The 72,089-nt window shown below is 44.8% G+C and overlaps 1 long non-coding RNA gene and 1 other non-coding gene across 2 annotated transcripts; both read left to right on the top strand.

Moving 5' to 3' along the window:
* Positions 1-33,921: 33,921 nt before the first annotated feature.
* On the top strand, positions 33,922-48,553 carry LOC129636641 (uncharacterized). The gene is made up of 3 exons (XR_008707050.1): positions 33,922-34,138; positions 47,222-47,449; positions 47,604-48,553. It is a non-coding gene; the product is annotated as an uncharacterized LOC129636641 (long non-coding RNA).
* Positions 48,554-62,933: 14,380 nt separating this feature from the next.
* On the top strand, positions 62,934-63,040 carry LOC129637150 (U6 spliceosomal RNA). Its single transcript, XR_008707360.1, has one exon. It is a non-coding gene; the product is annotated as a U6 spliceosomal RNA (small nuclear RNA).
* Positions 63,041-72,089: the final 9,049 nt, after the last annotated feature.

Below are 72,089 nucleotides of genomic sequence, written 5' to 3'. Positions count from 1 at the left end.
CCCTGGAGGAGGGCATGGCAACCCACTCCAGTATCCTTGCCTGGAGAATCCCATGGACAGAGGAAGCCTGGCGGGCTACAGCCCATGGGGTTGCACAGAGTTGGACACGACTGAAGTGACTTAGCAGCAGCGGCACACTCAAATAAAAACAGAACTGGTACCCTGGGGACTGAATGTGCACCCCAGCTGCGTGCGGCTGGAGGGGTGAGGACAGCTGGAGGGGCTTCCTCGGCTTCTGTGCGTCTTCCTTTGTACCTCTCTCCATCCTAACGCCCCCAGCCAGCCACAAGGCCTCTGCCTCTCCTTGCTCCCCCTCACTCCTGCCACACATGGCCCCTCCCCACAGGTGGGGAACACGACCTCCGGCAGCCCCAGCTAAGCTAGCCTGACAGAGAGAGACAGACAGAGTGTCTCTTTTCTCCCATTTTTATATCAGTGCTGGGGCAGGACCTTGGGGCAACCAGCTTTACTCACACGTCCCCTGCTGGGATTTATCACCTGTCAGAAAGGTCCGTCTAGTCAAGGCTATGGTTTTTCCTGTGGTCATGTATGGATGTGAGAGTTGGACTGTGAAGAAGGCTGAGTGCCAAAGAATTAATGCTTTTGAACTGTGGCGTTGGAGAAGACTCTTAAGAGTCCCTTGGACCGCAAGGAGATCCAACCAGTCCATTCTGAAGGAGATCAGCCCTGGGATTTCTTTGGAAGGAATGATGCTAAAGCTGAAACTCCAGTACTTTGGCCACCTCATGCGAAGAGTTGACTCATTGGAAAAGACTCTGATGCTGGGAGGGATTGGGGGCAGGAGGAGAAGGGGACGCCAGAGGATGAGATGGCTGGATGGCATCACTGACTCGATGGACGTGAGTGTGAGTGAACTCCGGGAGTTGGTGATGGACAGGGAGGCCTAGCGTGCTGCGATTCATGGCGTCCCAAAGAGTCGGACACGACTGAGCGACTGAACTGAACTGAGAAAGGTACATTGCCACAGCTGGACTTCCTGGGTCATGTACTTCCCCCTGTGGCCAGGAGGGAGCAGCACTCAAGGGGTCCCAGCCCCACTAGGACTTCAGGGAGTGTGGAGAAGGGGGTCCCTAAAGGAAAGACTGTTTCCACAAAAGGAAAGTGAAGGAAAGGAGGTGGACAGACAACCAATAATCACAGCTGACCACTACCCCTCTCAGAAAACATGTACAACGAAGCCTCATGGTGACTCATCACTTCCGTTTATCTTAGCTTTTATTCAAACAAGACAGCAAAAATCTTGAATTTGCACATAGTAGGCTATGGGAGCAGAGAACGCAATGGCACCCCACTCCAGTACTCTTGCCTGGAAAATCCCATGGACGGAGGAGCCTGGTAGGCTGCAGTCCATGGGGTCGCTAGGAGTCGGACATGACTGAGCGACTTCACTTTCACTTTTCACTTTCATGCATTGGACAAGGAAATGGCAACCCACTCCAGTGTTCTTGCCTGGAGAATCCCAGGGACAGCGGAGCCTGGTGGGCTGCTGTCTCTGGGGTCACACAGAGTCGGACACGACTGAAGCAACTTAGCAGCAGCAGCAGGCTATGGGAGGGATTCTGTCCTTATGTCAAAGACATCTGCTGGTCTGCTTCCATCTATAGTATGTTCTCCTGTAAAAGGGGAATTTAGACGGTGGTCCATATTAACTCGGGCACCTGCTTGCAGTCCATGGGGTTGCAAAGAGTCGGACACGACTGAGCGACTGAACTGAATTGAACTGAACTGGATCACCAGCTGCTAGCCTGAACAAACAGGCCCTTTTCCTGAGTCTTCCCCCGTGAGTATTTCTGTTTGGACAAGGAGGATTTATAATCAAACCAGCCATTCAATGGCACGGCCCAGAACCCTGAACTCACCAAGGCTGCTTGCGTCAGGGCAGAAGGTCATTCAAGACTCAGTTCTTGCTTCTCCTGGAGTTTTGTCCATACCATGCCAAAACAGCTAATTTAAAAGTGAAAAATTAAGTTCATCACACAAAAGCATTGCCTTCTGAGTGCCAGTCAGCTGTGACCAAGGGTTTCCTAACGGTCATGGGTTGCTTAGGCATCATGGTCTGAAAATATATGAAGTATATATGAAAAAAAAAAGATGATGATGCTCAGGTGGAAACAGTGGGACCACATGTATGTGAATGAGGGGATTTAACTACTCATGCTTAATTTCTCATTATTCTTAGAAAGAAAAGGGACTCAGTGCCACACATCAGCCTGGTAGTTCCCTAGCTCCCAAATGGCTTGGAAACATGGCTCAGAGCGGCCTTACCACTGTGAACCAGGCATTGCTGGAAGACATCAGCACACATCTAACACTGGCCCTGACCAGACAGGGTGTGCACACCATGGGAAGGCATGTCTTAAGAGCAGCTGTCTACAACAGATTCTCATAACAGCCATGACACCTAGGGCAGGGTTCGGGGCACAGGTAGACAAGGGGAGAGGGTGACCTTTGGGCTGAGAATTGAAGGATTCTGAGGATCATCCAGGAGCAGGAGCTGGGATGAACGGAGAGAGGAACATTGTGGGTAAGGCTGTGGCATGCATGTGTGCTCAGTCGCTCAATTGTGTCCGACTCTTTGTGACCCCATGGACTGTAGCCCCCAGGTTCCTCTGTCCATGGAATTCTCGATGGGTTGCCATTGCCTTCTCCAGGGGATCTTCTTGACCCAGGGATCAAACCCGCATCTCTTGTGTCCCCTGCGTTGGCAGGCGGGTTCTTTACCACTGCGCCCCCTGGGAAGCCCAAGCCTATGGAGTCCTGAGCATCACTGAGGAGCTGGAACCACAGGCGTGTAGCTGAGGGCTTGTTTTTAGCCGCAGACAAAGGCACCAGACAGCTTGGATCCAGTGGTAACACACACACGAGAGGCCACGATGGAAGCACCCGCAGCCCTGAACTGACCCCTCCTCCTGGTCCCTGACCGGCTGAGCACTCTCTCCAGCAGTCTCTGCGCCTCCTCTGAAGCAGGTCCGGTTTCTTTGGATTCTTGTCCAGTTCAGAGAAGGGAGAACTCCAGTAGACACACGGGACTTAGAGTGGATGTGCCCTGTCCACATTCATGCCAGCTTTATTTGGAAAATTTGCCACCTGATAAGATCCTTTCAAAAACTGTGTACAACAAGGCCTTCTGAAGTTAGGATCTAGATGGGGGTCACCCATATGACTAAACTGAATTAATCTACTTTCAGCCTCCAACTTTTTTTTTATAACATGTCCACCAGTGTGGGCCCCCTTAACAGCAGGAAATGTGGGCTGACCATTAGGGATTTAGAAATACTGGAATTACTCCCATCCTCCTCTTTCTCTCCCAACTTGGTTCAACCTCCCTGGCTCTGGATATCTGAGGGGCCAGGGACAACTCTCTCAGGTCTGTGCAGTGCTCAGGATGGAGATGTGGCCATGCTTGCCCTGTACCCACACTTAGAGCTCAGCCTCTCCTACCACCAAGAAGCAACCCCAGGGTAGAGCCTGGGAGGTCAGCAGGAGCTCAAAAAATAGCTTTGCAAAATGAATGAATGGCTGGTTGTGGTTGGTTGTGGTTGTGGTTCAGTCGTGTCCGACTCTTGCAACCATGGACTGTAGCCCTCCATACTCCTCTGTCCATGGGATTTTCCAGGCAAGAATACTGGAGTGGGTTGCCATTTCTTTCTCCGGGGATCTCCTGGACCAGAAATCAAACCCACGTCTCCTGCATTGCAGATGGATTCTTTACCACTGAGCCACCAGGGAAGCCCTGAATGAATGACTGTGTGTGTTAGTTGCTCAGTCATGTCCGACTCTTGCATCCCCATGGACTGTAGCACACCAGGCTCCTCCATTAATGGGATTTTTCCAGGCAAGAATACTGGAGTGGGCTGCCATTTCCTTCTCCAGGGGATCTTCCTGACCCAGGGATTGAACCATGGTCTCCTGCATTGCAGGCAGACTCTTCACCACCTGAGCCACCAGGGAAACCAGGGAATGAATTGCTGGGCACTCTTCAAAAGCAGAGACATGTTGGAACATGTTTGCCCTTCAGCACCTGCAGGCATGAGTCACCAACATGGGCCCTGCTGCTGATTCCTGTTGTAGGATGAAGGAGTCTGCTGCCTGGCTTTGCAGGTGAGACCCAGGCAGAATGACATTTATCATCACTCCCCTTTTACTAGAAAGATGACACTGTGACTTAGAGATGCTCTCTAGCCTGGCAGTCAGGTGGTCTGTGGGGCAGCTACTCCTCCCCTCCAGGTGGTTAAGGACAATCAGTTAGAAATAACCGCCAAGGTCCGTCCACCAGCATAGTGTCATTGCTCATGATAGTCACAGAAAGAATCTAATTTTTCAAAACAGATTTTCTAAAGCCACTAATTACAGCATTATGCACTGTAATTACCCAGGTCAGGATTTTCACAACTCAGACCTAACTAACTATATTATTAAATAATTAGCATACAGTTGGGATATTATATTTTACATATTAAAAGAGGCATGCTATGTTAGAAGCTCTAGAATGTCAATTCCATGCTCTATCACTCGGTCAGTAAAAGGGGTATCGTTGTGCCAGCCGTTGGCAGCTTTTAGTTTTCACACCTCCAGAACAATAACCCTTTAATTGAACATTTCCTCAAGAAATGGAGCGGAGATGTTGCTGGAGAGATTTCCAAAAGCTCTGGGCTGTGGTGCAGAGACAGAAAGATATCCAGGGAGAGGATTCTGGCTACCAGTTCCTCCTTGCATAGAGCTTCCCAGCCACAAAGGGTCTAAGGAAGGCATGGAGTTCCAAAACATGTCAAGAACATTCTGGAAGATTCAAATAGCCAAGTTCAGGAAGCGTGGGGAAAGGCAAGTCCATCTTCAAACCTCAGAGAAAGAAGCAGGAGTCTCCAACAAGGACCAGGCTTGAAGGGAGGAAGCAATGGCTGTCTTTGCTTAATTCCTCAGTTATGCCAGGATACTTCCTGTCTCTGGGCCTTCCCTGTATTCTGTTCCCTGTGCCTGAACAGCTCTCTCTCAACAGCCCCCTCCAAAATCAACCCCCCTCCATTTGCTGTTTCTCTTCCGAAAGTGAGGCCATCATTCATTCAGTGAAGCCAAAGGGGTGGACTGCCCATGCCAACCGAGAGTTCAGAAGACCTGCGTGCCTGGAGCCCATCTTTTCCAGAGCCTTGGGGAGCTCCCAGCTGACTGCTTGGTGGCCTTTGACGGGTGAGCAGAAGAGGGAAGGGAAAGAACAGCGATTCAGTGCCTGCTTCCAGAGCATCCCAGAGGGAAACCTCCACATCAGGAAAGGCAATGCGAAAAGACCTCTTAAACAGAGGGGAAAGACCAGCAGCAGACGCTTCTGAAACTTCTAGAACTACAAATGGACGACATCAGCCCAAGAGAAGTCAGCTGTAGGCCTGCACAAGAGCCTCAGGGAACTGCTGAGTCACTCCCTACACCCACCCTCCATCCCTCCCACCTCCAATCAACCACCCTTCCAGGTTCCTGAGCTTTCTAACTGGGAGCAGAGGAACGAGCTAGTCCACAGCGGAACTGAACCATTGGAGCCTTAACGACTGGTTTCTGGAATGATGTATCAGAGCAGCAGGGCCTTCAGTCAGAAGCATCTGCTTCATCTATGTTTTTCAAATCTATGAACATTAAATTCACCAAGGAATTCCCTGCTCCCTCTATCAGTCCTGATTTTGCTTCTGTGCAAGAGTGGTTGCTTTAGTCTGCAGACTCCCCCTCCCTGCCCTCCTAAAAGCCCGGTCTCTGAGATGAAAGATCTGGCGATCTGCCTTCCTACCATGAGGCAGAAGCAGGTGTAGGAAGTCAGCATGTTTCCCTGCCTCCCAGAATCATGGATTCCTATGGCCCCAGGCTCCCCTGTCTGGGACCAGCACCTTGGCACACACCTGTAGGCTGAAGGTCATGGACGTACAGAGAGAAAGCCAAGGAGGCCAACCTCACTCTCTAGAGCAGCAGTCTCCGCACTCTGGGGTTCACCAACTGGTCGGCATTGCCTTTGCCTGACCCCCTGCCCCAGACCCACTGCCCACTCTGTCCTGAAGCTCTGACTCTCAGGTTGCGTGCAGACATCCTAGGCTACAGGACTGTCCTGAAGGCCCAAGTGCTGCTCAGAACTTGGACTCTGGACCCAAACCTCCCTGAGAGCCCTGCCTAGGGATCCAACCCAAGATCTAACCCCTGCTGCATGTGCAAAAGCACATTCCCCATAAGTTCTCACCTACATCCTCTCTCAACACCCGTGAATCGTTCATGGCAGCCCCTTCTTTGCCCTCCCCTCCCCTGAGGCTCCTCCATCTTCCAAATGAATCCTGATATCAAATTGTTACCAAGGAGTAGAAAAAAAGAATAAAACAATCAAAGTAAAACCCCACACCCCAAAGCAGCATTCACGCTTCTTAATTGTAAGGTTCACGTAGATATCAGTTTCACTTTCCACTGACTTTCTAGGAATATGGGACATGAAGGCTATGGCCCTGTAAAGCACTTGTTTATATTAAAAATTATGTTGGGGTGGTAAAGAACCCATCTGCCATGCAGGAGATGCAGGTTTGATCCCTGGGTTGGGAAGATCGCCAGGAGCAGGAAATAGCAACCCACTCCAGTATGCTTGCCTGGAGAATCCCATGGACACAGGAGCCTGGCGGGCTACAGTCCAAGGGGTTGCAAGAGTCAGACTCATCTGAGCGTGCACTCACACACTGTACATGTTGAGGCGAGGATGCATTAGGATGGCAGAGCAGGAAGACCCTGGGCTCATGCCATCCCACAGTCATACCTAAACTACAATGTCATGCACATAGAACAACTGTGTCTGGAGCAACCTGGAGACGAGCAGGACAGATTCTCTACAGCTAGGGGTACAAAGAAAAGGCCCCAGGAGATGGGTAGGGAGGGCAGAGAGGCAGTCTAGTCAGAACCCACATCCCCATGATGGAAACCCATGACTGGGAGGGGTGTCAGAATCACGAAGGTCCCTGATGAGCAGTGAGGGGTCCAAGCCCCATGTCCAGATCCCCAGCTGGGGATGGTCACATGAATGCCCACCAAACTTGAGAGAAGAGTGGATGAACTCAGTGAGAACTTCATAAAAGAGACAAGAAATATTAAGAGAAAGTAATCGTAACTGAAGAATACATCACTGAAATGAAAGATACGCTAGAGGGAATCATCAGAAGATTATAGGATCTATCCAACGCAGAGGAACAGATCAATGATCTGGAAGACAGAGTAGCAGACATCACTCAATCAGAATAGTGGAAAGAAAAAAATAATTTTTAAAAACAAGGATAGTTTAAGAGCGCTATACAAGCATACTAACATTCACATTATAAGGGTCCCAGAAGAAGAGAGAAAGGGACAGAAAACCTACCTGAAGAAATAATGGCTGAAAACTAACTTGGCAAAGGAAATGGACATCAAGTCCAGGAAGCACAGACAGTCCCCAATAAGATGAACCCAAAGAGACCAAAACATGGTACAGTGAAAATGCCCAAAGTTAAAGATAAAGCATAAACAATAAAGTTAATGCTTAAAAACAGCAAGATTAAAAAAAAAAAAAACTAGTTATGTACAAGGGAACCCTCATAAGACTATTAGCTGATTTTTTCAGTAGAAATTTATCAGGCCAGAAGGGACTGGCATAATATATTCAAAGAACTAAAAGGAAAAACTTACAACCAAGAATATTCTACTTAGCAAGATTATCATGCAGAATTGAAGGAGAGATAGAGTTTCCCAGACAAGCAAATGCTAAAGGAATTCATCACCACCAAACCAATCCTATAGGACATATGAAAGGGGCTAATTTAAACAGTCTTCCCTGATAGCTCGTTGGTAAAGAATCCATCTGCAGTGCAGGAGACCTTGGTTCAATTTCTGGGTCAGGAAGATCCACTGGAGAAGGGATGGGCTACCCACTCCAGTATCCTTGGGCTTCCCTGGTGGCTCATCTGGTAAAGAATTTAAACGTAAAAATAAAAGGCCACAGCTAGAAACAAGAAAACTATGAAAGAAAAAAAAAGTCTTGCTAGTATAGGCAAAAATACAGTAAAGGGAGTGGATCAACAACCTATGAAACTAGCTTGAAGGTTAAAAGACAAAAGTGGTAAAATCATCTATATCTAAAACAGTCAGCTAAATGGTACACAAAATTAAAAGGCATAAAATATGATGTCAAAGACATAAAATATGGTGGCAGAGTTAAAATGTAGTGATTTTATGGTACACTCAAGCTTAAGCAACCAGCAATTCAAAATAGACAGTTACATACATGACTTGTTATATATGAAACTCAAGGTAACCACAAACCAATAACCTGTAACAGAGACTCACCAAATAAAGATTAAGGAACACACACGTAACACGAAGGAAAGCCATCAAATCATAAGGGAAGAGAACAAGAGAAGAGAGGAACAGACAAGAATTAGAAAGCAACCAGAATGCAGTAACATGTCAGTAAGTACAAGCATGTGTGTGCTCAGTCAGGTTCAACTCTGTGCGACCCCGCAGACTGTGGCCCACTAGGCTCCTCTGTCCATGGAGTTTCCGAGGCAAGAGTACTGGAAGGGGTTACCGTTTCCTACTCCAGGGGATCTTCTGAACCCAGGGATTGAACCCATGTACCTTTTGTCTCTCGCATTGGCAGGCCATTTCTTTACCACTGTGCCATTTGGGAAGCCTTAAATGGACTAGATGGTCCAATCAAAAAACACAAGGTGCTTGAATGGATTTTTTAAAAAGTCAAGACTCATATACATGCTGCCTACAAGAGACTTACTCCAGACTTAAAGACACACACACAGAGACTGAAAGTGAGAGAGTGGGAACAATTATTCCATGCAAATAGAAATGAAAAGAAGGCCAGGTAGTAGTACTTGTATCTGACAAAACAGATTTTAAAACAAAGACTGTAACAAAAGGCAAAGAAGGGTCCTATGCAATGATAAAAAAATCAGTCCAACAGGAGGACATAACGCTTGTCTATGCACCCAACATAGGAGCACCTAAATATATAAATCAAATATTTAGAGACATAAAGGGAGAAATTGACAGTGATACAATAATAGTAAGGGGACTTTAACACCCCACTTACATCAATGGATAGATCATCTGAACAGAAGATCAATAAAGAAACATTGGCCTTAAGCATGTTAAATCAGATGAATTTAATAGATATATACAAACCAATGGGTCAACAAAAAAATCAAAGAGGAAATCAAAAAATATCTTGAGACAAATGAAAATACAAAGGAGGTAGCAAAAGCAGTTCTGAGAGGGAAGTTTATAGTGATGCAGGGCTATCCCAGCAAACAAGAAAAATCTCAAGCAAACAATCTAACCTTAACACCTACAAGTGTTAGCCACTCAGTCATGTCCGACTATGTGCGACCCTATGGACTGTAGCCCTCCAGGCTCCTCTGCCCATGGAATTCTCCAGGCAAGATACTGGAGTGGGTTGCCATTTCCTCCTCCAGGGGATCTTCTCAATCCCGAGATCAAACCGGGGTCTCCCGCATTGCAGGCAGATTGTTTACCATCTGAGTCTTCAGGGAAGCCCCCATTGTCCAGAAAGTAACTGAAAAAAGAGCAAACAAAACCCAAAGTTAGATGGCGCTAGTGGTAAAGAAACACCTACCAATGCAGGATGCAGGAGACACGGGTTTAATCCCTGGTCGGGAAGATCCCTTGGCGAAGGAAATGGTAATCCACTCCAGTATTCTTGCCTGGAAAATTCCATGGACAGACGAGCCTGGCAGGCTACAGTCCATGGCGTCCCAAAGAGTAAGACACAACTGAGCAACTGAACACATAGTAGAAGGAAGGAAATGATAAAGATCAGTTCAGTTCAGTCGCTCAGTTGTGTCCAATTCTTTGCGATCCCATGAATCACAGCACACCAGGCCTCCCTGTCCATCACCAACTCCCGGAGTTCACTCAAACTCATGTCCATCAAGTCGGTGATGCCGTCCAGCCATCTCATCCTCTGTCGTCCTCTTCTCCTCCTGCCCCCAATCCCTCCCAGCAACAGGGTCTTTTCCAATGAGTCAACTCTTCGCATGAGGTGGTGGCCAAACTACTGGAGTTTCAGCTTCAGCATCAGTCCTTCCAATGAACACCCAGGACTGATCTCCTTTAGGATGGACTGGTTGGATCTCCTTGCAGTCCAAGGGACTCTCAAGAGTCTTCTCCAATACCACAGTTCAAAAGCATCAATTCTTTGGCGCTAAGCCTTCTTCATAGTCCAACTCTCACATCCATACATGACCACAGGAAAAACCATAGGCTTGACTAGACGGACCTTTGTTGGCAAAGTGATATCTCTGCTTTTAAAAATACTATCTAGGTTGGTCTCTATTTGATTTATTTCCTCTCTGATCTTTCCAGAGAGGAAATAAATGAAATAGAGACTTTAAAAACAATAGAAAAGATCAATCAAACTAAGCTAATTCTTTGGAAAGATAAGCAAAATTGATAAAATGTTAGCCAGACTCATCAAGAAAAACGAGAGTGGGACCAAATAAATAAAATCAGAAATTGAAATAGGAGAAACCAGTGGTAGCCAGAGGGGAAAGGGTGATGGTTGGGCAAAGGAGATGAAGGGGATTAAGATGTAAAAACTTCCAGTTACAGAATAAATAAGTCATGAGGATGTAATGAACAGCATAAGGAATGCAGTCAATAATATTGTAATAACTTCGTATGGTGACAGATGGTTGCTAGACTTACCATGGTGATCAATTTGTAATGTATATAAATGTCAAATCACCATGTCGTACACCTAAAACTAACATAATATTGCATTCCAACTCAACTTCGATTTTTAAAGGACCATTTTACACAAAGTCCTCAGTCCATTCGCATTGCTAATTGGCTTAACACACTTTGCCAAAATTATAATCTTTTTTTAGTAAAAGGATATTTCATGTCTGCAGAAGCCAGATTGCCACAAACCATTGGCCATACTCAGAATTGTCCAGAGAGCCCCCACCCCAGCCCCAGATTTTGCCCCTGGATTGCCATCCTGTTCTTGCAACACCTGGAGTAGGGACTGCAAGCAAGAATGATGGCAGTGCGGGGCATGTGAACCTCAGTTATCCAAAAGGTTCTTGGACTCACACTCTTCCCAGGATTAAGATGTCTTGCTTATTTGACACTTTTAGAGACAGACAAAAAGAAATCTTTCCAAGCTGGAAGCAAGAAATGCTTGAATTTTCTTAACTTGTTGTTGAGGGTTAAAGGGAGATCATATCTGGAAAGTCTTTTGCACATAGTAAATGCTCAACCCATCATGGCCAAGATGATCATGACTGAGTTAGGACAGTTCTGATGAGAATGGAAACAGTACAGATGCTAATTCCAGGGGCAGGGGAGTGGCAGGGTTGACACGTCCAGGTGGGTGAAGGGCAGGGGGAAGGCTCTAGGCAGGGTTCCCTTGGCACTACTCCTCTGCAGGAGCAATGGGGCTGGCTGTGCTGGGTGCTGGGCCCATGGCGCAGGAAGCATCAAAGCTAAGGTACACCGGCCCAGTTCCTGGGCCCAGCTTCTAGGAAGCAGGCACCTGATCGACATAAGACAAGCTCTACTTTCCCACCACTCTGGAAAACAGGGAAGAGAACTCACCTGCAGACGTGAACATTTGATCGAACACCTCGCTATTTCACAAGCGCCTCGCTCACAATGACCCAACAGCAGCAAGACACATTATTGTCCCAGTCCTCAGAAAGTGAAGGGACTTGCCCAATGTCATGCGGTCAGAATTCAAACTCAAAATCATAGGTTCCTTTCACCATGCAGCTAAGAAACAGGTTGCCTTTAAAATCAAGGTTATTCTGTGACTTCCTTTCCCAGTGGTTAAGACTCTGCCCTTCCACTGCAAGGGGCATGGGTTTAATCCCTGGTCGGGGACCTAAGATCACACACGCTATCCAGTGCAGCCAAAAATAAATAAAATAAAAAATAAAATGGAGGTTATTCTTACTATTTGATGATTTTTTTTTTTTTCTAGAATGAGGATTGGATCGATTCTGTTAAAGCCATGGGGATAATGAGAGTCATCTCATGGCCATTGGTCTCTCTGAGAAGCAGACGGGGCCCCCCCAGCCTGTCTCCCCCTCCTGTCTCCCTGCCCCAGCACACCACGTGTACCATTCATCCATCTCCAGGCACAGGCTCTTCAGCTCTGCATTTCCAATGGCGCCGTGCACAGCTTGCCTGTAGCCCTGATCCCCACATGTTATCCTTTGCCTTTATCTTGTTAGCATAATGTGCAGCTTCATTAACCAGCCAGATGAATCATTTAGTAATTGGAGCAAATGAATTTAATTTTCCACTTTCTATTTTTTATAATAAAACAAAGTCGTAATTTGCCCACAGGTCAAGGAAGGCTCCGAGTTGCTGTTTTTGAGTCAGTGTTAGGCCGAGAGTACAAAATGGGAGACGAGGATGGAGTCGATCCCTCTCAATAATCCCACCAATGTTACTGCTGTTTCTCGAGCACTAAACCCAGCTGGATCACTTTCTCAGTTCTACAGATAATGAAACTCAGTGCCTGGACAAGAATTCATTTTTCTTTTTACCCATGAGATATTACCACGGCGGTAGCATTGCCAATAGGTCAGCACAAAGAACAGGAGTAGCTCATACAAAAGAATGTGTAAAGTTATCAAGGTGATGTCATAGAATCAATTAGATGTGGAAGTATAAGAGAATCAATTTGTCTCGGAAAGGTTTCCTCCCAAGAACTGTACTCCCCTCCAGTCAAGTGACCTGGATTGATAATACACACCTACCTTCTCACTACCCTGTTATTGACAGACACGAACCCCAAGGATGAAGCAGTATTTGGAAATATCAAATGCAGAAGGAAGACTAATTAGCATGGACCCCTACCCTCCTTCCGACATAGCTGAGATGCACCAGTTGAAGGCTCCTCGTAACTTGACTACCCGCTGCCTCATCCCTGATTAAAGCCTGGCTGCAAACTAGAATGCAGTTAATTTATTATAAGTTTTATTAGGCATATAAAAGGAAGCAGGAATGACTAGCCCTTCGTTGCTCGAGATACATTTCATCCATGACTCAGAGCAGATTCCTCGCAGATTAAGCTTGTTAATTTCCCTCCCCGCCAACATTCTTCTCTGCATTGCTGAAGCAAAAGCTACGGGGCTCTTGTCTGAAATGGATGGGATGAAAAGGGCTGGGCCCCACCACCCCACCACCCCCACAACAGTTACATTAACCACTTTGTCCTTTTAATTCATCTAATTACATGCAGGGAGAAAGCTGCCGCCTTAGAGGCTCAGCTCCTCCGCAGAGCACGAAGCCGCTGGGCCATTGCTTGGGGCTTTTTGTTGTCTTATTAGGGGTGCTTTTGTTCAGAGAGATGGTTAAAGCCATTTTCAGCAGTCAGCCGAGATGAAGCAGTTTCAATAAGGATACAATGTACTTGTTTAAATTACCTTTCAAAATGCTCAAAACCATTAAGGGGGAGGTGCTGCAAATAAAAGTTGGATTTTTTGTTATAATGTTTTACCCTAATAACAGCTTTTATTTTATTATAATCCATTAGTTGACAATATTATTCTATAGATTATTAGGCAGCAATTTTGTTATTTTATCACACTTTCAGCACTCACTCACCGGGCCAGGATCCACAAATCTCAGTATAATATGCTTTCAATTTTGTTAAAATCTCTATTTAACTGGTTTGGCTGCGGAACATCTTGGCAAATGTGTTTTTAATTTCGTTCTAATTAACTTGACAGTTGACAGAACTCGACAGTGGCATGATGGTGTCCCCTTTTTCCAAGGTCCCTGCAGCTCTGTTCCTGGGGTCCATTTTTTTCTCTCTGCGGTCCTAACAAGGAAGATGTCAGAGGTAACACCCAAGAGAAGGGTCTTTCGTCTCTGTCAAAAGTACATGCAATTTTTTAAAAACCAATTAAAAAATTTGGCTTTCTTCTTTATCTGTAAAAAAGAAGGTCTCTGGCTCTGAGGGGTTTTCAGAAATGGCTTGTTCCTATAGGTGTGGATTCTGAAAGATGAAATGAAGGCAGAGCAAGTGAGAAAGAAGGGTTTGTTTTTCCCCTGTCGGGCTCTTTCCGAATAGATGTTATGAAAGAGAAGCCATGTTCCTTCCATTTCACCCATACTTAGTGGGGAAGCAGCCTTAAATGCTCTACTTTTGTGGGGGGTCAGCCCTGGAATAGCAGCTTTAAGACAACTTACCCTTGTTTTTTAAACAATTCCAAATTTCCTCTCTTTGGGGAAATTTTGCCCTGATGACCACTCTCAAGGTACCAGATATCTGCTTCTTTACTTCCAGATTCTTGCAACATCTCAGAACCAGGCATCTTCCCGAGCCTGTGCAGAGCCGGCAGGGATGTGGGTGACCATAAAGAAATAATGCATTGTTTTGTTTATTTGTTTGCTTTCTGAACAAGTTATGCCTTCCTGACAGAGCAGTAAAGTGAATCTCTGTAAAGTGAACCCCATCAACTGTATGACATTTTTTATGCAGAGAGATGTGAGCATCTAGGAGTCTGCATGGAAATCTTGAGATGATTGGAGCCCAGGTTCTTGAGTGAATACTCATAATTTGTAGTGAGTCTGTGATGCAGCTTCTCCCATCAGTGAAGTCCATCTCTCCCCCGCCCTTCCCCCACCTCTCTCCCTCCTTCCCTTCCTCTCTCAGACCTTAGGACTCTTGCCCCTAGTTGCAAATTCCCTGATTCTACATTTATCCTACCCATATGCTTCTGTTCAGTTCTTAAGGATGTCAGTCCTACCAGGACCCTCAGGGATGAATCACTACAACATCGTCCTCCTCTCATGAATGACAAAAACTCATGGCACCAGCAACTCGGGACTCGATCCCAACCAGCTGGAGATGGAGTAAACGAAGGCTGCACAAGGCTTCCAACACTTGGTCAGTACTCTTCCCCAAACATTTCCTTGGAGAAGCTCCTCTGTGCGTGCTTGCTAAGTCCCTTCAGTCGTGTCCGATTCTTTGTGACCCCATGGACTGTAGCCTGCCAGTCTCCTCTGTCCATCAGATTCTCCAGGCAAGAATACTGGAGTGAGTTGCCATGCCTTCCTCCAGGGGATATTCCCAACCCAGGGATAGAACCCATATCTCATTATGTCTCCTGGAGGATTCTTTACCACCTGGGAAGCCCAGAAGAAGCTCCTAAGGTCCATCCCCCCCAAAAAATCAGAGTGGTCTTCTTTATAGTCTTTAAATCTGAATTTTGACTTTCCATTCTTATTTAAAACAAGGACGTTGCTCCACAATCGTTTGGCATAGGCCATTAGATGAAAACAAAGCACTTGCTGTGCATGTTTTTAAGTGGTCCTGTGTTTCAGGCAAATGAAACATAGATGTCTAGACCAGTGGTTTTCAAGGGGGAGCTCTTTTCTTCCCCCGGGAGACATCGGCAACGTCTGGGCCATCTCTATTGTCATGTCGGAGGGTGTGCTCCTGGCATCTAATGGGTTGGAGCCAGGAGTGGCTCCTGCTGCAGCCTACAGAACAGCAAATGCCCCCCGACCACCGAAATCCAGCCCCCCAACCCTGCCTCAGCTTACCCTCAGGGGGCTTACATTTTACTCACGAGAGGAGAGAAGGACTATCTTGTAAGAGAGAAAGGGCTGGGCCATATCACCAATGCCTGGAGAGCAACTGGCTTATACCCTCTTTCCTGGCCTCTGCTGCAGAGCTTTAATAACTGTGTCGACTTCCCTTGGCCTGTTCATTCTTCTGTTTACTAGTCTAAACAGTAAACAGTGGAGGTGTAGTAAATAGTAAATCAGTTCAGTTCAGTCGCTCAGTCGTGTCCGACTCTTTGCAACCCCATGGACTGTGGCACGCCAGGCCTCCCTGTCCATCACCAATTCCCAGAGTTTATTCAAACTCATGTCCATCCAGTCTGTGATGTCATTCAACCACCTCATCCTCTGTCGTCCCCTTCTCCTCCCACCTTCAGTCTTTCCCAGCATCAGGGCCTTTTCAAATGAGTAAGCTCTTTGCATCAGGTGGCCAAAGTATTGGAGTTTCAGCTTCAACATCAGTCCTTCCAATGTATAGTAAATAATAAATAGTAAATAAATAATAAATAAATCTAAATAGTAAATAATAGTGGAGGTGTAATGGGAGCACAGTGAGATAACCTAGCCAGGACCCAGCACACAAGGGGCAGTCACTGAATTGGAATCTGATGATGACAAGGCTGCCACCTGCTGCTTCAGCCAAGATGAGGAGACCGTGAGTCTCACGATCCAGCAGCTCTTGGTCAGGACACCTAGCATCTGTCTACTCAAAGTCTCTAGGAATCTCCGGCAACTGTCCCATTATGGGAAGAAGTTCAGAGACCTGCAAGAATCTGATGGGAAGAGGCGCAAGAGAAGGAGAAAAGAAGATACAGATTGTCAGGGTGTGGGGGCCTCCTCCATGCTCCACGTGGTCCCCACCCAGAGAGGCATCAACAAAGCTGATGGGAACCAGCTCATGGGGCCATGCAAGGGGTGAGTTCTGCTTGCAGTTGCCTGAATCTGACCCATAACCCTGAGCAATGACCCTGATCCATCAGCAACTTCGGGCTCTTTCAAAAACACAGCCTCATGCTTCTATTCAAGACTTGCGTGGTGAACTCTGTTGCTAAGTGTAGAAAACCACCACTATCTGAAATCATTCTTTCTGATCAGAATATGAGTTTGCACCCTTAAATAATAAGCTCTCAATTCCCAATACCCTCCCCCATTTTATTTGCATTAATTCTACAGATTCGCTGGGCTTCCCTGGTGGCTCAGCGGTAAAGAATCCACCTGCCAATGCAGGAGACACAGGTTCAATCCCCGGGTCAGAAAGATCCCCTGGAGAAGGAAATGGCAACCCACTCCAGTATTCTTGCCTGAGAAATCCCATGGACAGAGGAGCCTGGCCAGCTACAGTCCATGGGGTTGCAAAGAACTGGGCATGACTGAGCGACTGAACAACAATAGTGATGGATACACCGCAAGGGTGGGGGTACGTGAAAGAACCATCTCAGAAAGACACGTCCTGAAAAACTTCTGTCTCGAATTAATGCCAAAGAGAAGTAACATGTTCTTCCAATACTTCGTCTCTCAAACTGCTCTCTGGCTTGTGAGCATCTTGTCAAGAATATATATTTCCAGGGCTCCAAATCACTCAGAGTTTAACACCCAGCTTAGTTAGCCTCTAGAGTTTAACTAACATGCTGCTTCCTGTGGAAACGGCACTAGAAGGATGGACAGCAGAGCTCCCCGTGAAGGCCTTTCCTCCTTCCGGATGGATGGTCAGAGCTGTGGGTATTTCTTCTCCCAGTGCAGCCTCCCACGTGAAGCCTTGCACACCGAGTAATGGCCCCCATCTTGCCAGGCCAAAATCAAATTTGGGGACACTACAGCAGGGCATGTGTTTGACCATGGAGTGCCACGTGTGGGCATTAGAAAGAAAAGAAGAATCAATAGGGCTTCATTAAAACAGCAGGCAATCAGGGCCCAGCCCTGGCTTAATTACAGTTTCAGTAGCATTTGCTTTAATTGGAAAGAATAAAAGAAGTGGAGTGGAGTGAATGAAGAAATTAGCGTCTCTATCACTGTTGTCACGTTGTACCGTGGCCTTAAAACAAGGTTCGCTCTCTCCTATCCCTGAAGCCGTGCCGAGCACTGGAAAAAAATATGGAATGGCAATTAGCAAACCCTCAGACTCCACCTTTGTGAGATTCTAATTACAGTCTTTTACCATCTTTGGGTGGTATTTTAAAAAGTCTGCTAGATAGGCTACATACACCTTGCAACAACTCTTAATTATGTCAACACGGCACTGTCCAGGCCAGAACTTCAACCATCTCATGCCATCTGTCCAAGGCTGTTCTCAGCCAGCTGGGGCGGCCCAGAAAAGTCACAGAACCTGGTTTCTGTTTAGACAGTGGGTCCCAAGTGCAGCTTCTGCCAACTGGAATTTTACTAGACTTCGCAACAGTCACTGATACAGGACTGATGTATCAGTGATGAATGTCAGAGCTTCAAGATCCCTAGGTCTCAAATAGTCTACCGATTTTATGGATAGGGAAACTGAGGCCCAAGGTCCCCAGCTTAGAATAGAGTACAGCAAGGACTTTTTCCAGATCTATTTTTTTTTGGCAAATTCCAGTCTACTCTGTCATAATACTTCATACAGTGGCATCTCACGGAAACTATTACCATTGAAAGAAAATATTGTCATACGGGATTAAATTTCACTACAAGTTATTTCCTGTAACCCAGCTATTCAAGTAACCCAGGTAATGATTTCACATGCCCCAAAGTAATACATTACATTTAACATTTAATACAAAGAGGCTCCTCCCCTCAAAAATCAGTTGATGACTATGAGTTTGCTTAGGACGTGGCCAAGGAAAGTTTTTCAAGATCACGCCTTCTGTGGAAGGAACAATAGTGGAGGCAGAGATGACCTTCCCATTAGCTTGGATTCTGGGAAGAAAAAGTCAAATGACAACCCACCCCAGTGTTCTTGCTTGGAAAATTCCATGAGCAGAGGAGCCTGGTGGGCTACAGTCCACGGGGTCACAAAGAGTTGAATGCAACTGAGAACACATGCATTAAAATGCCAAGAATCTCAGGGAGGTGGCTCATAATAAGAGCTCCATCTGGTGAGATCCTATTTTATGCTGAGTTGTCTGTCGCATGGTGGTTCTATTATCCCCACTTTGAAGATGAAAAGACTGAGGCTCAGAAGAAGTCATGTGCCCATGGTCAAATAAGCCACGAGCTGGCCTTTAAACTCAAATTCAGTGCCAAAGAGTTTCTCCCACCAGCTGTAGGGCCCTCCTAAAGCAAATGACCAGTTCCAGAGTAGAAAGAGAGAGGCCTGTGCATCCCACCCTGTGAGTCCAGTCTCTTCCTGGCAAAGCCCTGGCCCAGGTGGAGGCCCAGGTAGAGGCCCAGGCCGGGTCCTTCTGGGCATTTACCCAGACCAGGACCTTCCTCCTCGCCCCTGTGGACAGCACTGCTCTTTGGTGACAAACCCTCAGAACAGCAGATCCTTATGCAGCTGAGCAGAGGTGCCGCGTGGCTCTGGTGCAGAGTCACCTCCGAGGTCAGAGGGGAGTGGCCGGGGGGACAGTAGGGAGACCTCCAAGCAGAAAATTACAGGGAGGAGACGATTCATGATCTCTTCACAAAGTGCTCATCGCTGGAGCGTGGCGGGGCCCTGTCCAGGGTCAATCCTCAGGACGACTCCACAGGGCCCCCGGTGCCCCAGCCGCAGGGCGTGTGAGCTGTACACCAGAAGCTCTTAATCACCTTCAACCCTCATTGCCCAGGAGGGGCTGAGAAACGTGTTTCACACAAAGGCACATCAGAACCTCCCAGATAAAAGACGGCTAGGGGCCGACTGAAGGCTCTGGTCACCTGGGCCTAGTGAGAGTCAGTGCCTGGACTGCCAGGAAACGCCTCTCTGACTTGCCTGCCTCTGGCATCTCCTTCGGGGGTTGTTTTGAGCTCTTAGTCCTGGCTCAGGGGCAGGGACATCGCTGCCTCCAGAAAGGACTGTGGGAGGGACCAAGAGGCATCGGCCTACGCTCCAGAGATGAGAAAGAAGCTGCTCCCCCAGCCGAGGGGAACCCTGCTGACCTGGTGACTGGGCATCTTGCTGAGGACCTCGGGGACTCAGGCCGTGTGGGCCACAGAGAGCAGCAGACGCAGCCCCGGCTCCTCAAGGACCCCACCGGCCATTCTCTACACACTGGCAGGAAGAGGTCCAGAGCTGGACACTTCCCCAGTGACCACAATGCCCAGGCATGCTCATCCGTGGTCCCCTTTTGTCCTCATGACACCTGGAGGGCGGGGCAGGGCGGGGCGGGGGGGAGGGTTGGGGCCCTCTCTGCAGGACCTGGAGTGAGCCGCCTCTACTCTGGGCCTCAGTTTCCTCATCTGGATAATGGTTTCCACGACACCTTCTGCATCTGTGACCTGAGACACGCTCCTTGGGCAGGGCTGGGATCTGAACTCAGACTAGTAACTGATTCTACAGTCGGTGGGCTGTATCCTGTCTCCTCCTGATCCCGGGCTCAGGCCAGGGATCCGGGGTCAAACCAGGGAGGACCTCAAATAGGAAAGAAAGAAAGGTATTGAGTCACCAAAAGGCACGGAAGATTAATATAGGATCCGAGGGGCCAGGGGTTGGGGGAGGGGGTGGTGGCAAGAAATGGAGGCCACGCTAGCAGAGGCAAGCATCCCCGACCCTAGGAGGGGCCATTGGAAGCCAAGACGGTCATCCCAGCCATGGGTGGTCACAGCAGCTGGGCCATACCCTCGGAGCCCCTGCTCTGGGTGGGGTATTGTTCTGACTCCCTGAGCTCCTGAACTATCCCCACAGACCCCCACAGAGGACTCCACTCCATTACAAAGTATCAGGACCCTGCCCACATCCTGCTCATGAACTGTGGGGGTCACCACCTCTCTCCTCCTCTGCTGTTAGGAGTGGGGAACCCCAGTTAGCCCCTCTCTGCAGACGAGGCCTCAGAGGTGGAGGTGAGGGCAGAAGGGACCACTGTGGGCCAGTAGCCTAATCGGACCCAGGCGGGCAGGCCCTAATCTCCTCTCTCAATCCTGTGTTCCCTTAGTGTTCCCACGGCCTCTTCTCCTGCCAGCCCGCACACTCGGCTTCTGCATTAACTGACACCTTGATGCAGAAAAACAAAAAAGTCAGTGAACTCAGGGCTAGTCTCTCTACCCGGCAGGATAGGCCCCCACGGTGGCCTGCCCTTGACCCGAGGTTTAACTCCACTTTGTTCTGTTTTGCTTTTTCTAGGGGAACAGAAGCACAGAGGCCCAGCTCTGCAAAGGCAGTATTGCTAAGAGGTTGGGCCCACCGACTGTGGAATCAGTTACTAGTCTGAGTTCAGATCCCAGCCCTGCAGCTTCACAGGAGCCCGGGCAACTGATTTCACCCTGGGGTCCTGTGGCTTCCTCACCTGGAAAGGGGTATCAGAGACATTCACCTGCCCGGACCGGCTGCAGGATTCAGTGAAAAAAACGCATGTGCGGTTCTCAGGATGGAGCCAGGGAAGCTCGGGGTGCTGCCATCTTTTTTACCCTTGGGTGCCCCGAGGCAGCACCCACAGTGCCTGGCAGGGCAGAGGGACCCCCGTGGGGCAAGAGAAACACCGCGGCTGGCAATGGAGGACTGTGGTAAGCATCCTAGCCCCGCCAGCCCAAGACCGAGTCAGGTCCCTTCTGCCCCGGGCCTTCTGGACCTCCGGCTCCCATCCGTGAATGGTGGGGGCGGAGCTTATCAAGGATGGAGTCCCGCCCACATCCAAGACCTCCTTCTCCCGGGATTGGAGAATCGCGGATCACATACACTTAGCGTGAGCAAGCATCCCCTCTGTGCTCAGCTGCTTTTCACCCGGCTCACCCACCGCTTCTAAACCCCTGATGCACCCGCTTCATCGTGGCCTTTTCGACGGGAGGTGAAGGATCTTAGCGAGGAGACTGGTCTCCACGCAGCTGAAATGCAGCCGCCACCATTAACTAGGACAAACACGGCCTTGCGCGTGGCTCGGCCCCGGGCCCGCAGTCACCCGGGTAGTAATTAGCGGGGGAAGTATCCTTCAGGCAGCTTAGCCGCAGAAAACCATTTTCATTGAAAATATACATTTTGTAATTGTAAATGGAAAGATTACCTGTAATAGCGGTAACAGGCCCATTTCCTAATAAGATGAACACTATAGCTGATGAGTGAAGCATCTGGGTATAGCTCCTGTACACCATTTCTGTACTGCAGCCTGCCAATTTGTTTCAGCGGCGAAAAGCGTGATTTAGTGCTTGTAGCATTACCATCTGTTGTCGTTATTACAGAAATTATATATAAACCAGTTAGTAAACACTTTGCCGAGTTGTCTGTTGTTTTGATAATCACCCATAATAACATCTAGCATCAATATGGTCTTTAAACCCGATTTGGGAGTTAATGGAATAAGAGGAGGCAGTCTGTATATGCACCGGGGTAATGTCATTAGGAATGTTTGTGAAGAACAAATTAAATCAGTTGTAAATTGTGCTCTCAAGTCAGCCAGAAAACCAGTCTTGTTCAGGAGAAGGGATTTATATTTTAACCTCGTGCAGAAAATGCACTTACACAGATTAAAATAAAATAGGGACTTCGCCGATGGATGGAAGTGGTAATTGCTAGCGCCTTAATGGCTTCCTGTTGGCTGTGTCATGCAGTAGCACAGCTATTTTAAAAGTTAACCGGCACTCGGGGTCATACTTTCACTGATTCAGTCATTAAACCAGGCTAGACATGTCACTAAATGGCTGATTATTCAAATCACCAGCCTGCTCCATGGTTCCCCGGTGTCGTCTTTCGAACATGGGGATTTTTCCAGGGATGGTTCTCATAAAATCGAGATGAGTTGGATTCAAGTATGAGTCAATGGTAGCCCTGGGCTGGGGTCTGGCCCAAGTGGAGCGGCAGAGGGATGCCCTCGCCTGCTTTCTCAGATTGGAGGGGGGGTGGGTGGGGGTGGGTAGGTGGGAGGCTGTGGAGGCTCCACTTGGTGGCTTGGATGTCTCCAGGGTTCCAGGGGAATCCAAAGAGGAGCCATGTCTAGCCAAAGAAGTGCCCTGGGGGAAAGGAAGATGGCAAAGGAGGTGTTGGGGCATCTATTAGTCCATTGTCAGACCATCATCAACATTATCACCCGCAGGTTACATCTCTGGAGGGGCGGGCAGTGGGTAGGAAGGGGGTGGGGAGTGGATCCCACTTCTGTCTCCAGAGCCTCAGCGTTTTACTAATCTGCAGTGCTTCCTCTTACTTCCAGAGCACTTTCAAAGCATTTCTCTCTTGTGTTCTCATGATATCTCTGGGAAATAGGTGTTACTAATACCTCCCCCCCATTAACACTCCAGTTGAACAGGCTGAGGCTTCAAGGAGGTTGGGCTTGCATTGAGTGAGACCCCATAGCTGGCAAGAGGCCAGATGGGATCAGAACACAGGTTTCAATGGAAATCTGGACATCTTTCCATGGCACAAACTGGAACCAAACACAGCCTTCTGCCACTCAGAAGTCAAGAACTTCCTGTCTGGACTGTGTATTGTGTGTGCACTGGGGATGGGGGTAGGGGCGGGAAGGATGGCAGGACCAGTTCTAGAATCTAGCCTGGTGACAAGGGATCTCATCTAACTGGCAGCTGCAGAAGCTGGCTTTGGGGACAGGCCAGTGAGAACATAGAGGAAGTTCTCTGACAAGTGCTTGTCCCAGCACAAGACAGACATGAATTGGGAGAGGCAGCTGGGGTCATAGGAAGGTCTGGGCCACCCAAAGGGCCTGCCAGATGCCAAGCCTCTGGCCACATTTAGCCGAGAGCACAGAAGCCTTGTGCAATGTTTTCTAAAGAGCAGACATATACGACTGACTGTCCTTAAGATGATTTTTTTCCAATGGTCCACATCATGAACTCATTTTTACCTTATTTATTTTAATGTTTACTAATAAAGCTATAAATAGCACATCAAATCCATAGTACAAAATAGATTTGATTTTAAAGAAAGTCTTTTAAAAAGAAACCTAAGTAAAATTAGTATATTTTTAAAAATATTAAGTAAGTTTTCCCTGATAGCTCAGTTGGTAAAGAATCTGCCTGCAATGCAGGGGACCCCGGTTCAGTTCCTGGGTCGGGAAGATCCACTGGAGAAGGGACAGGCTACCCACTCCAGTATTCTTGGGCTTCCCTTGTGGCTCAGCTGGTAAAGAATCCAGCTGCAATGTGGGAGACATGGGTTCGATCCCTGGGTTGGGAAGATCCCCTGGAGAAAGGAAAGGCTACCCACGCCTGTATTCACGCCTGTATTCTACCCACGCCTGTATTCATGGACTATATCCATGGGGTCGAAAAGAGTCAGACATGACTGAAAGGCTTTCACTTTCACTTTCAAGTCATAGTACAGATGATATAGAGGTATGGTGACAGTCATAAAAAGAATGATTAAAGCTTGGGTTTTAGAGTCGGGACAACCTTGGTTCAAATTCCCACCTGGTTTGGGGTAGGTCTTTATCTCTCTAAGTTTATTTCCTTGTGCATCACACAGGGCTGAGATGACAGCAAGGGAGACATTCGAATACCTGCATGGCTGGGGATGCTCAGCAAACAGGGCCAGTTACAAACACAGAGACCCCAGGGCTTTCTCCCAAGAGCGCTCCAGAGATGTCAGGTCAGGATTCAGTGTCTGGTGTTTTGGGCGTATTTGATCAACAGTGGCAGAATTGGAACACATCTTGAAGCAAAGACCCCCACGGACCACCATTCTGATGCCACTAACTCATCCAAAGGGATTAGGTCCCCTGGGGCCGGATGTGACCCCCAGATGTTCTAGTCCCAGCCTGGGATTTTGTTTTGGGGTCTTTGGTTTGTTTTAATAAATATGAAATCCAAGGTCCAGAAACATCTGGTCACTTATTCAAGGTCACACAGCAAGTTAAAGCCAGAGTAAGATGAGATGGCCCCTCAGTGAGCCCTCTGGTTGCTTTAGGACATGCTGGGCCATGTCCTGCTGGACTGTCCTTAAGTCTTCACATCAAATGATGAAACCCAGACTGCCAGGTTTCACCATCATCATCACAGCCATGTTCTATAGGAGCACGCCAAGGCACAGAGAGGGCTAACCCCTGGTCCTTTGTCGCCCAGCTAGAAGCTTAGAACAGCCAAGCAGTCTGATCCCTGATGAAGAGCAATGCTCTAAATCAAGCTAAAACCCCCAGTGGGTCAGCAAACTACAGTCCAAGGGCCACATTCCATCTGCTGTATATTGCATAATGGCTGGTGAGCAAAGAATAGTTTTTACATTTGTAAATGGTTGAAAGAATATTGCATGAATATTTTTAAAAGAATATTGCATGACATGTAAAAATTACATGAAATTCAAATGCCCAAGTCTGTGAATAGATTGGAACACAGTTAGGCTCATTCATTTATGTATAGTCTATGTCTGATTCTGTGCTGGGGCAACAGGGTTCAGTGGGAACCCACAAAGTTTATAACCTTTCCTATCCGGCCCTTTACAGAGAAAGTCTTGATCCCTACACTGCCTCAGAAGTTCTGTTAGCAAAGTGATGAAGGGAAAAGAAAGGGCTTTTGTCTCCAGAGTATCATCCCAGAAGAGTAAAAGAAGTGAGAATAAAAGCGAAAGAGAAACAAAAGGAGACAGATAAGGAACTATCTATGTTGAACAAGACAAGAAGGCCAGTTGTGGACACGTCATTCCTAACACCAAAATTTCAGATGTAAAGGAAGAAGAAGGTCTCAGTTTCAGAACTAAATCCCACCCCCAATGTGGGGACTAGGGTGATATTGCCTGCCAAGTCACTTCAGTCATGTCCGACTCTTTGTGACCCTATGGACTGCAGCCCGCCAGGCTCCTCTGTCCATGGGATTCTCCAGGCAAGAATACCGAGTAGCATGGATGCGTACACACTAACATACATAAATAGATAGCCAATGGGAATTTGCTGTATAACCCAGGGAACTCAAACTGGGGCTCTGTAATAACCTTGCGGGGTGGGGATGGGCAGGAGGTGGAGGGGAGAGACAAGAGGAGGGGACAAACGTACACCTAAGGTTAATTCATGTTGATGTATGACCGAAATCAAACCAATATTATAAACCAATCGTCAATCAATTAAAAATAAATAAATGTATTCTTTTAAGTAAAAAAAAAATACTGGAGTGGGTTGCCATGCCCTCCTTCAGCGGATCTTCCCAACCCAGGGATCGCTCCTGCATTGGCAGGCAGGTTCTTTACCGCTAATATGTATGATGTTGTTGGTTTGCTTATCATGTCCGACTCTTTTGAGACCCCATGGACTATATAGTCCACCAAGGCTCCTCTGTCCATGGGATTCTCCAGGCAAGAATACTGGAGCGGATTGCTATGCCCTCCTCCAAGGGATCTTCCCGACCCAAGAATCAAACCCGCCTCTCTAAAGTATTGAGTATACCTGTGGCGGATTCATTTCGATGTTTGGCAAAACTAATACAATATTGTAAAGTTTAAAAATAAAATAAAATTTTAAAAAAAAATTAAAAATAAATAAATAAATAAAGTATCATTCTTTGGCAGGCGGGTTCTTTACCACTAGCGCCACCTGGGAAGCCAGGGGTAATATGGACAAGGAAAGGGAGCCACAGAGACTGGGGCAATGTAAAACTAGTTTAGGAGCTTGAGTATTTTTCATAAATTCATGTAATTATTTTAATTAAAAATCTTTAAAATATTAATGGGGGAGGGGAATCTGAAACAGAGTTAATTATAGCAGCTCCACTAGCCACATGTACTTGAGACTCCGTCAGCTTTTCCATTAGGAACCGCTGCTCTTCCGGGGGACTATAATTCAACCAAATAAATTGGCCATGGGCTGAAGCTTGACATGCAGGTTTGCAGGGTGGGAATTAATTGTTTAATTGATTTGAATATTCAAGACCTAAACGCAGAGGGGAAAGAAAAATATGTTGCCATTTTAGGAACGATTGGCCTGAAGACACCTGCCCTTTTCATAGCTCGCTGGTGATCACTGACCCTATTAAAACCCCACCATCCATCCTTACAGTTCAAAAATACAGACCTATCTACAGCTTTGCACCAAAAGGTTCTAAGTACCTTACTTAGCTCTTAAATTTGTGCCTCAGTTTTCCCTCAAATGAGCTTCATTCATCTGGAAAGGAATCTGTTCATGTGAATGTGTTTTAAAATAAGCCTTTTCATTTTGGGTAGCTTCAATATACAACCAGCAGCAATCACAGGCTTACCTTCCTTTGGCTGAAATTTGATCATTAAACCAACTTGACTATTAGGGGGAATATCTGGCTGGAAAATGCATTTTAGCCCTGAAGAATATGCCATATTAGTGAGAAAATTACTCTAAATGGGAACAAAGCTGACAACTGCTGCTTGCAGACTAATGGCCTAGTGTATATATCGTACCCAAAAAGCATGTCATCACCCAGCTCTTGAGCAAATCACTGGCATGAGATTCTGGTTGGCAGAAATGGGACATTAGGGATGTCGCAAAGGTTTTAGGCATTTTGGTGGGTTTCTCCCCTCTCCTTTTACTTAAAGCCAAGAGACCCAGTATCCGCGTAACCCGAAAATCCCAGTAAGCCCAATGCTATGAGTAGACATGGCCGCCTGCATGTAAAAACTCATCCTGTCCTTGCTTCTTTGTGGGATTATTCAGTAGCCATTTAATGCAAAGTCGCATCCCAGGAATGGCAGAGTGTTTTCTTACCCACTGCGGAGTTATTCAACTTGGAGGATGCCCTGAGGCCTCCCAGACACACGAGATGTCATAGCAATGACAAGAGAGAAAAACCGTATCATTGCATCGCATGGTAAATGCAGTGACTGGGAGAAAGGAAGGAACGACAGGGCCCTAAGACGTCCTCAAGATGAAAATGTGAACCCTGGGATGAGGGGGAGAAAAGTTTGTTCCATTTTCAGAGCTTGATACAAGCTTCCTGATGAGAATAGATTCAAATTTAGGTCATTTTCTATTCTTATCAAGGGGAAAGTGGTATCAATTTTAATAAAGTCCAAGAACAGTCGTTAATAGGATGCATTTTTCATCCACCTGCAAACATAGTGAAATCGTGTAGGTGACTCGAAGCGTTCAAATAAAGGCCAGCCCCACTCCATGTCTCTGATAGAGGATCTGGAAAGGGTGGGATCTGAACAATACCAACCATCTCAACTTTATTCTCCTTTTTGTGTGCTTCTTCAAAGCTCCTAATCTAGATATTATTCCCCATCAACTTTTTGTGAAACCTAATTCATTTACTGAGATTGCTGCTTTTGAAAACTTTTGGCTATAGGCTCTCTATGGTTGAAAATTCATCTATAGGGGAAAAGAACCTCAAAAAGAGTAGATGTATGTATATGTATAACTGATTCACCTTGCTGTACACTGAAACTAACACAACATTGTACATCAACCATACTCCAATAAAAATATTTTTTTAAAAGGAAAATTCATGGTCAAGAACATAGAAATTTGGCTTGACAGTGCCCAGAAACCCATAGGATAGTCCTTTAGAGCCTGAAACACCTACACACTGAGCTCAGAAGGCAGGTGAGTGGACCAGGGAAAATAACCAGGGAGCAGAGGTCACCACCCTGCATGTGTGGAGGCAGAGGGGTAATGCCAGCTACTACTCCAAGTTCCCATGCGGTTCCTCAAACAGAGCAGATAGCATCTCCAATCAATACCATTTTTGTGCTTTTCTTCACATGTTTGTCTGGGTTCCAGAAACAAGCATTTTGCCTGCATTGGCCCTGAGAATATAGATAGATATAGATATGTCAGACTCTTCAAGTTCAAAACCTCACATTCTTTTCAGTCAGGTAAAGATCATATTCAATCTGTTTTAAAAGCTGAAGTTTGACATATGCCTTAAGAAATCTTTAAACAGGAACCCTCCTACACAGTTGGTGGGAATGTAAGCTCGTACAGCTACTATGCAAAACAGTGTGAAGGCTCTTCAAAAAGACTAAAAACAAAGCTACCATACAATTCAGCAGTCCCACTCCTGGGCATATACCCAGACAAGACTGAAATGCAAAAAGATGCTCGCACCCCTGTGTTCATAGCAGCACTATTTACAATAGCCAAGACATGGAGACAAACTAAATGTCCATGGACACATGAATGGATCAAGAAGACGTGGTGCAGATATACAATGAAATATTACTCAGCCATTAAAAGATCTGTAGCAACATGGATGGACCTAGAGATTATCATACTAAGTGAAGTCAGAAAGACAAATATATCATGTGATATGACTTATACAGACAATCTAAAACATGACACAATTTAACTTATCTACAAAACAGTCTCATATACATAGAGCACACACTGCTGGTTGCCAAGAGGGGGAAGGGAGGAAGGATGGATTGCAGGTTGGGATGAACAGATGCAAACGATGGGCTTCCCAGGTGAAGCTAGTGGTAAAGAACACACCTGCCAATGCAGGAGCCTTAAGAGATGTGGGTTCAATCCCTAGGTTGGGAAGAGTCCCTGGAGGAGGGCATGGCAACCCACTCCAGTATTCTTGCCTGGAGAATCCCGCGGACAGAGGAGCCTGGCGGGCTACAGACCATAGTGTGTGCGTGCTCAGTCATGTCCGACTCTTTGCAACCCCACGGACTGTAGCCTGCCGGGCTCTTCTGTCTATGGAATTTTCCAGGCAAGAATACTGGAATGGTTTGCCATTTCCTACTCCAGGGAATCTTCCCAACCCAAAGATCAAACCCACATCTCCTGTGTTTCTTGTACTGGCAGGTGGAGTCTTTACCACTGCCCCCTGGGAAGCCCAGCTGTGGAGTAATCATCATAGTGTGTGCCTGAGCTGCAAAGAGTCCACAGGGTTGCAAAGAGTCAGACATGATTGAATCGACTGGGCACACACGCACAATGCAAACTATTATATATAATATGGATAAACGACAAGGTCCTATTGTATAGCACAGGAAGCTATATTCAATATCTTGTAATAAACTATAATGGAAAAGACTATGAAAAAGAATGATATTTATCAGTTCAGTTCAGTTCATTTCAGTCGCTCAGTCATGTCCGACTCTTTGCAACCCCATGAACTGCAGCACATCAGGCCTCCCTGTACATCACCAACTCCCGGATTCCACCCAAACCCATGTTCATTGAGTCAGTGATGCCATCCAACCATCTCATCCTCTATTGTCCCCTTCTCCTCCTGCCTTCAATCTTTCCCAGCATCAGGGTCTTTTCAGATGAGTCAGCTCTTCGCATCAGGTAGCCAAAGTATTGGAGTTTCAGCTTCAACATCAGTCCTTCCAATGAACACCCAGGACTGATCTCCTTTACGATGGACTGGTTGGATCTCCTTGCGGTCCAAGGGACTCTCAAGAGTCTGCTCCAACACCATAGTTCAAAAGCATCAATTCTTCGGCGCTCAGCTTTCTTCACAGTCCAACTCTCACATCCATACATGACCACAGGAAAAACCACAGCCTTGACTAGATGAACCTTTGTCGACAACGTAATATCTCTGCTTTTTAATATGCTGTCTAGGTTGGTCATAACTTTCCTTCCAAGGAGTAAGAGTCTTTTAATTTCATGGCTGCAGTCACCATCTGCAGTGATTTTGGAGCCCAAAAAAATAAAGCCAGCAACTGTTTCCATTGTTTCCCCATCTATTTTCCATGAAGTAGTGGGACCAGATGCCATGATCTTAGTTTTCTGAATGTTGAGCTTTAAGCCAACTTTTTCACTCTCCTCTTTCATTTTCACCAAGAGACTCTTTAGTTCTTCTTTACTTTCTGCCATAAGAGTGGTCTCATCTGCATATCTGAGGTCATTGATATTTCTCCCAGCAATCTTGATTCCAGCTTGTGCTTCATCCAGACCAGCGTTTATCATGATGTACTCTGCATAGAAGTTAAGTAAGCACAGTGACAATATACAGCCTTGACGTACTCCTTTTCCTATTTGGAACCAGTCTATTGTTCCATGTCCAGTTCTAACTGTTGCTTCCTGACCTGCATACAGGTTTCTCAAGAGGCAGGTCAGGTGGTCTGGTATTTATCTCTTTCAGAATTTTCCAGTTTATTGTGATCCACGCAATCAAAGGCTTTGGCATAGTCAATAAAGCAGAAATATATGTTTTTCTGGAACTCTCTTGCTTTTTCAGTGATCCAGCGGATATTGGCAATTTGATCTCTGGTTCCTCTGCCTTTTCTAAAACCAGCTTGAACATCTGCAGGTTCACGGTTCACATATTGCTGAAGGCTGGCTTGGAGAATTTTGAGCATTACTTTACTAGCATGTGAGGTGAGTGCAATTGTGTGGTAGTTTGAGCATTCTTTGGCATTGCCTTTCTTTGGGATTGGAATGAAAACTGACCTTTTCCAGTCCTATGGCCACTGCTGAGTTTTCCCAATTTGCTGACATGTTGAGTGCAGCACTTTCACAGCATCATCTTTCAGGATTTGAAATAGCTCAACTGGAATTCCATCACCTCCACTAGCTTTGTTCATAGTGATGCTTTCTAAGGCCCACTTGACTTCACATTCCAGGATGTCTGGCTCTAGGTCAGTGATCACACTACCGTGATTATCTGGATCTTGAAGATCTTTTTGGTACAGTTCTTCTGTGTATTCTTGTCACTTCTTCTTAATATCTTCTGCTTCTGTTAGGTCCATACCGTTTCTGTCCTTTCTTGAGCCCATCTTTGCATGAAATGTTCCCTTGGTATCTCTAATTTTCTTGAAGAGGTCTCTAGTCTTTCCCATTCTATTATTTTCCTCTATTTCTTTGCACTGATCACTGAGGAAGGCTTTCTTGTCTCGCCTTGCTATTCTTTGGTATTCTGTATTCAAATGGGTATATCTTTTCTTTTATCATTTGCTTTTCATTTCTCTTCTTTTCACAGCTATTTGTAAGGCCTCCTCAGACAGCCATTTTGCTTTTTTGCATTTCTTTTTCTTGGGGATGGTCTTGATCCCTGTCTCCTGTACAAGGTCACGAACCTGCCTGTGACGGCGCAGGAGCAGCCAAGAGGAGCTACCCCACGTCCAAGGTCAGGGGCGGCGGCTGAGAAGAGCTACCCCACATCCAAGGTAAGAGAAGCCTAAGTAAGATGGTAGGCGCTGAGAGAGGGCATTAGAGGGCAGACAGACTGAAACCACAATCACAGACAACTAGCCAATCTGATCACACAGACCACAGCTCTGTCTAAGTCAATGAAACTAAGCCATGCTGTGCGGGGCCAGCCAAGATGGACGGGTCATAGTGGAGAGGTCTGACAGAATGTGGTCCACTGGAGAAGGGAATGGCAAACCACTTCAGTGTTCTTGCCTTGAGATCCCCATGAACACTATGAACAGTATGATATTTATATGTATAACTGAATCACTAACCTGTACACCAGAAATTAATACAGCATTATAAATCAACTATGTTTGATAAAATAAACGTTAAAAATTACAGAAACTCTTAAACAAGAACAATGTTTATGATCTTGGGTATTTAAGCAAATAGCAAATTTGTGATAATTACTCAACTCATATTTATTAAGCTGCAATTGTGAGCAAGGCACTGTATAGGCTCAAAGGCTCATAGAGCTTCTTGGAGAGAAAGATTCTACAGAAGAAGATAATTAGTAATGCAAAGCAATACATCGTAAGATGTTCAAGCTGAAAGAAGCCTGAAGGTCATTTACTCTAATATGCCCATTTTACAAATGAGGAATCAGATTCAAAGTGACTTGCTTAGACTGTGGGATAATCAGAGCCACAGCTCTTCCATCGACCATGTACTATGATGCTGTGTGCCGTGTGTTGTAGTTCAAGTTCCAGAGTCTTTGAAACGACCTGACGGCAATCAATTTACAGGTGAGAAAACTAAAGTTCAGAGGGTTAAGTCATTTGTCTGAGGTCACACAGCTAGTGACAGAGGCCCCCGCAGATTCCAACCAACCTCCATCTGCTTCCAGAGGAATGTCTCTCATCCATTAGCTCTGCAAAGGTAAATCAAGAAGTGTGTCCCATGTCCCCATCTGCATGGGGAATACCCATTTATCCTTACAGACTTGCTGACTTAGTCCTGTCTTTCATAGCGCCTCCCCCGAGTCCCCCTGGCCACCTCTGTCTCACTGTGCTAGATTCGTGTCTGTGCCCCACCCGAGGCTCTCGTGTTGTGTACCCCTAGCCTGCTGCAGGGCAGATGCCCCAAAATCTCAGTGGAAAGGATCCAGTGGATCTGCCAAACCCTAACTCCAGGGGCTGATTCTGGGGGTGCGGAGCGGCCCTTGCCTTTAGATTCCATCCAGACCTTCCACGCACACAGCACTCCGGGCAAGTGGGGACTTGAGACAGGCTTCCTGGCTCTCTTGCACTCACAGCCCCTTGGGAGGCATAGGCTATTCTGTCTCAGGCCCCCTGCCCAACACACCTATGCAGTCACTAGAAACCAAACGCCCTCCTCCAGGAGACTCTCTTCTCCTTGTCCCCTTCCCCTTGAGAGAGTCATTTCCTAGGCAGGTTGATAGGAAATCTAGGGGTCCCCAAGGAGAGAGGGGTCTCCAAATGGAGGAAATAGCCTACAAGTGTCAGACATTTTTATCTCTCTTAAGCGGCAGGAGGAAACAAACTAACAATATTTTTTTCCTTCTCTATACAAATTTAAAGAGAGGTTTCTCTTAAAATGCTGTGTTGCCATAATGACACCTGGTTTCACCTGAAGTTAGCTATTCTTGAGCCTAGAGATAACCAATGACTTTTTCTTATGGAAATGTTTGTCTTAAGCTATGCTAATGTACTACGCCTTTACCCCAAACTCTGTCTCCAAGTCGGTTCCGCCTTTTGGCCCAGAACCTACTTGACAAACCAGTATGTTATACTCAGATATTGTTCCCCTAATCTATGTAAACGAAACTATTTGTATGGTGGTCTGCCCTTCTTAAAGATTCAAGTTAATCATTTTATGGCCCAGGATAAACCATTTGGTGCCATTCTGAATTTTAAGACTTTCCTTTCTTTCATTAACAGACTGCTAGTGACTATATAACATCCAGCTGAAGACTAGCAGGGGGGTACTCTTTCTGACCCCTTCTGATGCCTATGTCAGAAGCTTTCTCTATCTCCTTTATACTTTAATAAAACTTTATTACACAAAAGCTCTGAGCGATCAAGCCTCGTCTCTGGCCCCAGATTGAATTCTTCTCCTCCGGGAGCCAAGAATCCCGGTGTATTCGCGTGATTCAACAACCTTTCACCCTCCTCTCCCTGGACCCCACCCCTTTCTTTTTCCCAGCCCCTGATGCATGCCAGTATCAGCCTTGACTCCTCTCCAACTCTTCCCATGCTGAGGGGAGGGAAGGAGACCCAGCAGAGAGGGGATGGGGCTCTTTGACGGTCAGTGTTGGCACACCTGCCGGACCATCAGATTTTACCACCACAAGGATGGCTCCCATGAACACCTCTGTTGAGTCCTAGGATGCATCTTGCTCTGCCTTGAGTGGCATTACTAAATGACCTTTTGTTATCCTGACTTCAGTGAGTTCCCAAGAGGTAAGTGGATGTGTGTTGGGGGGAGGGGATGTGGCCAGCAGGAAATACCGTTCTTCCACTTAATGAAACCTGACTAGTAATGAAAGCAATTTAAGGGCACAATGTGGGTCTGTTGAATGATTAAAAAGACAAAATTTTAGAAAAAGTAACTTGCCTGGGGTTTCAAGAAAACTAAATGCAATTACTCTCAGTAGTGGTAAGTCATCTCCTGAAAATTCCAGCAGATTTGGAATAAATATTGATATGTCTATTTTTATCCATGATGGGGAAATTGAAAGCTCCTAAAAATATAAAATTCTAATATCAGTGTCTCACCAATTTGCTCAAGTATCAAAATACAATGAAGATATTTAGACTTAAATTACAAAGGTGCAATGGGCTCCTTTTATTTCTTTTTTTGATAATTCGGTGTGTGTGTTCATGCGCGCCCTCAGTCACTCAGTCGTGTCCAACTCTTTGCGATCCCATGGACTGTAGCCCACCAGGCTCCTCTGTCCATGGGATTTTCCAGGCAAGAATATTCCAGCTGGTTGTCATTTCCTTCTCCAGGACATCTTCCCAATCCAGGGATCGAAACAGAGTCTCCTATGTCTCCTGCAGTGGCTGGTCGATTCTTTACCACTTGAGCCACCTGGGAAGCCCCTTAGACAAATCAGAACACAGTTCAAAACTTATCATTCCTCCAGGCAACCACTGTTAACACCACAAAACCCTGGACCTGAAATTGTTTTAAAGAGCCCATCGATTGAATGCCTACATGCACTAGCCTTGGTTTTAACCATTTAATGAAGGTTGTTTGACCTAATTATCCAAAGCCCTGAGAGGAAGGGTCATTAGCCTGTTTACAATTGCAGAGTCTGGGTTCAGGTCAAATAACCAGTCCCGTTGTATGCAGCTCAGTGGTGGAAGCATCAGGATTCTAACCCAGGTGCGTCTATACAACCTGCTGCTGCTGCTAAGTCTCTTCAGTCATGTCTGACTCTGTGAGACCCCATAGACAGCAGCCCACCAGGCTCCCCCGTCCCTGGGATTCTCCTCCAATCCACTCTATCTCCTTAGAATATGCCGATGTTTAGGAAGAAATCATACCAACCCTTACACAGCCTGGAATAGTGACTTTTTTTCTAGCACAGGAGGATTTGTTTAAATTTTGTTTTCATAAATCTTCATCAGCCTGCGTATCTGTCACTTCTGCTCATTCACCCGTTGCTCTCTCACCTCTTCATCACAGGATACCAAAAAAGTGTGGTTTGAAATGTCTACTTTTGAGACTCTAGGTGAAGAGGCAAAGGTCACGACCACATACTGGTGATATGAAACGTGGTAAAGCCGAAGGTAGCTCCCTGCATTCCTGGTATCTTCCCATGGGTCCACGTTTCTACCCAGTTACTAAGACAAACCCCAAGCTCTTGGCCTGAAAAGCCCAGCAAGGACCCATAGCACTAGCATATATTAAGAAAAAAAAAAATGTGCAAACTTTAGGGGAAAGGGTCAGCCACAGCAGTAATAAAAAATGCAAATTAAAAAACTGAAAATAGGATTTTTGCCTATCTATCAAATCAGTAAACATTTCATAAATAATAGAACTATATACTGAAAGGAAATGATAAACTTTGCTTGTGGGAAAATAAATTAGTACATCTCTTTTAGAGAATAGTTTAGCAATACATAAGTGTGTCAGTTGCTCAGTCATGTCCGACTCTTTACAACCCCATGGACTGTAGCCCACCAGGCTCCTCTGTCCATGGGATTCTCCAGGTAAGAATACTGGAGTGGGTTGCCATTCCCTTCTCCAGGGGATCTTCCAGACCCAGGGATCAAACCCGGGTGTCCTGCATTGCAGGTGGATTCTTTACCATCTGAACCACCCCGGAAGTAATACATAAAATAAACTTAAAAATGCTCACCTTTTGAATTAACAATTCATTTGAGGCCCTAACCCAACCAAATAATCTGAATTTTTTTTTATTTTATTTTTTAACTTTACAATATTGTATTGGTTTTGCCATATATCAAAATGACAAGCCACCTGTACAAACCCACACAGCGAATAATCTGAAATTTTTTAAATGCTTTGTTTACAACTTTGTTTAATGAAATCATATTTACAGCAATATATATACACAAAACATGAAATAACCCCAAGCCACAATAATAGATAATGGTAAAGTAATATATGATATAACATATAAAAAAATATAATAAAATATTAGGCAACCATGAAAACAGTAACTGTAAAATGGTGTGTGAGATTCAGTTTTTTAGTTGCATATGTTTGCTATAAATACATAAATACAAGAAAAAAGAACACAAAGAAATACATTAAAATTCTAGCAATGGCATTCTCTAAGAACTTGTATCAGTTTTATTTCTTATATTCTTATTTGACCTTTTTACATTTCATCCTCACCATCAAAAAAGAAATAAGCCTTTAATACTATATTTACAGAGCACTTATGATATGTATAAATAGGTGTGCAGTTATATATTGTGGAAAAAACAAAAAGATGATTTTAATTTTTGTATTTAAAAGAAAGGAATTCAGATATTACAGTGGGTGGTCTTATGAATGATTATATTTCTTCTATTTTTTCTATACTTTTCATTTTCTCTAAAATATCAACACTATTTTCATATGTATAAAAAAAAATCTATAACTTTGAAAAGTGGTTTTATTAATCACAGGTAGCCATAAAGTGAAAACGAAAGTGTTAGTTGGTCAGTCGTGTCCGACTCTTTATGACCCCATGAACTGCAGCCTCCCAGGCTCCTTTCCATGGAATTCTTCAGGCAAGAAGACTGGAGTGGAATAAGCCATTCCCTTCATCAGGGAACCGTCCCAACCCAGGGATTGAACCTGGGTCTCCTGCATTGGAGGCAGATTCTTTACAGTCTGAGCCACCAGGGAAGCCCAGAAAGCCATAAAACTGACTGAAAATCCTAGCTAGAGGGGAATGCCGGAGGCAGGCTCTGACCTGCGGCTTCTTTCTTTGTTTAAAAGCAAGAACAACAAACAAAACGGTGCCGGGGGGAAAACTAGAGACACGTCAAAGACATGTCAGCCCAAACTGAGCCTTTTTCCTTGAGCTGATCAGTGAGAGCAAAGTAAGAAGGGAACAAATTTTCCCCACGTATGCATGTGTTTGGGACGCTTGCAAACCCCACTGTCCTGCCCACACCCACTCTCTGGAGACCCTGGCAGGACCAGCAGCGAGGTGTCTCTTGCAGTGTGTCCGTGTGTCCAGCCTGACACTCATGGACTGACCACTCTTGCAGGAGCTAAGCAAGCAGGGCATAGAATCACCTCTCTCTTCAGGGTGAAAGTGGGATTCCCATCCCAAAGGGCAGTTATTCTCCCATGAGGAGGAGGGAGAATAATAATATTTTGCTTTGAAAATAATCTTATGATTGCAGCAAGTTGGAGTGCATTTCTGTCTGTGAGATGCAATGAAAATGCTGTCCGTGTGATGGCAATGAAAATGCAGGAGACTGTAAGAGACTCGGGTTCGATCTCTGGGTTGGGAAGATCCCCTGGAGAAGGCCATGGCAACCCACTCAGTATTCTTGCCTGGAGAATCCCATGGACAGAGGAGCCTGAAGGGCTGTAATCCACAGAGTCACAAAGAGTCAGACACAACTGAAGTGACTTAGCATGCACATAGCACTTGGCAGAAAAGACAAACAGCCCAGGGGATAAAAACAAACAAGATGAAAGAAAAAATCTATTTTTAATAAAAAAGAAAAAGAAGAAATTCTCTTTTTCTCACTGTAGTAGGAGAAAGAATTATGTCTCCACACAACCCCAGATGCATCCTCCTCCCTGCCTGGGTCCCCTTCAGCCCGTTGCACGGAGTCACCGAACTCCTGAGCCCCAAACCCAAAGGGAGACTTTGATTAGGGTTTACACTGAACAGTGGGAGCTTCCCTGGTGCCTTAGACGGTAAAGAATCTGCCTGCAAAGTGGGAGACCAGGGTTTGATCCCAGGGTCGGGAAGATTCCATGGCAAAGGGAATTGCAACCCATTCCAGTATTCTTGCCCGGGAAATCCCATGGACAGTGGAGCCTGGAGGGCTACAGCCCATGGGGTTGTGAAGAGTCAGACATGACTGAGCGACCAGCACTTTCAACACTACATTGAGGAGTTTGACCCAGAGGTCATTATGACATCACTGTTATCCAATGATATCACTGTTATCTGCACAAGATTAATTTGCTTAAAAAATAATCTTATGACTGTAGCAAATCAGAGTGCATTTCTGTCTGAATATAGAGTGTGTTATGGGATTCCCCTGGCGATCCAGTGGTTAAAACTTCTTGCTTCCAGAGCAGGGGCTGAGGGTTTGATCCCTGGTCAAGGAACCAAGATCCTGCATGCCGTACGGAGGCCAAAAAAACAAAGAGTGTGCTCTATATTGAATGATCAAGCATGTGGTCTCTGGGGCTCAAATCCAGCATCCACCACCACCACCACCACACCCCTAGCTGTGTGGTGACTGGGAGTAGCTATTTAACATCTCTGAACTTCAATATCCTGGTCTACAAAGTGGGGTTTGAGGACCGAAAGCCATCAGGCCACATGAAGCACTCAGAGATGGTGCGCCCAGCTACACGTAGTCATGAGCTGGTAGAATGGAGTCGCAGTTCTTGTGTCTGAATAAGGGCGTCCAAAGAGAAGTTCGTCAGTAGCCCACAGGTTCGTCATCACCTGGCTGAGGACCTGATTTCTCAGCACCTTAAGGATGGGTCTGGGACAAATGAAAAGCCAAATGACTCCTCACCCAAACCAGAAACAGTTGAGAGCATGAAACAGCACTATTACTTTTAAGGCAGAGACAACAGAGGAAAGCAAGACCATCCCAGACCAACCAAGACTGTGTGTTCACCCTGGCCAGCCAGAGAATGCTCCCCAAACTCTGCTCTTTCTCGTCTTTTAACTCTTAGGTTGGGCTTCCCTGGGGGCTCAGATGGTAAAGAATCTGCCTGCAAATGCAGGAGACCCAGCTTCAATCCCTGGGTTGGAAAGATTCCCTGGAAAAGGAAATGACTCCCCCCACCCCCCAGGTATTCTTGCCTGAAGAATTCCATGGACAGAGGAGCCTGGCAGGGGTACTGTCAGTGTCAGACACGACTGAGTGACAATAAAAATTAAACAACTCACATTAAGGGATTGATTGACTGAGTTAACCATTTACCACTCTCTCCTACAATAAGAGTTCAGGTGAATTGAGATATGGGGGATGTAAGAGTTTTTTTGCATCTTTATCAAGGCATAATTTACATATAATAAAATACACTCGTATTAACTGTACCCTGGAATGAATTTTGATAAGTATATACACCCAAATAACCATCATCAAAATCTAAAGCTAGAAAATTTTCATCAGCCCAAAATGTTTCCTTTTGTGACCTTGCAGTTGGTCTGAACACAAAGCCCCAGCCCTAGGCAACCACTGACCAGACTAGCTTTGCCTAATCTAGAATTTCAAGTGCATGGAATCACACATTAGGTACTATTTGTGTCTGGCTTCTTCTGTTCGGCATCATCCATGTTGCCTGGACCAACGGTATTTTTATTGCTAAACAGTATTCCTTTGTGTGGATCCAGCACAATTTGTTTATCCATTTACCTTTGATGGATATTTGAATCTATTATGAATAAAGCTTTTGTGCATATTCTTGGAAAAGTCATCTTGTGGGTATACGATGTCATTTCTCCTTCATAAATACTAAGAAGTGGAATTTGAGGTCATAAGGTAAATGTTTGTTGAAGATATTTTATAAAGTGGTTGCCCCAGGTGGTACTGGTGGTAAAAAATCCACCTGCCAATGCAGGAGATGCAAGAGATGCCAGTTTGATCCCTGGGTTGGAAAAATCCCCTGAAGTATGAAATGGCACCCCACGCCAGTATTCTTGCCTGGGAAATTTCATGGATGGAGGAAGCTAGCGGGCCAGAGTCCACAGGGTGGCAAAGAGTTCATTGTTCACTCCCACCAAAAATGTGTGCGAGTTCCAGTTGCTTTTGTATTCTCACCAATACATATTGGTAATATTATTAGTAATACCGTCAGTCATTTTCACTTCAGCCACTCTAGTGAACGAGTAGGGTGGCTCATGACTTTAATTTGCACTTCCCTGGGGACTAAGGAAGCTGCACTGCTTCTGATGCGCTTACTGACGGTTCACGCATCTGCTTCTGTCAAATAGCTTTTCAAAGAGTTTTAATAGTAAGTTGTGGGACTTCCCTGATGGTCCAGTGGTTAAGACTCTGCACTCCCATTGCAGGGAGTACAGGTTTGACCCCTAGTCAGGGAACTAAGATCCCCCGTACTACGTGGTAAGGCCAAAAAAATGAAAAATTAATAATAAATTTGTTTTTTCTTATTATTGAGTTGTAAGAGTTATTTGTATATTCTGAATATTAGACCTTTGTCAAACACGTATGCTGCAAATATTTTCTGTCTAGGACTTGTCTATTCATTTTCTTAATGGTGTCTTTCAAAGAGCAGAAGTTTCACATTTTAACGAGGCTCAATTTATCAAATATTTTTTAAAGTCTGCACTTTGTGTGGCCCAAGAAACTTTGCCTACTTCCAAATAACAAAGTTTTTTGTATTTTTTTTCTAGAAGTTTTACAGTTTTAACTTTTCCATTTAGACAGATCCACTTGAGTTAATAATTTGTCATGGTGTGAGTTAGGGTTGAAGTCCATTTTTTCCGTGTGAATATCAGGCTCTTCCCACACCATTGTTGAAAAAGACTGCCATTACCCTGCTGAATTTTTTAGGCATCTTTGCCAAATCAGTTGACCATAAATATGTGGATTACCTCTGGACTCTTTATCCTGTTACACTGATGTTATTTTTATACTTGTGCTGATACTGCAGTCTCCTGTTTACTGCAGGCTTATGATAAGTCCTGAAATTAAATAATGCAAGTTCTCCAACTTTTTTCTTTAAAAAATATATATATTGGACTGTCCATTTCTTTAAAAAAGAAAAAAAGAACCGTGAGCCTTTATGACTCCAGTGAATCAGTAGATTTATTTGGGGAGAATTGGCAATGTTGAGTTTCTGTCCATACGCATGGTATATCTCCCCACTTATTTAGAGCTTTTAAAAATGTATCAGTAATGTTATACTGAGTTTTTCATCATTAATGGGTGTTCAATTTTTTAAAAATATTTTTCCTACATCTTCTGGGAGAATCCTATGACTTTTCTACTTTATGCAATGTAAAAAGGTGATTTCCAGTTTAACATATTTTTAATGTTAAACTAATCCTATATTTTTGGTATAAATCCCAATTGATTATAATATATTATCCTCTCTATATATTGCTAAATTCAATTTGTTAATATTTTGTTAAGGATTTTTGCCTCTATATTCATAAAAATTACTGAATTGTAGTTTTGGTTTGTTCTTATAATGTCTTCGTCTGATTTTTAATCAGGATAACCACAGTTTAATGAGAGATAAATCTGGATAATGAGAGTGAAAGTGAAAGTTGTTCAGTTGTGCCCGACTCTTTGCGACCCCCAACTATGTAGTCCATGGAATTCTCCAGGCCAGAATACTGAAGTGGGTAGCCTTTTCCTTCCCCAAGGGATCTTCCCAGCCCAGGTCTCCCACATTGCAGGCAGATTCTTTACCAGCTGAGCCACAAGGGAAGCCCAAGTATACTGGAGTGGGTAGCCTATCCCTTCTCCAGGGGATTTTCCCGTCCCAGGAATCAAATGGGGATCTCCATTGCAGGCGGATTCTTTACCAACTCAGGTATCAGGGAGTGATAAGGGCAGAAACAGGGACAGGAAAGCAAGGTGAAATGAGCACATTTATAAAATGAGACCCAACTGAATGGCCACATATAAATGGAAACTTCACTTAGTTACAATTTCAATTTGAGTTTTAAAATATGAACTCAATATTGGACTGGTTTTACTTTAAAACAAAACAAAAAACATCCATAACTAAGAAGGCAATAATTAACTCCCCTCTCTAAAACAGTTGAATCTCTCCATGGTCCAGAGTTCAGATCTGCACACCACACTTAAAGACAAATTGGACTGAATTCCCGGGTACCACCACCAGGATGACAAATGGCCTTGAAATTATGAAAGGATTAGAAATGTTCCCACAGTAAAGGGCAAGAGAGTGAGGAGGAAGGACAGGCTGGCTGTCTTCAGGTTTGTGAAGGGTGGTCATGAAGGAAAGGAATTAAACTTGTTTCCTATGGCCCTAGAGGGTAGATCAAGGGTTTGTAACCACTATGGCCACCCCAAAACTCAGTCTCAGGTGTAGTAAGTCTCCTTCACTGCCTGAGTTCAGGAAGAGGTAGCCCAGCCAGTGGTAGATGCCGAATAGAGAATTTGAATCTGCTTTGGCTAAATACTTCACGCGGTGCCCCAGCCCTGTTCTTGACAGCCTCACGCCTGTCAACTGCTCCTTGAACAAAAGCATTTCTGTGTAGCTTCCACACTGTTTACCCAAGAAAGAAAAATGGCCCAAATCCTTACAGCTGTGTTTGCCAAACACCAGGACGAATGTTTGATAAAGTGTTGGTGAATTTTTAAAAATAGAACTATCCCATCTGTCTTTCATAAAATCAAATTTGTTCACTTAAAGGATTCTCCTTTATGCTGAGATTATGCCCTTACTGCTTTTTACCTGGTATTGAAATGTCTTTTATGAAATGTTGGTGATAGTAGATGATCTTGTCCTTATGTGTTTACCCAACAAAATTAAAATTGGTGACTCTTTCTCAAACTTTCATTTTTACAGTTATTAATTATTTTATTATTATTTTTGGTCGCACTGGGTCTTTGTTGCTGCTTGCAGGTCTTCTCCAGTTGCAGTAAGTGGAAAACTCTCTAGTTGTGAGGCGGGGGCTCCTCATTGCAGTGGCTTTTCTCGTTGCGGAGCACAGCTGGGTGCACAGGTTTCAGCAGCTGTGGCCTGTGGGTGCAGCAGTCGCGGCTTGCTGGCTCTGGAGAACAGACTCAGTAGGGGTGGCGCACGGGCTTTGTGGCTCTGAGTCACGTGGAATCTTCCCAGATCAGGGATCGAACCCACGTCCCCTGCACTGACAGGCAGATTCTTATCCACCACCCCACCAGGGAAGTCCAAGTTATTGCTCTGTAAAATACAAAGTGTACAGCAGGCCAATTAGCTAGGTCACCATGAGGATCTTGTATTTATATCAACCAACTTGTATACAACTTATGGAGGAGGAAATGGCAACCCACTCCAGTATTCTTGCCTGAAGAATCTCATGGACAGGGGAGCCTAGCAGGCTACAGTCCATGGGGTCACCAAGAGTGGGACACGACTTAGCAACTACACAGATACCAATTATATTTACCTGAACTAGATCTTCTTAAAGTGTATTCCATGGGGTGGTGGGGTGGTGGGGGGGGAGGGTGGGGAGGAACTGAAACAGTTTATGTCTAGATTGCTGCCGGTCTATGAAATACCTAAACCAGGGAATAGTTTTCATAGTTTTTATCAGATCTTCAAAGATGACCAACCCCTAATTTAGTCTGAGAATATGGAAGTTAGGTTGAATGACTGAACTGAAATGACCTCTAAGATCTCTTCCCAGGTCTACAATTCCAACTGTTTTCAAAACCTGAAGTATGGATGGCTCTCTGTGCATGGATAGTTATCTGAATACACTTAGGGAGCCCTGGACAGTCAGAGAACATTCATGAAGTCACTGAGAACCCAAGGGTATAAAGGAGATCCACCTCTCTCTAACTTCCTCTCACCAAAGACTCTCCCTGAAAACTCCAAACTCCAGAGTAATCTCTTAAATTCCTAGAGTGAATGAGGTCATCGCAGAACAGAAACTCTCCCACACTTCATTTATTAAGTCACAATTATTCTTACCCTAATGAGACATTAAAACGTGATGGCATCAGTGTATAAATATTTGAGTTGCCAACTCACGGTCTCTGCTTAAATTCTTCTTTTCTGGAACACACTTAGACCCAGTTAGAAAATGTGCTTTCAGATTCTGCAGTGTAGATCAGTACCGCCAGTTCTGGGGAAGAAGTTTTCATGATAGGACAGCTTTAAACATGCCGGCCAGTTCTACGCTGAGACGCTAGAGCAGCCGCAAAGCTATACAATGTGGCTTTTGTTCAAGTGGCAATTAGCAGAAATTATAGACCAGGGGCAGTGTCATTGTGCAAAGGATTCAGTCAAAGTAGACCCAGACCAGTGTTCATTAGACCAGCCAAAAGCTGGAGAACCCTCTTTTAAAAAATTAAACAAGCTCTCAGCCTATTTGCTTCAGTTATAACCATGCTGAGGAGTACGCTTCCTCTCACTTACAGATAGTACCTGGAGGACACTCTTGGGAGGGGGAGCTCTCTAAGTGTTGGGTCTTTGATTGACAAATGCATTCAAGGGGAAATTGCTGGTGTGATTTTATTCATTATTAGGAAAATGAACAAGCTGGATTGTGCTGTCGTGTAGCTCCTGTGCCAGTTATAATAGCATCTCTGGTTATTTTATTTTATTTTAAATCAGACATTAGAGGATGAGGATCCATGCTGGTTTCTATGGGGTGGGAGGGAGAGAGTCTGAAGACGAAGAACAGAGTAATTAAAGGGAAGATACGGGAATTGTGCAAAGCACAAGTCACAGTCTCAGACATGAGAGGTAGTTCAAGGCTCCCCTGGTCTACAAGGGGTCCCAGTTCAGTCCCTTAAATGGCCATTAAGTAATAAACCAAGTCCCCTGAATCGCAGTATCCACTCATGTACTTGAAGAGAACCACTGTGTCCAGCCAGCTACCCCGAGTTGTTGCCACACAGGGCTATCTCTGTTTTTATGTGTTTCTGGGCTCCTGGATTCTTCACCATCCCCTTTCTTTCCTCTGGCATGTTCCGTGTCTCTCATCATTCCACCCACATCTAAAATATGGAAACTTAACCCTGGAGAAGGAAAGCCTAGAAGCCTCTAGGAACCACTCTCAAGGCTTTCAAGAGTCAACAAAAGGAGGATGCTCTTGACTCTTCCAAACTCACAAGCAAACAAGTAACCCCTATGTTGTCTTAGAAGGAGCTCCCAATTCTGCAGGAACTCAGGCATGCGAGCTCCTTCCTAGTTGTCTGCTGTGCTTATTAGGTGTCCATGTGATATTGCAGAAAGCCCACAAACCCAGGCATGGAAAGCCAGCTCTGCCCACACTTTCTTGAGTGGCTCTAAGGATGGCATCCCCTGGCCCTGAGCCAGTCCCTCCCCTGGACTCTCAGAAGGACTGGACTCCTGAGGCTCCCAATGGGTTGGGGCATCTGCAGAGTTACTGCTGGTAGGGCTCAGGAGCCACTGACTCATGGAGCCTTGTCTAGAGACTAAATGAAACGGCAGTTGTCATCCTAGGAAAAAGCTGATGCTCAAAGGGCATCTCTGAGCTGAAAACCTTGGGACCCACAGGACAATATGATTCCCAAGGTTCTGAAGCCCCTTGCAGCTTAGCTGCCTCTTAGAAGGAGGAGTCCTGATGGGATGAGTTATCTTCTCCAGGTCTACTCTGCCTCTAGATGAGAATTTAGAGAATCTGCTACTGTGGGTGAAACCTTTCCACCTTCGGCATAATTGTTGTGTTGTGTTGTTTTGTTTTTAATTTAAATTGGGGACTTTCCTGGTGGTCCAGTGGCTAAGGCTCTGAACGCAGCGGGCCCAGGTTCGATCCTGGTCAGGGAACTAGATCCCACAGGCTGCAACTGGGAGTTCACCTGATGTAGCTAGAGATCCTGCATGCCGCAACTAAGACCCAGGGAAGCCAAATAATATAATAAACTAAAATCTAAAAATTAGAAGTCAAATGTAAACTCTTAACTCTTAAATGCACTTCATAATGGTGATTTTTAGAGATTCCACCTCAAGCAGAGCCCTGCATATTTTGTCAAATCAACCTCTGCACCTTTTTTAATGTGGTTTATTACAGTGATAAAGAGCTTGAGTTTAGGAACCAAACAGACTTGAGTTTCTAACCTGGCTTCATTACTTACTTAGCCGTGTGATCTTGAGAAAGTTACTTGATCCTCTGAGCCTTAGTTCCCTCACCCATAAAATGGACATAAGCATCTAGATCTTCAGAGGTGTGGTGAGAAGTGAGATGCCTCCTGTGAAGCACTGAGCAGGTCTAGCCCCCACTATCAGCGTGATCTCTTTGGAATTCCATTGGATCATGTTTATTAAGCCAGATGTATACCTTGGGTTTTTGGATTACATAGAACCATGTCTTCTATAGGAGGTTTATACCTGACGGAGGAATCTAGCCAACTTCTCACATTTCCAAGTGAGGAGTCACACTCTCACAATTAATTGCACAGACAGAAATGGCCCCTGGGTAAAAATCTGTGAACCCAGCACCCCCTCTCCAAATCTCCAAGGACTCCTCTCTCCTCCCCTCTGTCCTCCCCTAGCTGGATACCTGCACCTCATCTCCTCTTAGCTGGAAGCTCTTTCTGGAGGAAGGGTCCCCTCCTTCTGGAGGAAAGGTCCCCTCCTTCACTTGAGCCTGACCTCTGGCAGCTTCAGAAGTAAGTCCTCTGCCTTCTCAGAGCACCCAGGTCAGCTCCCCTTGAGGAGACAGAGGGAAAGCCTGCTAATGTGATATGGGGAGGAGATTCCTTCAGCTCAGTCCAGGATCACCCCTTCCTCATCCCATGAATGTCTGAGAGCAGATGTGATGAGAGCATCCCAGGCCAGGGGACCGACTTGTGCAAAGGCCCTGCCTGGAGGCGGAAGTCCAGGCTGTCCAGCTTAAGAGAGGTGAAGGGCCCAAGGCAAGACCAGACCTTCAGGTCCTGGCCCCATGAGCACTATTCTTGGCTTTATTATTACCTCCTCAAAATGGAAGACATGGCTTCATTTGCACCACTAGAGTCCTTGAGAATGAGGCAATCCATCCCTGAGGCAATGCGATGTTTCACAAGCTCAAGTTGGTATGCAAATAAATGCAAATGTGGCACCAGTTATCCTTAAAGATGCAAAGTACATACCCCAGGAGAGACCTATTAGCACACTGTATGTCTGTCATGGTTCACAAGGATCATTATGTTTCATTACAGCTTTCTTCCTTAAATCAGAATCCAACTCCATGAAAGTATTTGCCAGGTCTGATTCAAGAAATTCAACCTGTGTGTGAAATACAAATAGGCTTTCATCTCCTGGAGCTGGTCATCAAGTCAACACTCTTGACTTCACAGCTCTTCGTTTTAACGGTCCTAGGAGAAAAGTATCAACATCAGAAAGACCATTTGAATTTTCCCCTACTTGTGAGCAGGCTGAAGATACAGGTGAGACAAGGGGGCTTTGGAGCCAGTCTTGGGTTCTAGCACCTGCTCTGCTGCTGGTGATCATGGGACTGACAGGTCCTAGCAGCAACTCTCTGAGCCTCAGTTTCCTCATCTGTAAAACACAAAGATAATGATCACTTTGTCTCTCTTTCAGAGCCTTAGAAGATGAATCATTCTTCCCTTCCCTTGTCTCCCAACCCAACTCTACTTCCCGAAGAGGAAAGACAAAGAAACCAGGCTGGTGCTTTGTGGATTGTTGTGTGATGGCTGCTGTTGTGGGAACAGGAGAAAACACGTGCAAAGTGCCTTCTTTTGTTTTTCAGTCGCTCAGTCATGTCCGAGTCTTTGCGACCCCATGGACTGCAGTGACGTACTGGAACAGTACGAAGTCAGCCGGGCACAGGGAAGCCTTTGCTGGTCCCATCTCCATGCTAACGATTTGTAGTGTGTGGTCCTTGGCCTTGGTGCCTTGGCTGCTCCACCAGGATCTATTTGCATGGCTGCCCCCTGGCATCAGCATCTGTTTCCAGGCATTCTTCAGCAGGAGAAAATTCTTGCCTTTGGTGCAGAGGGCTGGTAATGATTCAGACACTCCTCTACCCTAAACAGATTGCAAATTTTTCCTCAATGGGAAAGAGGATACACTATAAAATATAACATTTCCTTAAGGGTTTGTGGGGTTTTTTTTCTTACAGTTAATCATGTTTTGAAACATTTAGGAAAGAAATACAAGGCATCTATTTTTTTTCTTTTTCTTAATCATGACCTAGTAAGTTCCCCTCCAGATGGAAAAACTCTAGATTTGTAAATTAAGACCATCGTATCTGCCTTCTTTTCAATGTTTCATTTGGTTTTAGAGCTGGAAAGGGCCTTGGAAACCACCTCGCTCAATGCCTTGACTTTCAGATCCAAAGAACCAGAGCCCAAAAGGATGACGTGACCTACCTAAGGTCACGTAGCTTGTTAGAGATGCGCCTGAGTTGAACCACAGGCTTCCAGATCCACAACATGCTGTGTCTCATTTCTTACTGTGTTGCCAGAAAGAAAAAAAAAAAAAAAAGCACCTTGGGAAGGAAAATGAAATAAGGCTTCTTTCTGAATGTTTGTGTATCACCCACAATTGGCAGGCTGGACTTTTAGTATGCTTGCAATCGTCTGACTTAATAGGTGGCCTATGTGAGACTGAAATTTACTCAGGGGGAAGTGTTGAGGAAACCCCAATTCCTGCTATCCACTGAGCAGGAGTCCCACAGGATGTCAGGGGAACACCAGCCCAGGCAGTGAGGTCAAACCTAGGAAGTCAAACATATTAAGTCATATGCAGCAAGTTTCCAGGTGTAGCAAGCTGTACATGAAATATACATATACTAAAAAACAGTATTCGTGGTTTTGCCAAAATTCAAATGTAACTGGGAGTTCTACATTTCATCTGACAACCCTAACCAAATAGGTTTTAAAAATACAACATTCAAATGTAAATCCCAAATTGAAAGCTACAAAAATAGCTGCTCCAAACTGTCATTTTGAAACCAAACTGCTTCTCACATGGGCAACCCTACATAATATGCTTCGGGTAATTCTTGATAGGAATTTAGTTATATACTCAAGGTGAAACAGTCTCCAAAGTGACATAAAAATCTACTAAGAAAGCTAAATTTCAGGTTTGTCTCTCAGTTCAATCAAAGAGGCACTGCCCACGTGTAGACAATCTCTCTAGTCTCCCTGTCTCCCTCCTGCTTCTTGGAGCCTGTGTCTACACTTGCCATTCAATCCTCAAAACACCATCGTCTGGTCCCTACTCTTATTGTGTGACCAGGACCGTTCTTGCCAAGGTACATGACAACTGAATACAGTATACACTCATTATTTGTGACAGTTATGTTCCATGAAGTCACTATGAATACTGAATTAGCAAATACTGGATCACAGCTCCTATGGGAAATACAGAGTTAGGTTCCTGCAAGCCTCTGGGCGCATTTTCAAATATCAGTATAAACACAGCCTTGTTGTATGTGTGTTTCTGATTAAAGGCATATTATTTAATACATATGGTTTATTCATTAACACTGAACTCATGGCCGGCAGCATTATAACTTGTGCCTGAATGCAACGTACCATACATGTGTACTTTCATAGTAAGGCCCATCATAGCCTTCCTGCACTTAGGAACACTACACACACTTCCGCACAAACTCACAGGCTGTTTTACGATCACCAACCAAAGCACAAACAATGTAAAATTCATGGCACTTAATAGATGGAAAAGGACACTTATTACAAGTGACCATGGACTCCACCAAGCCAGGCAGCAGTCCTGGGAGCAGCCTCAATGTTACACGTTTCCAGCTCCAGCTTCTCCAGCCCCACAGTACCCGGAGCCCAGACCACTGGCCCTAAGACTTCTCCTACTTCACCTCCTATTAACTAGAGCAAATGAAAGAAAGGGAGGAAGCACAAGAAAAGAGACACAGGTGAGAATATGAGTGATGACTACAGAGATGTGCCTGATTCTGCGCCAAGGGCTCCCCCCATCGCTTGATCTAATCATCTCTAGCCTTGCACTGGATACACAAAAGTGAGAAGTTATGTACTTTGTCCAAGGTCACCTTTGATAGTTGAGTGTCAGGCAGATTCCAAATTATCTTTGGTAATTCCAATTACCAAATTCCAATTCCAAACTATCTTTGTTGATCTGGAACCTCACTCTAGATCAAGGCTTACCAAACTACGACCTGTGAACCAAACGTAGGCCTGTTCATCTACATATCATCTACGCTGCTTCTGTGCTACCAGGGCAGAGTTGAGTGGCTACAACAGAGAACTCATGGCCTGCAGAGTCTAAAATGATTACTTTCCAGCTCTTCTCAGTAAAGCTTGGGCATCCCTGCTCTCGATCATTCTGAGATGTTGCCTCTTGGTGATGAAACCAGAGAGAAACTGTGTTGTGGGGGAGTCCAGCAGGCTGTAACCAACCCCCGACACAGGTATCAGTCTCCCTGTTTACAAATGAGGAAACCGGGTGTAATCATTCAAGTGCTGCCCAAGGTCCCAACGCCTAAGTGGCCAGGCTGGGATTTGAGACCACATAGTATTTCCTCTAAAGCGAATCCTCAGGCCACCAAGACCTAGAGATGAAGCCAGGGCATGTTTGGGTCCCCAAGACTTTCACTTCTGACCTATCTTCATGCATTCACGACAGATCTACAACATGGTGCAAAGAGACCAATCTCTGTCTTGTACATTAATTGTTCCTAAAAGAATGCCCCAATTCACAAATGCTGATTTTGATTAAAATCATCAAGATGATTTCCTACTTCCAAAATACTGACAAAATAGCTTTTTTATCTATGTAGACAAAAAACTAAGCGAGGATTATTTAAATCAAGATTATGTACAACACGCATCCTAATTACTACACGATTACCTAGCTAAAGAGTGGATGTTATTGGATGTTGTTTTCGGCTGGCAGTCAAATCCAAATTAATAGCATTCTAGGCTGATCTGGATCACAGATAAAATTAAATTAATGTGACTCCAAGCCAGCTCTATTTATAAGCAAAGCCCAACTACAAAGAGAAAAGAAACATTTTAAGATGCAAAAATATGCCTCTGAACACAAGCCAAACATGGATTTTTAATTAAAGCACCAAGATTTTTTTTCTCCCTACCAATTGTTCCTTTTGGGTGTCAGCTAGACATGTCAGGGCTATCCTGGAAATCGGGGCTGAGATTCTGAGGACAGCTGAAGGTCAGAGAGCAGTGTGAACAAGTTTTCCCAAAGTTCAAACAAAGGAGACTTAAACGATGGGAATCTGAGCTCCCAGCTTCCAAAAACTCCCTGTACGCCAAGATGAAAGAACTCTAGGAGGAAAAGAGAAAGAACTGAGACTTTTATTTTGAAACAAGTTATCTCACTCCCAGCCCCATCTTATCGCTCCAACCACACCCAGGAATGAACAAGAGAAATAAATGATGGTCTGACCCGAGAAGACTCATCCCTCACCGGTACCCAGAGTTGCTTTCCACTCTGCCCCTGGAGGAGGGCTTGGCAACCCACTCCAGTATTCTTGCCTGGAGAATCCCCATGGACAGAAAAGCCTGGTGGGTTACAGTCCATGGAGTTGCAAAGAGTCAGACACACTGATCGACTAAACAACAATAAAAAAAGCAGTCTCTATAGACTGAATATGTTATTGTTGATCAACCACTAAGTCGTGTCTGACTCTTTGCAACCCCATGGACTGTAGGATGCCAGGCTCCTCTGTCCTCCACTATCTTCTGGAGTTTCCTCAGATTCATTTCCATTGAGGTGGTGATGTTATCTAATCATCTCATCCTCTGTCATCCCCTTCTCCTTTTGCCTTCACTCTTTTCCAGCATCAGGGTTTTTTCCAAAGAGTCAGCTCTTTACATCAGGTAGCCAAAATACTGGAGCTTTAGCTTCAGCATCAGTCCTTCCAATGAATATTCAAAACTGACTTCCTTTAGGATTGACTGCTGTGATTTCCTTGTAGTCCAAGGGACTCTCAAGAGTCTTCTCCAGCACCACAATTTGAAAGCATCAGTTCTTCAATGCTCAGCCTGCTTTATGGTCCAACTCTCACATCCGTGCATGACTGCTAGAAAAACCATAGCTTTGATTATAAGGATCCTTTTTGGCAAAGTGATGTCTCTGCTTTTGAATATGCTGTCTAGGTTTGTCATAGCTTTTCTTCCAAGGAGCAAGCATCTTTTGATTCCATGGCTGCAGTCACCATCCATGGTAACTTTGGAGCCCAAGAAAACAAAACAGACTGAGTATATGAGGAAATTTATCATAGCATCTTCCCAACAAGCAATTCAGACCCTGGGATCCCTAGGGCACTCCATGCTGCTCACAGAACATTGGAAGAACTCAAGAACGACTCTTGACTTGACTGAGTTGTCCTGCCTGAAAATACACAGGCCCTCTTTCTACTTGGGAAACTTATAGCCAAAGATAAACAACATTAAGACGGGAGGCCTGTTTCTCTGAAAAGCAATCCAGCAATCCAGCAGAATTCCTGAGGTTTCCCTCTGTACCTTGGTTGATGGACAATCACAGGAGAGTTGAGATATTATTCAGGCTGATGCTGAAACTCAATGTAAAAATTCTGACCCATATTCTTTCTTCCATAAACCATATGGCCTATGGAGGTTCTACCTTCTGAGGCTACATGTCTTTTCAGATACTGAGGTTGTACATGGCCACCCAAAGGAGTGGATACATTAAGGTTCCTCTCAGAGGACCCTTTCATCTAAAACCAAGAGACCAGTGGCTAAGAAGGACCCCTTTCATTCTGGTCACCATGAGACAGTCGCCTAGCATGGCCTCACACCTCTGGTTTTTCTAGGTTGTAGGAAGACTAAAGATCTGGCCTTCCAGCCTCTAGTGCACAAGATTTTAATTTGCTGAGTGCAGCCTTGAAAAACAGAGTAATTTCCCTTCCTTCAGTGCTCAGAACCATCAAACGAGAAAACCTTTTCAGTTTTAACAGCTTCATCCCTTTGGCTGGTGGTGGTACATGCAGACTTCCTTGCCATTTCATCTGGAATCAGGCTCTTTGGAGCATCAAACCAGACCGGAAAGCTATAAAATGAATACAGATTTCTGAATGACAAATTGGCATGCAATCTTTTTCCAGCCCAGCATCCAGGGATGGGGTTGGCTTTTGTTGAGTGCATGGTGGGGAGAGTTTTGCAGTTGCTTTTAATTCCAGAGTTTTGCTTTTGCTTGTTTGCTTGCTTGCTTATTTGCAGGGCTGGTTTATTTATTTTTTGCTTTTCATGGTTTCCAATCTCCTTTGTGAAGAAAAGACTGGCTCTGTCATCTCTTGTCAGCAAGATCAGGGACAGCTTCTATATTTGATGTTGAAGGATGTAACGGAAATCTAGCACTTGAAAAACCTAAGTGATTTAGACAAAGAATGACCATTCCTGCTTGTGAAGAATCTGTGGTTAGCCCAAACTTTTCAACAAGACATTATTGATTGAGAACTGAAGTCAATATACCCAAACATATAAGCCACTGGACAAGGACTTAAAAATGAGAGACATTTCAGAGGTTTTCCTCAGCCCTGCCTTTCACAGCTGCCATCCAACAACAACTTTAAGAACAAACTTAACTTTTCTAAACAAAAATAATTTCATCATTTTGTGTGGCATTAACACCCCGCTACTTCGATATGTTATCTATATTTTTCTTGTTGACATCCAACCAATTCAGAGCTAAAAATCCATCCTCTGGTTTTTCTTTGGGTCGTAAATCATAGAAAGGTTATATTTTATGAAAGCTGAAGCTGGGAAGTAAACAGCATATTTATATCCAAAGAGTTTCATCCATTAAGCAGCAGTGACAGGGCCCTGTGGGCCAGAATCTAGTTTTCTTACTTAAAAAGCTTAGTTCTTCTGTAGACTCCTGCAGGGACCTATAACAGTTGGAATTGGGTTTTTTATGCCTTTGAGGCCTCCGAATGAATGTTACACTTTTCCATTATTTTCTTTTTTCTTTTGAGAAAACTAGGCTACCTGCTTATTGCCTAAAACCTACACCCCATGATCATACAGTTGTAAAATCTGTCTTCTGCTCCTTCCTCCCACATCTGATCAACATCCCCAAACTTTGTTTAGAGAAAGTCTGAGTGTCCTGTGAGGTTATGCTGCATTTGTTGAGATGGGGGAGGGCTCCCTGAGATGATTTAAGCCAATGTGGGGCACACCGAATAAGCTTCAGCCCAAAGGGCACCTGACAACTTTGACCTCCTCTACCTCTACAGAAAAATAAAAATAAAAAAGCTTAAATCTTAATATCTCCCTTGTTCTAGCTTGTAAATGCCTTAAAGTCTTCCAACTATTTGACAAGATGGTACACGGCTGAAATAAAAAGACATAAGTCCAGATCTTGCATTTCGTAATACTGTCTGCTATTAAAATGTTACTGTGTCTGCCCCTTGGGCTATTAAAAGATGATGCACCTGACCTGTCTACAAACTTGTAATTTGTGGTCAGGATTCCAAATCGAGATCTATGCAGATAAGCATGTAGATTTCACACCATTATTACATCAGGCAAGGAAGTATGGTTCAGAATCAGCAGTGATCGCCCTGAAACTAGCCAAATAATCACTGACAATTAAGAAAATGAAGTATCTGAGTCTCAGTGCTCTTTTTAGCCACTTCGAACATATATTTGTTCTTTTGATGTCCGGTGTGAATAGGGCTGCTTTATCTGACTGCTGATGGGCTAAACAATGCATCTGAGTTGTAATATAGAACTCAATTTGCTGGGACTGTCATCTGAAAGGCCTGGACAATTTATCGAACACTACAGATGAAAGAAAGAGAGGGGAAAAAAATTTTAAACTGACCACTTCTAAAATGAAGAAAATAGGGCAGTAAAGGGTATTGTAATATACTTTAATCTTCCTTAATGTAGAAAAATATGAAATGCCATTAAATCTTCCTTTGAAATGGATGTGGTTGCATGGCTTGAGCACCCAAATCTAGTTAATGAATCTATTTTTAAGGCAAATAAACAGGAAAGAAGCGGTGAAGGAGTGATCTGTGCATTATATGACTAATTCAGAAGATGAAAGGCAGAAAAATTAAAGTTAAATTCACACAAATATTAGAGGTAAGGAAAATGTTGCAGGTGTAAAAAAGGAAAGCCTGCATTTCCCGTGGGTGGGTATTGGAAACAAGCAGACACTTTCCTCTCAACAGCAAAGTCGGGAGAGATAAAAGTGTTTCAGGAGGCCCAATAATTAACATTTTAAAAGGTTTTCTTAATAAAAAATGATTCCACAATAATAGCAATTTAATCATTTTACTTGAAAAATTAAATCGATTGCAAGCATTCATTTGTGAGGAAGTGGCGTTTACAGAATTTGGATGACCTTATCCAATCAGATCTCTACTTTAATCGCTTTAACTGGAGCCGATATACAAAAAGAAAGCTGGCAACAGTCTGAGATTCAAAGGACAATAATCTGGGGAGATTAACAGTCCTCCACAAAGGGCCCACACCACCTACTTATCCTTCATTCTTTGTAACAGCCAGAACATTACTAATGGAACTCAGACCATGTGCCAAAGAGTCTGTTGGGGAGACGGGCTTTATTAGGGAGTCTCATTGGTGTCCGCACCCACCCCATGTGGCAAAATGGCCTTGGGGGCATACTATCCCCTCAATAAAATAAAGAAACTTTTAGCACATTAATGCAGTGCTGAGGGTTGATCTTGGCCAAACTTAAATTATAAAGGATGCCAAGGTTTAATACCTATTCACTTGTAAAGCATTATAAATGATATTTTGTCGCAAGACCAGAGTATACAAAACATTTTTCACAGACATTGTTTAATGTGGTCTTCACATCAGAGCCCCTTTTCTCGAAAGAAAAATATGCCCACTCTCTCCTTTCTCTGCTTTGGACACCTCCTAGGCAAGCAGGGACACCCCCACCGCCTGGCTGTACATGTTGAAGGAGACAGTGGAGACCAACACATCTCTCAGAATCCCGGCTCCTAATCCTGGGGAACCTGAAGACCCTGCTTGGTCTAATGTCCACTTTGGTCCAATCCATGGTCAGGGAACAGATCACATTACATAAATGTGGCTGTAAGAACATGGGGAAGATGGGGGTAATCCTCAGAGAAGGGGAGAAGGGCCTGGAAGACATCTCAAAAGTATCTTTTGCCCAGAGCAGGGGAACACAAAAATTAAGAGCATGACTTCAGATGCCAGATTTCCCAGCTGTGTGATCGTGAGCAAGGGTCTTAACTCCTGTGCACCTCTGTTTCCTCATCTGTAAATCGGGGTGATACAGTCACCTATCTCGTGTACTGTACTAAGTCGCTTCAGTCTGATCTGACTCTTTGTGACCCAGTGGACCAAAGCCTACCAGGCTCCTCTGTCCATGGGGTTCTCCAGGCAGGAATACTAGAGTAGCGGGTTGCCCTCCTCCAGGGGATCTTCCCAACCTGGGGACTGAACCCACATCTCTTAGGTCTCTTGCACTGGCAGGTGGGTTTTTACCACTCAGTTCAGTTCAGTTCAGTCACTCAGTCGTGTCCAACTCTGCAACCCCATGAATCACAGCACACCAGGCCTCCCTGTCCATCACCAACTCCCAGAGTTCACTCAGACTCACATCCATCGAGTCCGTGATGCCATCCAGCCATCTCATCCTCTGGCATCCCCTTCTCCTCCTGCCCCCAATCCCTCCCAGCATCAGAGTCTTTTCCAATGAGTCAACGCTTCGCATGAGGTGGCCAAAGTACTGGAGTTTCAGCTTTAGCATCATTGCTTCCAAAGAAATCCCAGGGCTGATCTCCTTCAGAATGGACTGGTTGGACCTCCTTGAAGTCCAAGGGACTCTCAAGAGTCTTCTTCAACACCACAGTTCAAAAGCATCAATTCTTCGGTGCTCAGCCTTCTTCACAGTCCAACTCTCACATCCATACATGACCACTGGAAAAACCATAGCCTTTTACCACTAGTGCCCCCTTATTTTACAGGGAAGGTTAACGTGGGGATTAAATGAGCTAATAGAGGAAACACTTTTAGAACTACATCTAAATAGATAGCATAGGGAATGTATTCCTTACAAGTGTTGACTATCATCACCATTATTTTTGTTTGCCCCATTTTTTTTAACTTGAAGAAAGTGAACTTCAGAAAGGTTACATGCCAGGCTCACAGCCATGAGGGGTGGCCTCTAACATCAATCTTCTTCAAGCTACTGCCCTGCGTATGCCCCATTAGGGCTGGACTGTGTGTGTATGCACCCTAGCAGGCTAATGTTTTACCCCATTCATTCATCCCTCAACAACTGTGCCCAGAGGTCCGTCGTGGCCAGGGAGAGAAGGGAGGTCATGAGACAGCATCACACCCTGCACTGGATGAGTTGCTATTTAGTTGCTCAGCTGTGTCTGACTTTTTATGATGCCATGGACTGTAGCCCATCAGGCTCCTCTGTCCAAGGAAGTCTCCAGGCAAGAATACTCGAGTGGGTTGCCATTTCCTTCTCCAGGGAATCTTCCTGACTCAGGGATCAAACTCACATCTCCTAAATTGGCAGGTGGATTCTTTACCACTAGGTCACCTGGGAAGCCTATGCACTGGACTAGCCCATTGTCAAAGCCAAGGCCGTGGGGTCTGCCAGATCCACCCTCCCAGAAAGTTCATTAGCTCTGGTCGCTCAGATTTGCCACCCCCCCACACACACACTCGACCCCAGCAGGCTTTCCAGAGTGTTCCTTCCAGCTGCATTCACTCCTCTGCCTGGGAGCAGTGTAAGAGCTCTGAATTTCTCTTTCACGGTATGTTCCTGTCAGTGTGAAGTCACCTCACAGGGCCCAGCATTAGTGGTTTCTCAATCAATGGCAGCCATTACACTTCTGAAAGGTCTGAAAGTGTTAGTCACTCAGTCGTGTCTGACTCTTTGCGACCCCATGGACTGTAGCGCACCGTGTCCTCTATTCATAGAATTCTCCAGGCTACTGGAGTGAGTAGCCATTCCCTCCTCTAGGGGACCTTTCCGACCCAGGGATCGAACCCAGGTCTCCCACGTTGCAGGCAGAGTCTTTACCAGCTGAGTCAGCAGAGAAGACCCATTACTGTTACGAAGGGAAAACAAACATGTCGGAGCACCCTACAGGCTCCTAGAAGTCGGGGCCAAGTGGGGCCCATGTTGATGCCTTCACACCAAGCCTTGGGCTGAGGCTCCAACGAGAGCCTCTTGGAGCCAACATGACCAACCACTGTGGACTGGGCACTGGCCAGCCTGACTCACAACACATTCTTGTTGTCTAAGAGGGAGGGACAGGGCCAGGATACCCCCAGCTTTGCTCTAGCTCAGGGCTCGTCTGTGTTCTCAGGGGGCCTTCCAATATTTGACTCAAACTAAGCTTTTTATCATATATAGTTTTTTTTAGCATAACCACACGCCTTCCAAAATTGAATGCAGTCTGTGTGTGTACTCAGTTGTGTCCAATTCTTTGTGACCCCATGGACTTCAGCCCACTAGGCCTCTGTCCATGGAACTTTCCAAGCAGGAACACTGGAATGGGCTGCCATTTCCTCCTCCAGGGGATCTTCCCAACCCAGGGATCAAATCCACGTCTCTTGAATCTCCTGCATTGCAGGCAGATTCTTTCACCACTAGGCCACCTGGGAAATGCAGTGGAGACGCTAATACATCAACGAGGGTTACAACTTGTTTCTGAGCCACATCTCAGAAAAAAGTTTCTCTTTCATTACTGTTTAATTGATTCAGTTCAGTTCAGTTCAGTCCCTCAGTCGTGTCCAACTCTTTGCAACCCCATGGACTGTAGCACGTCAGGACTCCCTGTCCATCTCCAACTCGCTGAAGTTACTCAAACTCATGTCCATTGAGTTGGTGATGCCATCCAACCACCTCATGCTCTGTCGTCCCCTTCTCCTCCTGCCCTCAATCTTTTCCAGCATCAGGGTCTTTTCCAATGAGTCAGCTCTTTGCATGAGGTGGCCAAAGTATTGGAGTTTCAGCTTCAGCATCAGTCCTTTCAATGAACATTCAGGACCGATCTCCTTTAGGATGGACTGGTTGGATCTCCTTGCAATCCCAGGGATTCTCAAGAGTCTTCTTCAACACCACAGTTCAAAAGCATCAATTCTTCGGCGCTCAGCTTTCTTTACAGTCCAAATCTCACATCCGTATATGAATATTGGAAAAACCATAGCCTTGACTAGACGGACCTTTGTTGGCAAAGTAATGTCTCTTGCTTTTTAATATGCTGTCTAGGTTGGTCATAACTTTCCTTCCAAGGAGTAAGCGTCTTTTAATTTCATGGCTGCAGTCACCATCTGCAGTAATTTGGAGCCCAGAAAAATAAAGTCAGCCACTGTTTCCACTGTTTCCCCATCTATTTGCCATAAGGTGATGGGACCAGATGCCATGATCTTCGTTTTCTGAATGCTGAGCTTTAAGCCAACTTTTTCACTCTCCTCTTTCACTTTCATCAAGAGGCTCTTTAGTTCTTCTTCACTTTCTGCCATAAGAGTGGTGTTATCTGCATATCTGAGGTCATTGATATTTCTCCCAGCAATCTTGATTCCAGCTTGTGCTTCATCCAGACCAGCGTTTCTCATGATGTACTCTGCATAGAAGTTAAATAAGCAGGGTGACAGTATACAGCCTTGACATACTCCTTTTCCTATTTGGAACCAGTCTGTTGTTCCATGTCCAGTTCTAACTGTTGCTTCCCAACCTGCATACAGGTTTCTCAGGAGGCAGGTCAGGTGGTCTGGTATTCCCATTTCTTTCAGAAGTTTCCAGTTTTTTGTGACCTGCACAGTCAAAGGCTATGGCATAGTCAATAAAGCAGAAGTAGATGTTTTTCTGGAACTCTCTTGCTTTTTAGATGATCCAGAGGATACTGGCAATTTGATCTCTGGTTCCTCTGCCTTTTCTAAAACCAGCTTGAACATCTGCAGGTTCACAGTTCACGTATTGCTGAAGCCTGACTTGGAGAATTTTGAGCATTACTTTACTAGCGTGTGAGGTGAGTGCAATTGTGCAGTAGTTTGAGCATTCTTTGGCACTGCCTTTCTTTGGGATTGGAATGAAAACTGACCTTTTCCAGTCCTGTGGCCACTGCTGAGTTTTCCAAACTTGCTGACATATTGAGTGCAGCACTTTCACAGCATCATCTTTCAGGATTTGAGATAGCTCAACTGGAATTCCATCACCTCCACTGGCTTTGTTTGTAGTAATGCTTTGTAAGGCCCCCTTGACTTCACATTCCAGGATGTCTGGCTCTAGGTGAATGATCACACCAACATGATTATCTGGGTCATGAAACTCTTTTTTGTACAGTTCTTCTGTGTATTCTTGCCACCTCTTCTTAATGTCTTCTGCTTCTGTTAGGTCCATACCATTTCTGTCCTTTATTGTGCCCATCTTTGCATGAAATATTCCCTTGGTATCTCTAATTTTCTTGAAGAGATCTCGTCTTTCCCATTCTGTTGTTTTCCTCTATTTCTTTGCATTGATCGCTGAGGAAGGCTTTCTTATCTCTCCTTGCTATTCTTTGGAACTCTGCATTCAAATGGATATATCTTTCCTTTTCTCCTTTGCTTTTCACTTCTCTTCTTTTCACAGCTATTTGTAAGGCCTCCTCAGACAGCCATCTTGCTTTTTTGCATTTCTTTTTCTTGGGGATGGTCTTGATCCCTGTCTCTTGTACAATATCACGAACCTCCATTCATCGTTCATCAGGCACTCTATCAGATCTAGTCCCTTAAATCTATTTGTCACTCCCACTGTAAAATCATAAGGGATTTGATTTAGGTCATACCTGACTGGTCTAGTGGTTTTTCCCACTTTCTTCAATTTAAGCTGAATTTGGCAATAAGGAGTTCATGATCTGAGCCACAGTCTGCTCCCAGTCTTGTTTTTGCTGAGTGTATAGAGCTCCTCCATTCTTATATACAAGAATATAATCAGTCTGATTTCTGTTTTGGCCATCTGGTGATGTCCATGTGTAGAGTCCTCTCTGGTGTTGTTGGAGGAGGGTGTTTGCTATGACCAGTGTGTTCTCTTGGCAAAACTCTATTAGCCTTTGCCCTGCTTCATTCTGTACTCCAAGGCCAAATTTGCCTGTTACTCCAGGTGTTTCTTGACTTCCTACTTTTGCATTCCAGTCCCCTATAATGAAAAGGACATCTTTTTGGTGTCTTAGTTCTAAAAGGTCTTGTAAGTCTTCATAGAACCATTCAACTTCAGCTTCTTCAGCATTACTGGTTGGGGTATAGACTTGGATTACTGTGATATTGAATGGTTTGCCTTGGAAAAATGAACAGAGATCATTCTGTCGTTTTTGAGATTGCATCCAAGTATTGCATTTTGGACTCTTGTTGACTACGATGGCTACTCCATTTCTTCCAAGAGATTCCTGCCCACAGTAGTAGATATAATGGTCATCTGAGTTAAATTTACCCATTTCAGTCCATTTTAGCTTGCTGATTCCTAGAATTAGCAATGTTGATGTTCATTCTTGCCATCTCCTGTTTGACCACTTCCAACTTGCCCTGACTCATGGACCTGACATTCCAGGTGTCTATGCAATATTGCTTTTTATAGCATCAGACTTTGCTTCTATCACCAGTCACATCCAGAACTGGGTTTTGTTTTTGCTTTGGCTCCATCCCTTCATTCTTTCTGCAGTTATTTCTCCACTGATCTCCAGTAGCATATTGGGCACCTACCCACCTGGGGAGTTCATCTTTCAGTGTCCTATTTTTTTGCCTTTTCATACTGTTCATGAGGTTCGCAAGCCAAGAATACTAAAGTGGTTTGCCATTCCCTTCTCCAGTGGACCACATTCTGTCAGACCTCTCCACCATGATCCGTCCATCTTGGCTGGCCCTACATGGCATGGCTTAGTTTCATTGAGTTAGACAGGGCTGTGGTCTGTGTGATCAGATGGGCTAGTTGTCTGTGATTGTGGTTTCAGTCTGTCTGCCCTCTGATGCCCTCTCTCAGCACCTACTGTCTTTGTGGGGTTTCTCTTACCTTGGATGTGGGGTATCTCTTCACAGCTGCTCCAGCAAAGTGCAGCTGCTGCTCCTTACCTTGGACGTGGGGTATCTCCTCTCGGCCGTTTCACCGCTACGCTTAAATCTTAAGGTATGCCTTTTTTTTTTTTAACTATTTGCAAGCAGGATTTATTCACTGCTACAAATAAATAAATAAATAACCTAACCTGAACTGGAGCTGAGGCTGCTGTAGGTTGCAAAGGTAACTCATAAACTCAAATTCAAAACAGTTTTATGGTTCATATTGACTGATTTTAAATATTGTTCACTTGAACTTCTAAAATAAATTTATACTGCTAAACTGTCCTTTCTATCTATATAACAGATGTTAGTTATCCCAATAAAATTAGGTTTGAAAAAAGACTAAAAGCCTCCTAAGAAATTTCTAACAAAAAATAATTTGGGAGAATAAGTATGTTCCAAACAGTGCATAGGACATTTTTTTTAATATTTTTAGTAGTTTTAGTGTTATGTATCTGAAATTCATTTATCTGGGCATTTTATATTTTACCTGGCAACTCCACCCCAAATCCAAACGGACTGACTCAGCATGTTGGGATATTTGTTCAGCTTGGTTTGATTTGGTCTGGTTTTACTAATGCTGGTTTAGGTTTTGTTTTTTATCAGCATCCCTGCCGTCTCTCCTACCCAGGGCAGTCCTCAGCTTTCTCAAACGAGTGAGACGACGAACAGCCACCATTCCACCCACCTTCCAAAGGGTGGAGACATCAGAAGACGACGAGAGGGGAGAAACCTGGAAGCAGAGCCACCAAGAGGTGACTCTGAATGAAGACAAAATGGGGAGAGCAGTGGGTTGCTTAGGGGAGCCATTTCCCCTTCTCTGATGGGAACCCTGGGCCATGAGGCCTCTGTTTAAAAGACCATGCCGGTGCTCTCTTCCCCAGCACATATACTGAAATGGGAATGATGCAGCGAAGATTAGCATGGCTCCTGCACAAGGATGACACGGAAACTTGTGAAGTGTTCATATTTTTCATGGTTACCAAAGGGGAAAGAAGAGGGGGGAACAAATCAGGAGCTTAGGATTAACAGATACACACTACTATATATAAAATAGATAAGCACAAGGAGTTACTATATAACATAGGGAACACTGCTCAATATCTGTAATAACTTACAGGGAAAAGAACCTGAAATAGAATGAATATATATATATATATACGTGCATGCTCAGTCATGTCTGACTGCGACCCTGTGGACTCTAGCCCACCAGGCTCCTCTGTCCATGGGATTCTCCAGACAAGAATACTGGAGTGGGTTGCCTTTCCTCCTCCAAGGGGCCTTCCCAACCCAGGGATTGAACTTGCATCTCCTGCATTGGCAGGTGAATTCTTTACCATTGCACCACTGGGAAACCTCTATATATACATATATATATAACCGAATCACTCTGCTGTATTCCCAAAACTAACACAGCATTGCAAATCAACTATACTTCATTAAAAGAAAAAAAGCCTATAGGTACAAGGACAATGAATTAAACACTCAATATGCAAACAGCTCCAGTAAGTTAAAGAGGAAGCTGTCAGCCCCCAGTAGAAAAATGAAAGGACGTGCCTGCAGTGCAGCAGGATCCAGCGCCCACTAACCATGCACCTCAGGGGGGCTCCTCAACGTCACCAAAGCTCGCACAGACCATAGCGTCTATGAACGGGGTTAATGTGAAGGTGAAATGAAACACTGCACCCCGTAAGACGTTCAGTGATGGCACTGTTCCCTCGTCAGTGAAGCTGTACTTAATCATTCCGGAGAAAAACTACACATAAATAAGCAAAAAAAAAAAAAGAGAGAGAGAGAGAAAAATTCTACTTTACCAGAAATAAACTGAAATTAAAATAATAATGAAGCATCATACTATACTTATGAAATTGGCAAAGATTTTAAGGATTTTAACAACATTATTTAAAGGAGCAAAAAATATTCATAAATACTCAATGAATGAAGAATGATTCAATAAACAATAAGAGAATAAACATATAGAGAATGGTTAAATAAACAGGAATTTTTAAACAAATAAGGGAATGGTTAAATAAATTATGAAATTCTTCATGCTGCACATTATAAAAATGACCATAGAGTATTTTTGTAACAAGAGAAAAAAAAATGTTGGTTAAAGAAAAATGACACTGAAATACTGGGAAATGAATGTGGGTTGGGAAGAGATTTACAGAATGTTCTTTGCAAGTGTGTATAACAAGCTTTTTCCTCCCCTCTCCTCTTCCTCTTCTCTGTGTGTCTTTCCTTGCCTCTGTCTCTGTTTTTGTCTCTCTCCCTCTCCTCCCTCTTTCCCAGAAAGAACAGTGAGTCCCAGTTTCCTACAATAAACTGCCTTCAGTGAGGGTCTTACAAAATCCTGAGTGATGGGAGGACGGTTATGAACTCAACATTCTATTTTGAAACACCCCACATTGAACTTCCCCTCTTCCTGTTAGACCTGCTCCTTCTCCAGCTCCTTACAGACAATTGTCATTCATCCCAAGAGCTGGGGGCTGCCCAGAGAAAAGAGAGACCTGGCCTAATTGTAGAAACACCAAGAGAGCTTACGTTAGACCCTCCCAGGCCACTGTCCTTAATCCTACACCAACATCCAGTGGCTGCATCTCCCAAAACAAGATGTAGCAAAGCACCAAACCTGAGGGTCTGCTCAGGGAGCCCTGAGTCTGACAGGTACATGGACACTAGGTTACAGCACCCCAGAGATGCGATGAGACTGCTGTTGTCATGGTGAGGTGCGCGGAGCGCGATGAGCACCAGGGGTATAAGGAAAGGGGTCCAGGAGTCTGGGGCAGCTTCACAACGGACATGCAGGAGCAACTGGGATCTTTGAAGCAGGGAAGAATATTCCAGGTCAAGAGAACCACATACTCAGAGCCACCAAACTTGAGATCATAGCAGATCTGGGACCCCGCGGGTGTTTAACGTGGGGGTCGGGGAGACGCAGTTGGGCCAGGCCGGACAGAGCCCTGAATGTTCAGTAAAGGGCACTGGCTTCATCCTGGTCATGCCCCATGATACAAGGACAGGAGGAGAGCCAGGATCAGCTGGACAGGACAGGATACAAGGACAGCCAGGATTAGCTGCTTGTGGACACTCACTCACTGGCCCCTTCCCTGCCTCTCCGTGCTCAGGAAGGCTCTGCCTCAACAGATGCTCCCTTCAGAGGGGTTGGTTCAAACACCAGGCAAGGAGGTTTCCAAGTAACAATCATCACTTCAGCCATCAGGATAACCATCCTTCCCAAGCACAAGGCCACGGACCTTTACTAGACCTGCCTGGAGCTCCCAGCCATGGCCCCCAAGGAGATGCTTGTCTGAACAGTGGCTGAAAGCCGTGTCCCTGCTCTCACCAGGTCCAGCGTGCAGCCCAGGGGCTCTGGTGGACTGGCAGTGGCCTCTCTCCCCCATCTTGATCTCAGGGGTCAGTTGCAGAGGCCTGGAGCCCCTCTGTCCTCCGCCCAGGACAAGGCGTGCCTCCAGCCGCGTACAGCAGGTCCGAGGAAACAAAACAAAGGACCACCATTAACTCCTTGCCAGCACCGGCCCTGCTTCCTTTAAATCCAATTGCAATCTCAGAAGCCCGACATCGCCTGAAACAAAAGCCTCACTGATGCCTGGAAGATGGCTTTGGCGAAAGTAGAGCTCATTTCAGAAAATCAAAGCAAAGAAAAATATTGAATACAATTCAGGGGCATAATGCATTATTATGGGCTTTTATGGATTTTATGTATAATTTCGTGTAAAGTTAAGAGGCTGAAGCGATCTCTTACATTCACTGTATTATCAGCCCAGCTCCAAACAATGTTCCACATCTTATTATGTTCACAGTTGACACACTCTCAGACAAATGTGCAGCTGTCTTACTCTGCTATTCATTTCCTCATTACTATTTTATAAATATATGATTAACAGTTATTGCAGCTGCCTAATTCACATTTATTGCAAATGCAACCCCACAAATGAATGCTCAAAGCAAAGAGATGTGGTTTTAGAGTAATTTAAATTTTACAGTTCCATTTACCCTGCTTTTTAATTTACTGCATAATGACCCCATTAGAATAAAGCACATCTGGAAGTTCTTTGGGGAACATTTAATTTTCTGTGGCTTCAGTACTAACAGAACTTGTACCATAAAGCCCACAGATGCCTGGAAGACTGTACAAATTTCCACATTTTATGCCAAGATGCTGGTTAATTGTACAGACGAGACAACTACAGCAAAGAGTGAAGATTTTCTTCCCCGGGTTGAAAACTGAAGATGATGACCCAGGATCCTGCCGTTGGCAAAGTTTGTACCCCAGAAACCTGAAAACAGCTCCCTGCTTTTTGATGTCCACTTAGCCTGGTTCCTTTGCAGGAAAGGAGGCCAGGTGGGGCTGTGAGTTCTCCGGAGTTTCTGTTGCTTCCCCCCACCAGCCGCACGACTTTTTCCCCAATCCTCTTTGACCGTCATTGTGTGAAAGGGAAAACAAGGTAGTTTGCAGAGCTCCGGATGCCTGAGTGGCTGGGGTATGAGCTGGGCTCAGCCTGGTCTTCATCTGCTCCCAAGGAGGCTACGCATGCAGCCAGATTCCAGCAGGTCACATTAACGGAGTCGTTCAGAGTATCTGAAATTGATTTGAATATTCAGTACAGATCACTGCAGCAGAACTCATGTATGAGAAATAATGCGAATCCATTGCCATTGATTAGCTAATTTATGTTCTACAACTAATCGAAGCACAAATCTCATTAGCCACAGGTCAGTAAGGCTCGGAGAGAAAAAGATAATCATTTTGGTAGCCTAGTTGGCTGTAAAGACACAATTAGAAGCCAGCCGGTTTTCCAGGCTTCTCTGCCCATCCTCCCAGCTCCTAGGCCATCTGCGAAGGGAATGAGAGGTGGCTCTTCCCCTCGGTTCTGCTGGCCACTGGGAAGAGATCTTTGTCTGTAATCATCCAAGGTGCTTCTTTCATTTCATGCAATAACAACGAACACGACTTCACTGTTTCTAGACATCCACAGAGCCCGTAAGCTATTTAGAGCCACCACCTGCACTGAGAGCACAATGTTAATTATTACCGTTTCCATATTCAAGCATTGGGTAAATGGAAGGTTTCAAGACTGGGACAGGGAAGTAGGCAGTAGGGGATGGCCAAGGCTTTCCAGATTCTGATGTGACAGGTATTTTAAAAACCTGTCTTTGTAAAGCACAGGGAAGCCAGGCACTATCCAGTTAGGACTTGCAATTTGAACCTTGAGTTCTGCTCAGTCAATTTTGGGCAGAAATTTTTAACCAGTCTTAAATATGAAAGAGACTTCTCTGGTGGCCCAGTGGTTATGATGCCATGCTTCCAGGGCAGGGGGGCACAGGTTCAATCCCTGGTTGAGAAACTAAGATCCCACATGCCATGCACGTGGCACTGCCAAAGGAAAATATTTAAATTTTAAAATAAATAATATGAAAGATAGGAAAACGACAGAGGGAGGGAGCAGAATTCTCCTTTAACTTCACAGTATTAAGCAAAATTTCCAAAATTGATGAAAATAGGATGGTCAGCAGCAAATTGCTCCTGCTGCTCCCTGCTGGCAATGTCCACAGGATGGCTATTTTTTTTTTAAAGGACGTGGTTTCAACAGTGTGGGAATAAGCAGAGAACTGAGACTCCCGACAGACTAGCCTTCTGCTGGTCACACAGACTCTCTAGAGTCTTTTGGCATATGAGACAATGGCTCATACTGGGGACCTTTGCTAAATGACCAGGGACAGAATCTGAAGTGAGGGCTATTGAATAAACAAATAGGAAAACAACTCACCAAAATCCAGATGTTTTCACCGACCCATGATTTCCGGGTCATAGCAATGTCTTTCTGGCATTATAAAAGGCATTACTGTCGGCCGGCTATAGCATCTTTCCACAGTGTTAATCCACGTTCTCTTGAAACAGAGGACCATCCACATTCCTTCAGGTCTACTGTACTGAGAAGCAAGGCATTTTTAAAGAAGAGAGTTGGGAGCAGAAGAAACAGGCGTCTCATCTTCCCCCACGGGGCATGTGTGGTCAGTCATGTTCGACTCTTTGTGACCCCATGGGCTGTAGCCCACCAGGCCCCTCTGTCCATGGGATTCTCCAGGCAAGAATACTGGAGTGGGTTGCCATGTCCTGTCCCCGCTAGGACCTGGACCTAATTGCACAGGGCAAAGAGCCTTTACACATGCCTTGAAATTGAAAGAATACTCTGCACTTCCATTCTTTAATTTTACTTCCTTGAAAATTTTTCAGAACTATTGCCGTTTTGATAGACTAGCTCCCTCCCACTCAAAGCCACCGTATCCCCAAACATGTAGGAATTAGAATGCCTCGGTAGTTGATTCTGACAGCACCACATTCTCACAGGAAAATTAACTGTCTTGAGACTGAAACTTGCTGACGTTACCCCATGGCAGCGCTTTTATTTTTATGTTCAAGAGTCTAATAACAGCCTACACTGTACAACACTACTATCAGACATTAAGTGGGAAGAGAAATCCCAAGAGATCACAGTTGGCCAAACCAGTTCCCATTCCCTGGAATTCCAGGCTGTTATCTTTCATATATGACCATGCCTGCAGGGCACCAACTCCCATGTGGGGTGGTTTACTCGCTAAGTCATGTCCAACTGTCGTGACCCCATAGACTGTAGCCCGCCGGGCTCCTCTGTCCATGGGATTTCTCAGGCCTTAAGAATACTGGAGTGGGTTGCCATTTCCTCCTGCAGGGGATCTTCCCGACCCAGGGATCAAACCCGGGTCTCCTACATTGCAGGTGGTCTCCTGCATTGCAGGCGGATTCTTTACCAACTGAGCCACCATGTGTAATCCCCCACCTTCCCAGGATGTCACCAAATGTTACACAACCTTGGCAGGAGCCTGGAACCCCTGTCAGGCTTTACTCTCATGAGATTCACCTCTTCTCTCCCTCCAGCATGAGCTCAGCCTGTCTGGGTACATTGCACAGCGGCCTCCTCACTCTTCACCTTCCAGGGAGTCTATCAGCAACAGTAACTGCAGCCAGTCAAGTCCCAGTCCTTCCAAGCATTCTTGTTATTTCTGTTTTTAATTTCACAATACTCAACACACAAAAGAATAAATGGAACATGTGTGTGAGTTATGAAGCATAATGATAACATACACATTGTGAAACCAGCACCCACCAGGAGACAGAATGTTACCAACACAGGCAATGTTATCAATTTGCTCCATGCCCGTTCATCCCCTTGCCTCTTCCAAAGGGGTAGCCAGGATCTTGAATTGTCTGCTTATCATTTTGTCATTCAAACAATATTTTTCAGTGTTAATTGGTTTTCGCATTTTATAAAAACGGCATTTTACTCTATATGCTCTTCTGCAAGATGTTTGGTTCACTCAGCAAATCATTTCTAAGATTCATGCAGGTGTTTGTGGGTAGCTGGAGTGCGTTCATTTTCATATACCTATAATGCTCACAGTCTATTTAACCATTTTCTTATCAAAGGATGTTAAAATGGTTTACGATATTTTGTTTTTACCTGCAGTGCTGCTGTGAGAGCTGCACACCAACGGGAGTTTCTCTGAGGTCCGGTGGACACCAATGAGTCATGTGCTGGGTTGTACATACTTAGCTTTACAAGATGATGTCAATTTATTTTCCAAAATAGTTTTCCAATTTACACTATCCAGCATCATGTAAGTGTTCCCATTCGCCACGTCCTCATGTATGCATGGTGTCAGACTTCTTGGGTTTTTGTCAACCCAGTGAGAACAAATGGTAAGTTTCTGTGAGGTTTCTGTGTATGTATCGGTGTGTATGTCTAAATAGAGATATATCTTTGTTATCTTGATGTGATGAGGAATAGTCAGGAAAAAAATCAAAGAAAACTTCAGTTAAGTGATCATATGGAAAAAGCAAGACTACTCGTAGTAGGCTACTGGTGGCTTGATAAGTTTTTTTAAGCTGTATTGAGATATAATTGACATATAACAAATATTTCAAATGTTTGTGATGAATGGATTTATGTATATATTGTGAAATGACCACAATAAGGTTAGTTAATCCATCCTTCATGTCACCTAGTTTCTTTGTGATTTTAATTTGCATTTTCCTAATTACAAATGAAGTTGAACATCTTTTTGCATGTCACTGGCCAACCTTTTCTACTATTTCATAAAATGTCTTTATAAACAAGTCTTTTCCCCATGTTTCTATCACATTGTGTCTTATTATTTCCCATTTGTCTATACTTTGAATACTTATCTTTTGTTATTTATGTGGTAAATATCTTATCCAGCTTTTTGTCGAAAGAAGTTCTGAATTTTAAGGTAGTCTAACTTATCAACCTTTTTGCATTTTGCTAAGAAACCCTAGCCTACCTTGAGGTCACAGAGAGATCTCCTCTATTTTCTTCTTAAAATACTCAAATGTTGCCTTTCACATTTCATCTACCTGAGAGCGATTCTGTATATGGAGGTAGGAAGCCCATTTCATTTCTCCCATGTGGCTAACCAGTGCTCGCACACTGTTTACTGAGTAGTCCGTGCTTCCCCACAATGCGGGCAGGGTCATCTGTGTGTGGTTTGCATCCAGGCTTCCTATTCAATTCCATTAGACACCTGTCTACTGCTGGGCCAGTACCACACTATCACAATGATTACAGCTGTACAATCTATCCTGATGCTTGATTGAGCAGGCATTCCCCACTCCCTTCACACACACACAACATGTATTTAGCTATTTTCAGTTTGGTCGACCCATTTTCCAGTAGGGAAAAGGAGGAGGAATAAAAGGAAAAAAAATAATGGAGGCTGATTTCTATGTGCCAAGCTCTGTACTAAGAATCTGACATATATGATCCCATTTTAACCACAATACTCTGCAAGATACTTATTTTCATAAATAAGAAAAACGAGGTTCAGAATGGCTTCATGACTTACCAGGTTCAAACACCAAATAAGCAGCAGAGATGCAAATCCTAACTCAAGTCCATCGGACTCTCAAGCCAGTGCTCTTTCATTTTCACTGGGAAGCCGAGATTCCCAGAATCGTGTTGAGAATCTCTGCTTTAGATGCCACCAGACTGTCACCTTTTCTCTGCCTGGCTTGGAAACTGCATTTGGGCGTCTGAGGGCTTGGTGAAGCTGACTTGGTTCCTCTGAATTCCTGCCCAGACACACATCACCACCTCCCCCCACCCCAAGACTGTGCTGTGAGCCTGGCTAATTATCCTTTGTTGAGCATTTCTCTCTAATTGTGAAGCCTTTTCTGCTCAACCTGGATTGTGGAAGGAAGAGAAGGAGGCAAAGTGGAAACTATTCCAGATGAGCTTCAACTTTCTGCCTACAGTTTTTGCCAAGAAACTCAAGAAAATGCCCGGCACTGCCCTTTTCAGATGAGAACGGCTGAGCTCCCTGAGCACATAATAAACCCAACCAGCCTGGTGGATTCACTGGCGTTAATTACATGGTTGAGGTTAAATATATTTTATGGACAAAAGAAATGATAGACGGGTTCTTTGCACAAAAGATTTCAGCTCATTTGAGGTTTAACCATTTTTAAATTTAATAATTTTTTTAAAAGCCACGATTGAAAAGGTCAGATCTAATTCTGCTGCCAAACCCGAGGCTGCAGCTTGGAGCCAGCGAAGGATGACTCAGGCCGGCGGGACGAGACAGCTGGACGAGGCAGGGGCCGGCCCCCATGTGCAACTGCGGGTTCGTGCAGAGATCCGCTGCATCAATTAGGGCCAGTCTCGTTTCCTGGCAGGTCTCATGGCAAATGTCTCATTTGCTTTTCCACTTTTATCACGGTATTTTCCCTTTCAGCGTTCATTCACGGTCCTGATCTCCTTTGCCAACTACCCTGCCTGTACCTGTGAATTTATTTTTAAATAGTGTTAAGAGGCCTGCCGTTACATTTCAAACCCAGTCCAGAACACAACAGGATGCTGTCTGGACCAGTGAGGCACGGTGGTGAGTGATACACATGTTGACTTGCTGGCCACTCAGCCATCAGAGAAAAGTCAGTCCATGAGTC

The sequence above is a fragment of the Bubalus kerabau genome, chromosome 22 (genome assembly GCF_029407905.1).
Source record: "Bubalus kerabau isolate K-KA32 ecotype Philippines breed swamp buffalo chromosome 22, PCC_UOA_SB_1v2, whole genome shotgun sequence".
Lineage (NCBI taxonomy): Eukaryota > Metazoa > Chordata > Mammalia > Artiodactyla > Bovidae > Bubalus > Bubalus kerabau.
This window is presented reverse-complemented; position numbering and strand designations above follow the sequence as displayed.